The 72,089-nt window shown below is 39.3% G+C and overlaps 1 protein-coding gene across 1 annotated transcript; it reads left to right on the top strand.

Moving 5' to 3' along the window:
* The first annotated feature begins 39,841 nt into the window (after nt 1–39,841).
* LOC149829572 (CDPK-related kinase 3-like) lies at nt 39,842–52,160 on the top strand. Its single transcript, XM_090015586.1, has 11 exons — nt 39,842–40,496; nt 42,167–42,297; nt 42,550–42,591; nt 42,692–42,800; nt 42,958–43,036; nt 46,657–46,953; nt 47,135–47,244; nt 49,828–49,935; nt 50,119–50,181; nt 51,515–51,682; nt 51,760–52,160. The coding sequence occupies exons 1-11, from the start codon at nt 39,963–39,965 to the stop codon at nt 51,895–51,897; spliced, it is 1,779 nt and encodes a 592-aa protein (XP_089871712.1). The 5' UTR covers nt 39,842–39,962; the 3' UTR covers nt 51,898–52,160.
* The last annotated feature ends 19,929 nt before the right edge of the window (nt 52,161–72,089 follow it).

Raw genomic sequence — 72,089 nt, 5'->3', positions numbered from 1 at the left:
TAATTCTTAATAAACTCGAGCCAACGTCATTGTCTCATGTTCAACTGCTTCTGAGAGAACAAATACTTGAGACTCTTGTGATCTGAAAAGACCTCGAACAATTCTCTGTATAAATAGTGTCACCAAGATTTTAAGGCAAACACCACTGTTGTTAATTTCAAATCGTGTGTTGGGTAATTTCTCTCATGAATCTTCAACTGCCTTGAAGCATAGGCAATCACCCTGCTATGCTGCATTAGCACGCAACCCAAACCTATTCCAGAGGAATCTGTGTACACCACAAAACCACCTCTACCTGAAGGCAAAGCTAACACCAGTGAGGTCGTCAGCTTAGACTTCAAGATCCAAAAGTTGTCTTCACAAGCATCATTCCACTCAAACTTGACGTCTTTACGCAAAAGCTTCGTCAAGGGTAAAACAATTCTTGAAAAGTCTTGGATAAATCACCGGTAGTATCCTGCTAAGCCGAGGAAACTACGAATCTCTGAAACATTCTGAGGTTGTTTCCAGCCTAATACCGCTTCAACCTTTGTTGGATCAACTGACACCCCATCCTTGGATATCATGTGACCCAGAAATATAACTTGCTCAAGCCAAAACTCGCACTTGGAGAACTTGGTAAACAATTGATGCTCACGAAGTATACCTAGAATGATATACAAATGTTCTTGATGATGCTCAGGACTCTCTGAGTAGAATCAAGATATCATCAATAAACACGATCACAAAAGTGTCCACGAATGGATGAAAAATCTGGTTCATCAAATCCATGAATGCAGCCGGTGCATTTGTGAGGCCAAAAGGCATCACCACAAACTCATACAACCCATATCTCGTTAGAAAGACTGTCTTTGCAATATCTTCCTTTCTAATACGAAGATGATGATAACCTGATCTAAGGTCTATCTTCGAGAAAATCCTCGCTCTCTGCAACTGATCGAAAAGGTCCTCGGTCCTTGGTAACGGGCATTTATTTTTAATCGTCGCTTGGTTGAGCATCCTATAGTCAATGCACAACCTCAAAGATCCATCTTTCTTCTTTATGAACAACACTGGTGCACCCCAGGGGGATGCACTGGGTCAGACAAAACCTTGTTCTAAAAGCTCTTCTAACTGTCGCTTCAACTCTTCAATCTCTGTCAGAGCCATACGATACGGTGCCTTGGAAATCGGAGTAGTCCCAGGTAACAACTCAATCTCATGTTTTAGAGGTAATCCGGGCAATTCATCTAGAAACACATCGAGAAACTTCTGAACTGCGTCCAAGTCCTTGATCGAAACTAACTCAGGCTCCACTGGGGTAATACTGACCAGAAATACAATACCCCCATTTTGCAAATACTTCTGGGCTTTAAAAGAAGAAATCAAACGGCTATCTTGCAACGGTCGAGAAAGCTTGATCTCTAAAACAGGATGATTAGGCAGGAATAAGACTACTATGCCTTCTCTACAGAGAACTTGAGCATGATACTCAAACAACCAATCTATGCCTAGAATGACGTCAAACTCAATCATATCTAGCAAGATTACGTCAGCTGACAAGTTCTGCCCTGCCACTGACACCTCGATGCTCGGAATATAAGAATTACAAAATGACTGATCACCTGTCAAAGTACGAATTCAAGAATTCTACGGTCAATGGCAATGTTCCAGCAAATCTAACAGATATAAAGGAATGCGAAGCACCGTAATCAAACAACGTAAAAGCTGCATGACCTGCAACTGAAATAGTACCTTGGACCAACTCGCCTTTGGTCACTTGCTCTACTGTTGCTGCATAAGCATGTCCTGCAATAGCTTCCTGGTTGCCTTGCCTCTGCTGATGCGACTATTGCGGTTGATGTTGCTGAGGTTGTCTCTGTTGAACTGGTTGTGATGTTTCTAGTGCGTTTATCTTTTCATCATCCGACTGCTTCTTCCGACAATCCTTTATGTAGTGGTCCATCTTGCCACAATAGAGACATCCCTCAGTGTCACGAGGGCAAGGTCGACCCGGATGGTTGACAAAACACTTGGGACATCCTACTGTTGCTGCAATCTACCTCTAAGGTTGTTGCTGCTAGTACTGGGGTCATCGATGCTGATACTGTGGCTGTTGGTTGTTGTTTTTGTACCGGTTCTTCTTTGAAGGTGGATGGAATTTCTTTCCTCCTTGGTGCTTTTGAAATTGACACTTCTTAGGCCAATTCTTTTGGCCTTGCTACTGTTGCTGCCCTTTGAAAGATTGTGTCATCTGAGACTCGGACCAATCTTGTTCTAAAAGCGAGGCTATCTCAAGAGCCTCATCAACGGTCATAGGTGCGTGAGTATACACCTTGGTGCGTAAGACAACCTTCAATCTTCGAACGAATTTCAATGCTCGGTTCTTCTCAGTGGCATAAAGGTTGAGACAATATCTCTCAAGACTGCAGAAATGAGTAACATACTCCACCAACATAAAATTTTCTTGTTGTAGATCAAGGAATTCTTGCATCTTCTCGCTCTTCTCATAAGCCAAAAAATATGCTACGAAAAAAGTCTCCACGAACCGCTCCCAAGTGACTGACTGGTTCTCGAATTTGATTTTCCAAGTGGTAGCCCACCGCCTCTCTACATCCTTTCAGAGATGGTACATCCCGAAATCAACCTTCCTGTTATTGTTTACTTGTAGATCGCAAAAAATCCTCTCAATCTCCAGCACCCAACCCTCTGCTACTTCTGGTGTCGATTTCTCATCGAAAGGAGGGCTCATACTCATGAATTGCTTGTAGGGAACTGCAGTAGCAAGAACTTGAACAGGTGTTCCCTATCCTTGGGCGGTCTGCTGAATATGATCACCCATGTTCCGCATAGTTTCCACCTGACAGCCAACTACCTTTGTGAGATTGTTGAGTGTCTCCATCAGGTCATCACAACGAGCACGTCACACCATCTTAAACAAACAAGCAACTTATAAGCAACGAGATGAGTTCTTAAAGGCAGAAATTTCATTGCATTTATAAGGAAGTTGCATGCATTACATGCCCCAAAATACCATTCATCAAAGACACAGTTACAAAACACTACCCATACACATAAGCAAACCCCAAAACGAAACACTGCCTCAGTGTCTCCAACAAAATAATATAATATCATCAAGGCTTGATGGGGTAAAAGTCTAGGTAATCCTTCCGACTTCTACATCATCGCGGCCTGATATAAGGAGGAGAAACAAGAGTTCTCAAGGGCATATAAGATATCTCTTGAACTTCCATCAGTGTTGTAGGCATAGGAGGATTTGACACAAACTCCGATGAAAATGCATATAGATAAGATTCGGGTGAATACTGAGGAGAATCTAGCGAATCACGCCTATCTCCTTTCTGACTGCCCACTTTAACAACTTTCGGTTCATTGAGCGAGGATACATCATCAACATTGTCAATGTTGCTCTTCCAGAGCTCATCGCGAAGCTTAATCTGACATTCCCCTTCGATATGGCCCCTAAGACCATAGTAGGTGCAATCACTCAACTCACGGGGATAAATCTGTCCCGCGTGATCTACACGACACCTGGCATATGGAGGTGCCTGTTGTACATTCATGTAAACACCTCGAGCTAGGTGTTGAACCGCTTGGCCCAAGGATTCCTCACCTCGAACCAAGTCTTGAAGAGCTTTCAAAATCTTCTCGTAACTGGGGTTCATCGACATCTAACCCATGCACATATAATTAAGCATACAATTCTAACTAGGAAGTAAGGAATATGTAAATAACATATATTCAAATTTAAACATACTTACAGTGTGATGGACGATGCACGCTGAAGTGTTGGGCCACACTTAAAGTTGATCTGATACCAATCTCAGTGGCGCCCCAAGCACCAACCTAAAAAAAATCCTTTGAATTTTTAAGGAATTTGTTTTTTGAAAATGGTTTTACGATAAACAGCAGAAAGCAAGGCAAAAGGGTAACTAAGTAACAAGGCCGTAAGTCTGAGTGGGCCACAGGTAAGTAAAGCATTTATGTCTATCAAAGCCCAAAAGAATACAAGTTTAAGTTTAAAGGATTATACAACCCATGAGTTTAAATACAAAATGAGACAAAAGTACAACAAATCTATCAGTCTCTTAAAACAGGAGAATTAGCCCCTCAAAACCCAAAACCGAACAGGAGCAGGATCAACAGATAAGTGTGGATATCCAAGCCACCACCATGTGCCATCACATCGTCGTTGTACCTATTCGTCACTTGCATCCCCATAAAATGGGGTCAGCACTCTTGCGAGGTGGTGAAGAAACAACATCATATCTCTATTTCTCAAGGAAGAAGCATATATATAACATGAAAAATGTGATACAATGTATACATGTGCCTGTGTCAAGTAAGTGCAAACAATAGTGAACAGAAAACTGAGCAACTTCTAACCATAAGTAGCTAAGAAACAGTAAAGAAACAGAACAAGTGCAGTAACCAGAGAAGTAAGGAACTACTAAAGTATGTCAGTTGTGATTAGTTAGTAATTAAGTTCTTCTGATTACTCCTTCGAGTACACAAAGGAAGCTCGCATTCTGTGAGTCATGCACCCGACGTCTGTTATTAAATTTCTAATGTGGTAACCAGGGATGCTACAGACTGAGTAAACCTTATGCGAGCAGTACGCAGCTGAGAAAAAACTCTCGCATAGGTAAGGATTGCAATCCATTCTACTGCAGTAGTGAGGTACCCTTAAAAGATCACCTCGACCTCCCTAACTCTGAGTGACTGGAGGTCAAAGGACACTACAACTCTTGTCAAAATGTGTGTCGTAGTAACGACTAATCACTCAGGGTTGTATCATTCACCCTCTCTAAGGTGAACCATTTTGTGAATGGGACGTAAGAGGTTTATCTTTCTTAGGCTTTTTTTTCTCAAGTCATACCTCCTTTCGAGGTGTTCATGCCTCGTGGTCCCTGCGGGTTACGCAAACAAGGACTTAGCCTTCCCATTCACGTGCTCAGCCTCACGCGGCTAACAAAAGCACATCACTCATGAAAGCGATCATAACACCATTTTATCTTTTTCATTACTAGGGTATATACATACGTGAGCTCACTCACGACACAGTGGGCCATCGCCCAAAGACTCTAACTGAGTCTAACAACCACAACAATGTGTTTATCAACCCTATGGTGTTTAAGCTTTGGGAATCATTCTGCACATCTGAGTGTATTGTGCACCTTTGCAATCATCCATGTCTAAAACACAAGACCAAAGTGTACCCTGTAAGACCCGCTAAATTTTCTGAAAAATTTACTGCTGCATAGAGTTGATATGTGTACTTTCACATGGTTATGAAGCTATAGCACGTAATTATATATATAAATTGATTATGCTTTGTATTTAGCTTTGTGCGCGCGACCCGAAAATCGTGTAAGTACAGTGTATGAGTAAGAAGAGCCCAATTTCGGATGAATTAACCTCCGAAACTTTAAGGGTAAGTTTATTATATATTTGTATAGTTTGTCCTCAAATTTGGGACCTATACGATGAAAAAACTCTGACAGTGCTTGTGAATTACGAGTATTGCTTAACGATAGTACGCGAGTCATAACAAGCATGTTTCTTGCAAACAAGGAGAAATTTATCTATGAAGCTCTGGTAATTATATGGTGATTAACCATTTAAAAATGAGTATTGGATTTATTAAAGTCAAATTTTAGTTTAAAAGCATTTAATGAGCATTATTTTAAATAGTGCATTATTGATTTGGATTCGGATCGACTGGAGGTGGCCCAAACCCATGTGGCGCCCCTCTAGAGGATGATTTTGAGCCTTGGTGGACCAGCTGGTCAAGGGTTGACCAGCTGGGTGGCATTCTTGCAAAAGAATGCATGTCTTGAAAAGGGAGGGGCTCTATTGGCCCAACCCTTGATTCAAGGCCTCATGATGAGGCTTAGAGCTCATCATGAGGGGCAACTTTTCAAGGAGAGAGGCATGGGGTTGGGGCTCCATGGCCTTTTTGTAATTGTTTTGAAGTTTTCAAAATAGCAAAAAATGATAGGCTGAATAGGGCGTCAGCCAAGGTCACTCTTTTGTAAATTCTCACAAAACCAATGGCTTTTACAAAACTTTCTTCATGGCGTTTTTGAAAGAAATTCTAGAGGTTTCAAAAAGAAGACATGCATTGGAGGTATGAGCGGCTATGGGGGGGCGTGGAGCACCCCAGCCCTCCATCCAATCTGGGTTAATCTCAATCGTTCAATCAAGTAGCCCTAGGTATTTATCCCTTCAAGGAAGAGAGAGAAGACACTCTTTGGACGATTTTTTTCTCTCTCTCTCCTCTCTTCTCTCCTCTCTTGCTCCTTCTCTCATTCCTTTCTCCTTCTTCTCCAAACCGTGTAAGAGAGTTGTGTGGGTGCCATCCACGTTGTAGCTCCAGCCCTAGCACCCTTTCCACCATTTTTGAAAGCCTCGAAGGCAAGGTTTCAACCGTGTCTCCATTGCATATCTTTTTGGTTTCGTTAAAAAGGGTGTGTATGCTGGTTCTTTCCCTTTTAATATCATGAAACCGAATACCTAGTATGCATTGTTATGCATGTAGGTTCTTCATTTGGTGGATTAGATGTGCATTATCTTGTGTTGCATGTTGAGTTACGGTTTTTGAAATGCTCATCTTCTTCCATTCCATCGTTCTGAAGTTAGTTTCCTCGCCTTCTTCTCTTGACGTTTTGGGGCTGAGTGTGGTCTGCTGGGTTGCAGCCACCACACTTAGTGAAAAGGGCCGGCAGTGACCCTGCCCCCTTTCTATGTTGTGGGTGCGAGCAATGGTTGGGCTCGCACATAGCCCAACCCAAACATTTTTCTCTCTCGGTTTTCGTCTCAGCCTGAACTGAGTTGGGTTCATGCTGGACGTTGGCCCTCCCATGTCTGTGCTTGGGCTCAGACCAGCTGGGATGGGATAGCCTTCGGTGTGCTCAGAACACCCCGAGTGCTGGAAGAGCACTCGAGCAGTTCGGTTGCGCTGGCGCTGGCGCTGGCCCTCCTATGGCTGGTGCGGGCTGCAACGCCCTGCACCACCTTAGTTGGTGCGTCATGCACCCCCTGCTGGTCTGGACACCTCTGTTCAGACCATGCTTTGGATCCCCCATGTTGGACCCGGGCCTGTAGCAGGCTCGAGTCATGGTTGTTGCACCTGAACCAAATTCGGTTCAAGTGGCGTGCTTGACTTGTGTGCGGGCAAGTCTGAACCAGACTTGCTGTGGGCACTCTGGCCCTTAGGCATAGGCTCAGGTCTGTACCAAACCTGTGCCCAGCCTCGTTGCACCTGAACCAAACCCGATTCAGGTAGTGCTTCGTGGGCGCAGACTTGGGCAAGTCTGGACTGAATGTCCAGACTTGCTGCCAAGTGTTCGGGACCCCATAGTCCAGCTGCCTGGGTTCTGCACCGTTGTCCAGACCAGTGAGTTGTGTGGCCTGCAGGGCGGCAGTATAAAGTGAGGGTAGTGCATAGTGACTACGGGTAGTTGTGCGCATGCCGATTCGGGCAAGTCTGGACCGAATGTCCAGACTTGCCACAGAGACTTTCGGGACCCCATGGTATAGCTGCATGGGTCTAGACCGTTGTCCAGACCAGCGAGCCACTTGGACTCGCGTGGCAGCAACACTTATATGGAGTTTTTGGGAAGCCTCGCTCCCGAGTTATGCGACTGCAGTGGTTTGACAGCAGTGTGTTTTGATTTCGCAACTGTAGCGTGGCCTTTATTGCAACCGGATTATGTGGTTGTGGCAACAGTTTGGGGCAGCAAGCAGTCGGGCCCCACCCTTGTTGTTTCGTGGGTTTTTGGCGTAGTATAGCTGTCATGGTTAGCAGCACATCTCATTACGCATGACAAAGTCGCCACATTGCCTTTTCACAAATAATTCTCTTTGATTTCACCATAGTAGCGAAAGTACATAGTTAGACATATTGATCATGCGTATGATGACCTTCTACTTTTGTAGAGTACGTGCATCGTAGTTAGCACCTTACATAACTATGTGGTTCGCCAATATATAAAGAAAATTAACGCTTATGAAGTGATGTGATTCAAGGAAACTGCGTACTTATTGGCTCTTGCACGAAATCTGAATTTGTCGAATGCATTGGTTAGATGATTCAAACACAATGTCTCCATTTGAGTGTTCATGACACTTGGCGCTTGCACATTTCCCGATGTACATGGCTCTCATTGTATAGTTATGGAATTCACGAGATTGAGAGATAACCTTGGGAAAAAGGCACGTGACTATGACAGAGTACGTGTTAAACATGACAATGAATTGTGTAACCATGTCTTAGAACTCCTTGGCGAGTTATCTCGGGCTATAGGCCCCACCTCGTGAGATGAGCTCTTTTACGTTAGAGACACATAGTTTTATATGTTTTAACACATCTCATGTTTTGTTCTAGAGATGCCTTACTGTGGCCATATGTTTCTAACTGTCTCATCATGATGCACTTTGCTTCGTTATGTTACATTACTTGCTCTCAAACTTGTCGCATAATGCACACGTATGATCACACACTCTTGTGCTTTACTTAGTTTGTTTCATTGCATTATAAAGCATGCTCTCACTTGATTGTTTCGTACGCACTCGTTATTGCTTCTTTCTTGCTTATGGTTATGCTTGTTCAATTCTTGCAAATGAATGATAATGCACGTATATGTCTACTTGTACACATGCACAGTTCACAGTACCTTACCGGTCCTGCATGATATTGGTTATTTATGTTCAGTGATTCATACCTTAATATAAATATTATGAATTGTGCAAATGGACTGTTTTGGTTGATTTCTCACCAGCTCGAAAGAGTACCGACCCCGTTTTATGGGGATACAGATGTTGCTTCTAGGCGTGCGATGAAGCTCAATGTGCAGTAGAGGACTGAACCCACTCTTCTAAAACATCAAGGATCTTGGCAGAGTTTTTGTAAAGGGAATGGTTATACTATTTATAAAATGTGAATATTAAAAGTTGTTTCCTTCATTATTGTTTCACTCTGTGACCCGTCCAGAGTTTTCCCTTTTTGGTACTTCTGCAGTTGCGCTAATGTTTAAAAAAAAAGAGTTTACCCAAAAATCCAAAGGATTTTTAAGTCAGGAATTCTAGGGGCGTGACAGATCTGGTCTCAGTGTTTTGAAAAAGTTTCAGAAGTGTGGTTCAAGTCTCTGCACGCATCGACCATCGCACTGTAAGTATGTTTAATTCAGTAGAATTATATTTCTGTTGTTTAATTGCTTCTCCTGCATGATTAGATAAATTTGTGTGATATTTCAGGTGTCTTCCGATGTGAGACACAATTGCGCGTTTAGGCCCTGTATTTCTGGCTTAAGATATTGGATGTCGGAACCAAAGGGTTCGTTTGTGCTTGTAGATATAGTTTCCCAAGCTAATTCGAGTAGACTCCTGCGAGAGTTGAAGTTCCTGACTTAGACCTAGGAAACTACTTGCGTAGTTCGCCCTCCTTGTTCCTCATTGTGTTGGTAGAGGCAATGTAGTTTGAAGAGAATCGTCGGGTGAGGCTCTAAGCGAGTGTTTTCCCTCTTTTCCAACTTCGTTGGAATTGTTCATAACCTTGTCTTTGGCAAAGGGTTTCTTTTCGGATGCGACCTTTTTGGAAAGAAGGCTGAAGTCTTGTGTAAAACCCGCAAAATTTTGATAATTATCAAAATAAATAAATATTACCATTCTTGGAAATAAATATGATAAAGTGATATAGAGTCGATCCAAATGGATCTTGTATCCAAACTGGATCAAATGGATCCAGGATTTAGATTCAGATAAGATGTATGGATTCAGATCTTGGATGGATCTGAAACCCGATTAAAATCCAATTTTTTAGTTTTCAATTTCAGCTAAAGTCTCAAAGCATATCTTTAAATTTTCATCTGTTTTGAAAATTGCCCTTGTAATGACCCATATCCTATTGATATACGCTTTCCTGTAATTCACATGAAATAATGAGGGTTTTTTTCTCGTTTGGGTCCCAAATTCGGGGATTGACTAGTCTTATATATTATGAATTTGACTTATGATTCTCGAGAATTGATTCCTCATAAATAGTACTCATGTCACTTCGTACATCTTACTTACGCGAGTTCGGACCTCGCTCATCAATAAGGTATATATATATATATATATATATATATATATATATATATATATATATATATATATATATATATATATATATATATATATATATATATATATATATATTGAAAAAAAAATGCACACATAACATAAATGAGGGATTCTGGGTATACCTGAAAGACGGTATATGTTACTGCTTTCCCGGGATACTGGGTATACCTGACAACAGTATATGTTACTGGTTTCTCAGGGCTCTGGGTACACCTGAAAAACGGTGTATGTTACCGGACCCATGGTCTACCTTGGAGAGGGTAGGTGGTATAAGCTTCATGGACATTCTTGCTTTCATGAGAGCTAGGCGTCTCGCCCAGTCCCCAGTCCACGGAGTTAGGGGGGCAGAACTACCAATTCGTCCTAGGTGGTAGATCCAAGTCTTCTGCAGAAGTACAGGGTGCATCCTAATTCTAGTTCTAGCCATTGGGGAGTACTCTCTTAGTCGTGAACCGTCCCCTTTGGATATCCGTACGGCTAGTCACACGGGTTATAAAATAATAGACCCCCGTGTGGTCTCAGTCCGCTACGATGTCGAATGCATGTGCGTACCCACAGGGTAATTAACAAGATGAAACATAAAGTCAGTGCATTAAGAAAAAAATCTTCAAGTAATTGCATACTGATTGATGTTGAAACTGTTGGAGTAAGCTGTGACTCCTGTAGTGCATGATTCAAATTAGTTTTCCGTTACATGGATATGATAACTTATGAATGATGTGTTGAACGTTGATGTTTGTGCTTTATACACACTTTACATGAATTGCTTTAGTTAAGTCAGGTGTACATCCTCATTAGTTCTAAAGTTGTTATTGCTTATATAAATATGGTTCATGCATATGATGTATTGTGCTTTGACGTTGGTGAAATATATCATGAAATGCTTGACTTTAGTGACCTGTACATTTATCAATTGTTAAATGATTATTAGTTCTATCTAAACTTGTTGCATATATACTTGTACCCATGACACTACGCACACTCATATGGATATTATGCTTCTTACTCAGACGTAGTAGTATGACTCCTTCTGATTTAATATTTTCAGGAAACGGTATGGCGAGCAATTGCGGTCGTCGCTGCAGACAGTGCCATGTGACCATATCTTCTTCGGATGTCCTGAGGATTTCTGACTTGTAATAAATCTTCAAGTTGTAAATGATAACTCGTAGTATTTCAATGCAATAATTTATTTTACTTAAATGCCTTGAGTCTATGCTATTACTTGTAACCCGCCCAAATAATTTGACTAAGGATTTAATAGAGTTTTCCGCTGTTGTTTAGAAAAAAAATTTATTCCAAAATTTTCAAGTTAAATATTTGGGGCGTTACACCTTGTCTGTGCATGTTGAGCCTCTGTGTATCCCGTTGGTGGATACTGTTGATCCTCAGTTGTTCTTGGTGATGAGAACGTGAACGATGTTTTGTTGTAGCATGTTGCTTTTGTGTTGCCGGTGATGGCATTTGACTCCTGAGAGGGTCGCATCTGGGGATAGCTTAACACCGATCTTCTGGGTGTTGCTGCTCTTGAGAGAGCGTTGCAGGGATTTTTGTTTTCCCCACCACTGTCTGGAGGATTGTGGTCCATTGGCGCAGGTGGTGATTCCTGGTAGTGCCAGTGTTGCCGCTGGAGGGGTAACTCTTCAGCGATGCCGTTAGTGTGATGATTCTCTAACGATGCTGTCAGAATGGTGATTCTCTGATGATGTCATTAGGATGGTGATTTCCTAATGATGCTGCTGGGGTGGTGATTCTTCAGTAATGCCATCAGGGTGGTGATTCTCTGATGATGCCATTAGGGTGGTGATTCCCTAATGCTGCCATTAGGATGATGATTTCCTAATGATGCTGCTGGGGTGGTGATTCTCCAACAATGTCGTCAGGGTGATGATTCTCTGACGATGCCATCAGGGTAGTGATTCTCTGATGATGCCGCTAGGATGGTGATTCCCTAACAATGTTGTGATTAACGATGTCCTTTGTATAATGAATCTCTTTGTTTTGCTGTGTTAGAGTGGTGATTCTCTAACGTTTGTCATCTAGAATGGTGACTTTTTAGCGATAGCGACCTTGTATGGTGTCGCTTGAGATTGTTCGAGGACATGTTTATATGTTGTTGTGTTGCTGCATGACTTAGTTGCGATGTGGCTTTTGTCTAAATTATGTGTAGTGTGCTTGTGATTTTTGAATGATTGCTGCAATTATCGTTTAGCGAGCATGGTTTTCAGACCTATCGATTAATTATTACGTCTTTGTGTCCTGATAGATGACTTGGAAGACCAGATGCAATGATATTATGGGCACTGTGAACAACCTTGCAGAGGTTGTGCAATAGCAAGTGGTTGCGATGCAACAGATGGGTGTGAATCTTCAGTCCGTAGCCCAAGGTGGGCATAACACAAGTACGGTTACCTATAAGCGATTCATGGATTTGGATCATCCTGCTTTTGAGGGTAAGACAGACCCTGAAGCTGTTGAGTCATGGATACGTGAGATAGAACATATTTTTTGCATTTTGGATGTCCCAGAGGAACAAAAAGTAAATTTCAGTACCTATCGTTTGAAATACCATGCTAAGAAGTGGTGGGACACTGTCTCTTTGGTTAAATTCAAAGACACGAATGTTACATGGGATGAATTTGTTGAAGTCTTTAACTCAGCGTATTTTCCGAAGCATGAACGAAGTAAGAAGATGCAGGAATTTCTGGACCTGCAACAAGAAACGATGACCCTGTCTGACTATATTACGTGGTTTCGTTGTTTGGAACGATATTGTCTGAATGTTTACGTCGCGGAGAATGATCGAGCAATGAAGTTCGCTCGTGGTTTGAGGTCTACTCTGAGAACCAAAGTGTTCACTAGCGGGCCAAAGTCGCTCGAAGAGGCTATTGAGGTAGCAACTCTGTTGGATGAAGACCAGGCTGAGCAACAGACTCTTGTTTTTGCGATTACGAGTGAGAAGAATCCTAGTAGGATGAAGTCCTCACCACCTACTAGAGAGCGGAAGCGTCAAAAAGTGCAGCAAAATCGCCGACAAAGGCAATCCCAGTGATCGAAAGTCCAACAAAAGTGACGACGATGCGATAAAGATCATGTTTTTGGAGCTTGTCCTCGTTATGACGGCAAGTGTTTCAAGTGTGGACAACCGGGGCACATTGCCAAGTTTTGTTCGAGGAAGTCTACTAGAGACTTAGTTTTGACCGATTAGGTGTTGTTAGACGAGATCTAACTATTTTTGTCGTTGTTTAATGTTTTGTGATTTCGCAGACGAAATCCTTTTTAAGGAGGGTAGGATGTAAGACCCGCTAAATTTTCTGAAGAATTTATTGTTGCATAGAGTTGATATGTATACTTTCACATGGTTATCAGGCTATAGCACGTAATTATATATATAAATTGATTATGCTTTGTATTTCAGCTTTGTGCGCACGACCCGAAAATCGCGTAAGTACAGTGTATGAGTAAGAAGAGCCCAATTTCGGACGAATTAACCTCCGAAACTTTAAGGGTAAGTTTATTATATATTTGTATAGTTCATCCCTGAATTTGGGATCTATACGACGAAAAAACCCAGTCAGTGCATGTGAATTACGAGTATTGCTTAACGATAATACGTGAGTCGTAACGAGCGTGTTTCTTCCAAACGAAGAGAAAATTTTCTATGAAGCTTTGGTAATTATATGGTGATTAAGCATTTAAAATGAGCATTGGATTTATTGAAGTCGAATTTTAGTTTAAAAGCATTTAATGAGCATTATTTTAAATAGTGCATTATTGATTTGGATCCGGATCGACTAGAGGTGGCCCAAACCAATGTGGCGCCCCTCTAGAGGACAATTTTGAGCCTTGGTGGACCAGCTGGTCAAGGGTTGACCAGCTGGGTGGCATTCTTGCAAAAGAATGCATGTCTTGAAAAGGGAGGGCCTCTATTGGCCCAACCCTTGATTCAAGGCCTCATGATGAGGCTTAGAGCTCATCATGAGGGGAGACTTTCCAAGGAGGGAGGCATGGGGCTGGTGCCCCATAGCCTTTTTATAATTGTTTTGAAGTTTTCAAAATAGCAAAAAAATGATAGGCTGAATAGGGCGGCAGCTAAGGGCACTCTTTTGTAAATTCTCACAAAACCAATGGCTTTTACAAAACTTTCTCCATGGCGTTTTTGAAAGAAATTCTAGAGATTTCAAAAAGAAGACATGCATTGGAGGTATGGGAGGCTATGGGGGGCGTGGAGCACCCCAGCCCTCCATCCAATCTGGGTTAATCCCAGCCGTTCAATCAAGTAGCCCTAGGTATTTATCCCTTCAAGGAAGAGAGAGAAGACACTCTTTGGATGATTTTTTTTCTCTCTCCTCTCTTGCTCCCTCTCTCATTCCTTTCTCCTTCTTCTCCAAACCGTGTAAAAGAGTTGTGTGGGTGCCATCCATGTTGTAGCTCCAGCCCTAGCACCCTTTCCACAATTTTTGAAAGCCTTAAAGGTGAGGTTTCAACTGTCTCCATTGCATATCTTTTCGCTTTCGTTAAAAAGGGTGTGTATGTTGGTTCTTTCCCTTTTAATATCATGAAACCGAATACCTAGTATGCATTGTTATGCATGTAGGTTCTTCATTTGGTGGATTAGATGTGCATTATCTTGTGTTTCATGTTGAGTTACGGTTTTTGAAACGCTCATCTTCTTCCATTCCATCGTTCTCAAGTTAGTTTCCTCGCCTTCTTCTCTTGACGTTTTGGGGCTGAGTGTGGTCTGCTGGATTGCAGCCACCACACTTGGTGAAAAGGGCCAGCAGTGTCCCTTCCCCCTTTCCATGTTGTGGGTGTGAGCGATGGTTGGGCTCGCACATAGCCCAACCCAAACGTTTTTCTCTCTCAGTTTTCGTCTCAGCCTGAACCGAGTTGGGTTCAGACTGGACGTTAGCCCTCCCATGTCTGTGCTTGGGCTCAGACCAGCTGGGATGGGATAGCCTTCGTTGTGGCCAGAACACCCCGAGTGCTGGAAGAGCACTCAGACAGTTCGGTTGCGCTGACGCCCATGCGCCATGCGCTGGCACCCTTGTGGCGTTGGCCCTCTTGTTGCTGGTGTGGGCTGCAGCGCCCTACACCACCTCGGTTGGTGCATCCTGCACACCCTGCTGGTCTGGAGACTTCTGTTCAGACCATGCTTTGGATCCCCCATGTTGGATCCGGGCCTGTAGCAGGCCCGAGTCATGGTTGTTGCACCTGAACCGAATTCGGTTCAGGTGGCGCGCTTGACTTGCGTGCGGGCAAGTCTGGACCAGATTTGTTGTGGGCACTCTGGCCCTTAGGCATAGGCCAAGGTCTGTACCAGACCAGCCTCGTTGCAGCTGAACCAAACCCGATTCAAGTGGTGCTTCATGGGCGCAGACTTGGGCAAGTTTGGACCGAATGTCCAGACTTGCTGCCAAGTCTTCAGGACCCCATGGTCCAGCTGCTTGGGGTCTGGACCGTTGTCCAGACCAGTGAGTTGCGTGGCCTACAGAGCGACAATACAAAGCGAGGGTAGTGTATAGTGACTACGGGTAGTTGTGCGCATGCCGCTTCGGGCAAGTCTGGACCGAATGTCCAGACTTGCCACTGAGACTTTCGGGACCCCATGGTCCAGCTGCATGGGTCTGGACTGTTGTCCAGACCAGCGGGCCACTTGGACTCGCGTGGCAGGAACACTTATATGGAGTTTTTGGGAAGCCTCGCTCCATAGTTATGCGGCTACAGTGGTTTGATAGCAGTGTGTGTTGATTTTGCAACCGTAGCATGGCCTTTGTTTCAACTAGATTATGTGGTTACGACAGCAGTTTGGGGCAGCAAGCAGTCGGGCCCCGCCCTTGTTGTTTCGCGAGTTTTTCGCATAGTATAGCTGTCTTGGTTAGCAGCACATCTCATTACGCACAACAAAGTTGCCACATTGCCTTTTTGCAAATAATTCTCTTTGATGTCGCCATAGTAGCGAAAGTACATAGTTAGACAGATTGATCATGCGTATGATGACCTTTTACTTATGTAGAGTACGTGCATCGTAGTTAGCACCTTACGCAACTATGTGGTTCGCCAATATATAAAGCAAATTAACACTTATGAAATAATGTGATTCAAGGAAACCACGTACTTATTGGCTCTTGCACGAAAGCTGAATTTGTCGAATGCATTGGTTAGATGATTTGAACACTATGTCTCCATTTGAGTGTTCATGACACTTGGTGCTTGCACATTTCCCGATGTACATGGCTCTCGTTGTATAGTTATGGGATTCACGAGATTGAGAGATAGCCTTGGGAAAAAGGCACGTGACTATGATGGAGTACGTGTTAAACATGACAATGAATTCTATAACCATGTCTTAGAACTCCTTGGCGAGTTATCTCGGGCTATAGGCCCCACCTCGTGAGACGAGCTCTTTTACGTTAGAGACACATAGTTTTATATGTTTTAACACATCTCGTGTTTTGTTCTAGAGATGCCTTACCGTGGCCATATGTTTCTAATTGTCTCATCATGATGCACTTTGCTTCGTTATGTTACATTACTTGCTCTCGAACTTGTCGCATAATGCACATGTATGATCACACACTCTTGTGCTTTACTTAGTTTGTTTCATTGCATTATAAAGCATGCTCTCACTTGATTGTTTCATACGCACTCGTTATTGCTTCTTTCTTGATTATGGTTATGCTTGTTTAATTCTTGTAAATGAATGATAATGCATGTATATGTCTACTTGTACACATGCACAGTTCACAGTACCTTACCGGTCCTACATGATATTGGTTATTTATGTTCTGTGATGCATACCTTAATATAAATGTTATGAATTGTGCAAATTGACTGTTTTGGTTGATTTCTTACTAGCTCCAAAGAGTACTGACGCCGTTTTATGGGGATACATGTGTTGCTTCTAGGCGTGCGATGGAGCTCGATGTGCGGCAGATGATTGAACCCACTCTTCTAAAACATCAAGGATCTTGACAGAGTTTTTGTAAAGGGAATGGTTGTACTATTTATAAAATGTGAATAATAAAAGTTGTTTCCTTCATTGTTGTTTCACCCTGTGACCCGCCCAGAGTTTTCCCTTTTTGGTACTTCCGCAGTTGCACTAATGTTTTCAAAAAAAAAAAAGAGTTTACCCAAAAATCCAAAGGATTTTTAAGTCGGGAATTCTAGGGGCGTGACATACCCTTTCGAGGTACATAAAAAGTAGTATAAGTGTCAAGATGTGCTACGTGCGAGTGTGAGCTAAGAATCACATGATCTCAAGTTATTCGTACAATTATAAACCAACAGTGGTATGGATACATATGCATATCTTAGAAACACATTCCAGAGCTTCAAAAAGTCTTTGTTTGGTGTTTCTCATAAAACGAGGCCACTCTTATAGAGAAGAGTCACGATTTTGGTACAGTCATGTGTTGAGATTGAAATCTAAGTTATTCCATATGTATGAGAATTACATTTGCATTTCCAAGGTGGATCACCGCACTTACGGGAGGAATAATGCAAATACTTCACGAAGGACACTATATGATTATACATCGCTAGGTTACTTAATTCGTCACACTTACATGTCAAGTATGAAATCTAGGATATTCCCAACTTATGGGAATAACATTAGTGATACCACTGTAAGGGTTATCATACTCTACTGAGAAAACCGACGCAGAAACGATGGTTTTGATAAGATGACCAAAACCTTAGTTGGTGGGATAAATCATACACATTAATGGCATTGCACCGCTTACTAGTGGTGCACTTAGAGTCCATCTCCAACAGAGCCATTAAGAGCCCACACGAAACAACCATCTAGGGTCACCTCCCTTTTGCCCATCTAAAAACATCAAATTTTAAGGCACAGGGTGCCGAAATGCTTGAAACATCGATTGTGGCCCCGAGGCCACTCCGGACACACACCTACTATGTTGCCAAGAATTAAGTGGGGTTGTCGGACAGTGAACCCTCACCGACCAAAATTGGTAAGCTCAAGGTTCAAGGCAATGCTCAAACACGAGCTTCTTTCGCTTAATTGTCCATATACGTGCGAATTTCTTTTCTTCTTTTTTTTTTGAACACATAACGTGTTGTCGAGGTGGCTGGAACATTGGGTCACACCAGACCACTGGGTTTAGCCTAGTGTGCCGCACTGTGCAATGAGCACACTTAGAAGTTTCGTGAGGCCAATTGGGGTGCGCCATCACCCGGTTCCTCCAAATGATCAAAGCAACCCGATGGGTTGCGGTCTGGTCCTTTGGACCAGACCCACAAATTAATTCAAGACCCTGATCTGAGCCTTATGGTCAAACTAGGGGGTTGACATGGGTGGCAACCAACGCGAAAACACTCGAACAACGGAGTGCTCAAGCGCAGCTAACACCCGACAGCTCCCTGTTGCATAGGGGCCAAAGGTTAGGGCTAAAACACATGGGTTTGGTTCTTTGGACTAGACCATGTTGGTCTGACTAACACTGGTCTAAACCATTGGTTCAGATCGAATGGTCTGGCATAGGGCAGAAGCCCCAAATGCCAATCGGGTGCGGTTAGCACCCGACACCCACCTAAAGGCCGCGACTAAGCCCTGGACGCTGGTCTGGTCCCTTGGACCAGATATGCGGTCCGAGAGACCCCCTAGTCTAAGCCTGCTCAGACCAGGTCCCGCAGAGTGGGGAGGGCCCTTAGCCCAACCTGGGCTGGCAAGGCTTCCCAGGTGCTGCCAGCACCCGACAAGCTGCCACGTGCCATAGAGAGCTCCAAAGAGACAAATGCACCTGACCGAGCTCAGGTTGGTCCGGTGTGCACCTGGTTGGGTCTGTCCCAACAAGAACCAGACCAACCATCCCAGCATAAGCCCAATCCATGCAAAATATAAAAAACAAACAAACTTTGAGGAGGAAATAGAAGGGCCAAGAGGCCCTATGGCTTGAGAAAAAAGAGAAAAAGAGGGAGGGGACTGGTAGCCATGAGGCTACCTTGGTGAGACTGGGCTGCACCCGGGCCCAGTCCAGCACCTTAACCATCATAGGGTGACCAACCATCCCTATGACGGTGAGAGAGGCTAGGGACACCCAACTAGACCACGAAATCTGGCGCAATAATAATAAAAAAAGGACAAGGAGGGGAAGGTTTGAAGGCTTGAATTAATCCTTGAAGGTAAAAGAAGTTGTGATGTCGTGCATGCCATACAAGAAAACATGACAGAAATTTGTTTGACATAAAACAACAAAAAAGGGGAAAACAACTGAAGCCCAACCCAAGGTGCTTACAACCAAATAAAAAAAAGAAACTACAACTAGAAGGCACAATACAAGCTACCCATTGCATACAGATTTTTTTTTCATAAAAATAAAATGAAAAAGCAACGAAACAAAACCTTAGAATCGGTGGCTTTGAGCCCCTCAAGTTCCATGAATAAAAAAGAGGGTTCTCGACAACCATAACACCAACTATGGCATCTTATCTGCCATGAGCCACACATCCATCGATGCATTGACCTCATAGCTTCACATTCATACCATTCACGTTTTTTTTTGTTTAGAGAAACACAGAAAACTTGTGTTGAGATTTCACCTTGCTTAACCGGAGAGGATGGAGGAAAGCACTTGGTGACTAGGAGCCTCCACGTAGAACACACCCCACGGTTTGGGGAAGAAGGGAATGGGAAGGAGAGAGAGAGAGGAGTCCAAAAGTCGCCACTTTTTTTTTTGGCTCCCACTCATTCTCAAAAGGCTAAGTATGCCTTGCATGAGGGATGAGGGGCTAGGATCGACTTGAGGGATCCAATGGCTGGGATCAAAACTCGCCGCCCAAACTCCCCACTCGCCCCTTTAGAGTTCAATAAAGTCTTTGGAAATTGCAAGGGTGCCATGGGGTTGCCGCCCCATGCACTCAATGAGGCGCAACCCACCTCATTATGGCTCTGTCTTGGAAAGAGCCATAAGGATCTCATGAATCCCATGGGACGCAGCCCCATGCTGATTACTTGGAGAGGCTTCCCACCTTCATGATGATGCCCCATGCATTATCATGAGTTTGACTATATGGGCAGGGCCAATCGTGGCCCTCCCTCTAAAAAAACCCTCCCTATAATTACAAAGATGTCACCGCCCCAACTGGTCAACTTGACCAGCTGGTCTTGTGGCTAAAGTCATCCCATGATGACCCAAAGTGGTCGACCAAGGGCTTGGTCGACCCCTTGACTAACTCGCCCAAAACGATTTTACCATAACTTACCAAATTTGTTAATTAAGATCAAATATATATATATCCTAACATATAATTTTATTTTAATTTTTTATTACAATACCTTTCTAAAGCTCATCTCAAGAGAATTTTCTATCTCTTACATAAATTGCTCTCGTTTTGACCCTCGTCTCTTCGTTATGTGATCTTCAGTAATTCACATGCACTGACGAGGTTTCTTTGTCGTTTGGGTCCCAAATTCGGGGACAACTCAAATATACACATTATGGATTTACCCTTAAAATTTCAGAGGTTAATTCATTACGGATTTCCTTCAATCGCTACTTACATTTTACTTACACGATTACTGCCTCGTAAAGTCCAGAACATATATTTTATGAGGAAAATCTAGCAATTGCACACAAAATTTTCATCATTGAAGCACATCAAAACATATTTCATTAAAAAAAAACATGGACCTTATAGAAGCATATGCTGCAATTGCTAAAGTAGCTTATAGCACCTGCATTGCACCAAGGAAGACATACAATTTATGCACGTACATAGATGGTTGTCGCAAGAATGTACCATTCACACCTATGGATCTAAGAAACCACTTGAGAAGGAAGAGGTTAGACAACATGAAGAATAAAGGAATATGTTCTTTGGTTGATTACCTACAGAAGAATTCAAGCAATGACCCTGGTTTCTTTAGTGCAATGCAACTGGATAAAGATGGGTATGCTGTAAATATGTTTTGGGCAAATTCAAAGTCAAGAGTAGATTATGAATGCTTCAATGATGTGTTTGTTTTTTATATGACAGTGAAGATTAATACGGAACAATGGTCATTTGCACAGTTTGTCAGAGTGAACCATCACTCACAGAGTTGCATATTAGGCGGCGTTTTTTTGTATGACCAGACCAAGAAAACCTTTGAGTGGTTGTTCAGAGTATTTACACAGGCAATGAATGAGAAGCACCCTGGGGATCTACTTACAAATAATGATTATGCAATTGCAGCTGCAATGTCTCATGTATGGCCATATGCACATCATCACCTATGTTTGTGGCATATCTTTCAAAATGCAACAAAGAACATAAGACACATTTTTAATCATAAGACATGGTTTGATAAAAAGTTTAGAAAGTGTGTACTTGAGAGCATAGACAAAGTCACTTTTATGTCTGATTGGGAGCAAATGATTCAAATGTATGACCTTGAAGACTGTGTGTGGTTACAACATTTATATGCAGATAAAGAGAAGTGAGTATTGGCATATGGAAGATAATACTTTTGTGCATGTATGATAAGCACACAAAGAGTTGAATCTATGCATGTCACACTGAAAAAAACCTTGTATTCATGTTTAACAATGTTTCGCTTCATGGAACAGTATGAATTATTTGTAGACAGTCTTAGACAGAATGAGCTTGAACAAGATGTGAAATGCTTCAACACCCGCCCTGTAACTTTGGGCATAAAAATATTGACGTGACCTGCAGATCTGTATACACTAACTGTATTTGAATGGACTAAGAAGGAGGTTATACAGGTCATGAATTGCAATATAGAAGGACATATGCAAACTAAGAATATGCATAAATACCATATTGTGTGGGAGGGCGAAGAGCATCCAAACAGAAAAGAAACACATGTTACGTACAATGTTGGCAACAAAATAGTTGAATATACGTGCAAAATGTTTGAATTCAAAGGTATTTTATGTCATCATGCATTAAAGGTACTTAATCAAGAGAAGATACAAGAAATACATGAGTCATATTTAATGTGAAGATAGACAAAAACAACAAAGATTGAACTGCTGGATACAAGTAATGCCAGTCCATCTATTATTGATGAGAAGTGCCACATAGCCTTCTGTTACCAACAACTATGTAGGTCACTTATGCATGTTGCAGATTTGACATTGAAAAGTGAAGAAGCCTATGTATGTATAAGAAAAGTCTCAAGAGAATTACTTAAAAAAGTGCAGTTAATTCACCATGAGTCCATTGTAGCTCATGAAGACCAATCTAAAAAAATGAGATCGAACATCGTAGGTGAAAATCATGCTTCTTCTGACCCTTATGAGAAGTTGCGCCGAAGCGTAAACATCATCTTCGACAAGTTAGGAGTAAGCATTGTAGATTATGATGGAAATATTCACCTAGTGAAGGGTATCAAAAGAAAACCTACCTCTGATCGCAGTCGTCGGAGGACAAACGGTGCATTAGAATTGGTTGGCAAGAAAATGTCTAAGAAACAACTAACCCCTAAGCAACCAAGCTCTTCGCATGAACAAATATGTAATATAGTACATTGCTTTTCATGTAAATTATATTACATGCAACTTATCAATATCTAACTTGTGTAATTTTCAACATGCAACAATACCCTACAGACGTGCACTATAACGTGGGAACTTGCAATCCTCCCGACTTGTTTGAGTGGAACGATGTCATGAGTTTGACAAGTTTTTTGGTATGTAACAATTTTGGGAGAATGTTTGCATTTCTTGTTGAACTTAATGTAGTGTCTGATATTGTTCTGTTTCATGACAGGCTCAGTTCAATTCAAAAGTGAGCAACACAACACATGAATCACTTGTGAATTCTTCAACTATAAAATAGTTATAGCATTTAACTTTCATTAGTGTAAATTGTTGTAATGTTTAGCATCATCAGATTGTATATCATGTCATCATACAAGCATATTAATGAAGCATGCAAATTTATTTTAACATTGTACATAAAATTTATATCATATGAATCAACACATGTTCATAATTAAAGTCATAACCATATAGCCTCATTAGGCTCACACACTACACCCTAACAAGGTGTGTTTATCTGGTTCAACTCTAGAACCCATTCATATCCAACTGTTCTTTTTTTGAAACCATGACAACATGTAAACATGTGTTTCAAATTTATGAGAACATTCATTGCATAACATGAACCAAACATGTCATTCAAAGGAAACATATGTAACATCATAATCGATAAATTTATGTGTGCTCAAAATGCAATCCTCTAGTTTAGCATGTTTATTTATATATTGCAAATTTATCATAGGATATGCACACATAGTAAATTTCACAATAAATGAACACATGAGAAATCCATGCATAATATATTCTAATACATTGAACACTTAGGCAATAAAAGTGCAACCAATACATAGTTCAAGTAATCGAATCACCTTCACATTATTGACCCCAGATCAAATACTTAAGCAATATGAGTGCAAACAACATTGTTATATTAAATGAACACCTTAGTGATATGGCCCAACTCAATCATATTAATGGACTAGTCAAATAGAATAAGAGTGAAATATAGTTCACCAAATTATTACACTTGCAAGATAGAAACTTTAAAGCATATCAACTACCTAAGCAATATGAGTGCTTAGATAGATTTCAATGTGAAACATAAATTCACTGAAAAATGTTCGTGAATCCTTTATTCATATTCGAGCATCTAAGTGAAACTTGATGTGAAACTTAATTTGAGTGAGCTCATCCATATAGTATGAATTCATATTCGAACACTAAGGCACAATTTAAATAGATGAATATATTGGACTGCCTTCATAAGGATAAAGCAGGCTTAACCGGTTGTCACAACTAAATCTTTACCATACAAGGATCCATACTAACCGAATCACTTGAATTTTTATCACACACACACACTATATATATATATATATTGGTTGATTATATAAAAAATTTCTTTGAGAGAGAGTCCATATTGCCGAATCATAGAGGTCCAAAAGGCTGAGCTAAACACGGACTCAGCTGGGTTCTCTGAAGAGGTCAACCAGTCATGCTCACTGCAACATTCTCCAAAACGGCTGGCTGCATGGCCCAAGCCTGGACCGACCCGGTCTGATGAGCAAACCTGAGCTGACCCTATCTAGGTCTGGAACAGATCAGACCGTCCACTGTTCTGTCCCCAAATGCCTAGGCACAGTCTGGGGCAGGGACGAGACCTGAGTAAAATTTCTTTTGAAGCACTAATAAAATAATATATATTCATATATATTTGTAGTTAGGAAAATACTAACCAAAAAAAGAAATTTTGTTTTTGGTTTACATCCGACAAGATGAAGTTGGGTCCAGACCTCAACCTGGCCCAGCATAAGCGTACCTTCCAAGGGGCTACACCCAGCATGACCCACCTGAGGGTGCGCCTGCCTGTTGGCAGCCGCCCGGTCTCATGAAACAGACTCGGTCTGACCCAGATGGGATCAGACCAAGGTCTGGTTCGTCTGGTAAGGCTGACCTGGTCTGAACCTAATGGTTCAAACCCTGGTTTGAGTTTCTCAGACCGACACCAAGGTCTGAATAAAAAAAACCGAGCTTTTAGAAAAAAATGGTCTCTCTATGAATTACATTTTGCAAACAGTTTTTTTTCTATTCATTTACAAAGAATAACCAATTTATAAGATTCAAAGAGAGTTTCTTGAGGTATCGTGGTAGCCAAGACTGAAGTAAAAACGATGGCTATAAGCTCACTTAAATTTTAGATAAAACGCAACATTTGATATTCAGAATATATCTACTTAACGTGTTCATTCATAGGTAGGGATTAGAGTAACTTATTAGCAGGATAAAACGCTGGATAGGGGGGACGGAGTTCCCCATATGTACCACCTAAAACATAGGCATTTCATCATCACTCATGCATGAAAACTAATGTATCATCTTTCAAATCAAGGAATGGCTACTAAAATCTTAAGGATAATCCAAAGCATATGTATATGTATACATTTTTCTTTTCAGGTGAACGCTAAAACAAGATAACTCCTTAGAACAAGATTCATCTCCATGGGAAGCTTCTACTTCATAAATACAATCATATGAAAATTAAGCATAGAAGAACTAAACATCATATTCACACATGAATATTTCTTAGAAAAACCACAATATATAAATTATATCCTTAGATGAATCATGCATGTGAGCATTTTTACATTTACCTCTTGCAAAGATATTTAATTCTTACAAAAAAAACTAGAGAACACCTCCACACAAACATAGAGGTGCCTTGGGACTCCTAAAGAGGGTCAATACTCACCATATGAAGCTTTCTCAAAACACTAACCACCAAGATTCAAGCATGGTTCTTTTTTTTTTTTTGAAACAAGTAGAAAATATTTATTTTTACCATTCAACGTGTCACATTGCTGGTGTGTATAAGAACCACACAGCCATGGGCCACAGTTGGAGCATTCTACAACTACATAACTATAGATTTGGTTTAGAACAACTTGCATTATTTTGGAAAAATAGAGAAAACGGTAGGAAAGAATGAGATTCTCCTCCTTCAAAAGTATAGAGTGAAGTCCCTAGATGGTTCCTCACCCTATACACTTGAGCTTAAAGTGATGACGCACCAAAACGATTTGATTTGAAGAAACCCTCCCAAGAGGACTCAGCCAAGGGGAGAGAGGAACAACACAAAATGAGAAGTGGTCTTAGACCCTCTCCTCTTCTTTATTCTTGAAATAATGAAAGGAAGTAGAGATGAAGGGTGGAGATAAAAAAAAAAGAGAATGAATGGTGAGGATCTAGTCCAACACCCATTCCAAGGGGAGATCTCTTCACAATATGCTCTACCTCTCTCTACTGAGCAAAAGAGAGGCAGCTTGCTTTTCAAACAATTGTCTCTCTTCTCCAAAAAGCACAAGTTAGAAGAGAGAGCATATCTCATCATGTTTCTTTCTGCCCAAGAACTTGGAGTGTAAAGGCCTTCCAAATGGGACCCACTCCACACGATTCTAAAAAATGGGAGCTTCTTCTCCAAAATTTGAATTCTCCAAAAGCTCACAAAACTCTACAAGAAAAATGTTAATTAGCGACGGAAATTTGTGATGGATTTTTTTCGTCACAAATTTGTGATAGATTAGCTAGAGAAAACTATCCGTCACTAACATTCGTATGATTTGTGAAATTAGTGACAAAAAAATTTCATCGCTAATCCGTCGCTAAATAACGATGGGATTAGCGACGATAGTTTTTTGTCGCTAATTCTTAATACAGGAAAAATATTTTAGCGACGGATTTAGCAAGGGAATTTTTTCCTCGCTAATCCGTCACTAATTAGCGATGAATTAGGGAGGGAAAAATTCCCTTGCTAAATTTGTCGCTAATTTTTTATTTAAACTGGCCCATCTAGAGCGCAAAATTTTTCCGCTTTCCCCGTTCAAATTTTAAACTGACCTCTCCATCGCTCGATTTAAATAGACTTCTTCGTGGAGGGCGACGAAGTTCAAACGTCTTCTTCATGGAGGGCGCAAAGCAGTTCGCTGCGGCCGGGTTAACGCCATCGCCGATGAGGTCATTGACGCTGTAGAGATTCTTTCGATGGCCATTTCCTCGACTGTCATCGGTGAAGCATATCAAGGCATCCCTGGCCAAGTGGCAGGGAAAAGGGAAGCAGAAAAGCGGAAGGGCTGATATCGGAGAACGACGATGAGGCAGAGTGACTGCTGGACAAAAGTTTCACGAAGGATGACAGGGCTGATATCGAAAGATGGCAACGCCGGAGAGCATGTCGGTTTTGTGCAGAATACCCCGCAGTGGTGGGCCGGTCTGCTCGGATCTAAGACCCTGAGCAACGCCTGTCGGGTGTGGTATAAGTCTGGCTTATTGCTGCTGGAATACCGCCCGACAGGGAGCATTTTTTTTTAAAATTTAGCGACAGATAATGTCCGTCACAAAACAAAATCTGTGCTGCTTATTTAGCGATGGACTAGCAACGGATCATGTCTATTGCTAATTTGTCGCAAATTAGCAATGGAAGTAACAACAGATAAGTTTTGTCACTAATTAGCGACCAAAAATTTACGATGGGCGCTATCCATCGCTAATCCATCACCAATCCGTTGCTAAACAGTTTAGAGACAGATTAGTGATGGATTAGCGATGGATATCGTCCGTCGTAAATCCATGATTTTCTTGTAGTGAAAAACAAAAAGGTATTATTTTCAATAATTTAAGTTTCTTAAAAAGAAAATATAGCACAAGGTCAACTACTCATAAGTCAAATTTGTCTAATGAGTTTGATAAATACAACACTTAGGGTTTATATAAAACTTAGGTGAATAAAATTTCAATCATCGCCATAACCCAAGAAAAATACATAGTTTGCCATAATTACAAAACTTTGGTAAATTTCCATGGCTTGAGTTATTGATCTACAAAATGAACCCTAACTTAGGCCCATCTATGAGCCATGCATCTAAAAGACCAAGAATCCATATCCATATAGTTAATATTGCTTCATTTAAAACAACAATTATCTCACCAAATCAATGCAACCATAAGACCGACTAGATTGGTAATAAGAGGGACAATGTAATAATAATTTTGTATGTTAGCTGAAATAACTAGCTCCAATCGTGATAATAATAAGAACTCTAATTATTATCATAGATATTAACTAGACATTACCTCACTTTCACAAGCTTAATTAGCCATATGAAGGACTTAATCAAATATCAAGGTAATCACATCTTAGAATTACTAACTAGCTAGAACAACACACTCAATGGTCAAAAAACCTTTTTCTATTTGTCTCAAATATGATTTTTTTTGCAGATATTACATTGGCAACTGCCAAATCCATCCTTTAGTGTAAATACAAAGGAGAAAGGGTCTCACTTCCCATCCCAAATGCATAAACGCTCATCCTAGCACTGAGATTCCAAATGGGACCACCATGCACTACAAAAAAAAACCCTTAATTAGCGACTGAAATTTGTGACAGATTATTTCCATCACAAATTTGCGACAAATTTGTAAAACCCAAAAATTTTAAGGAATTTTTAGAGAAATAAAAATGTGAAATATTGCAAAATAATATGACTTTGTCAAATTCAATACAATTTCACTAAATCCGGGGTGGTTCACATGAATCCAATAAAGAATACTCGAAATTGGACTCAAATTCAGACTTCAGTGAGATTCAAAGATCTAACCCGGTTCACGAGGTCAATTCAAAGAACTCGAATACTTCAAGACTCTAGTGTGAGATCCGAAGTACATTAAATAAAAGTTAATGCGAAGACAATAAGAATCGAGAAAGCCCACGTGAAAACGAGAAAATCCATCGACTAGTGAAACGTACAACAAAAGTTTATATAAATTAATTCTGCACTCTTTGCAACGAAATTGAAGATGGCACAATTGGTGGGGTTTGTTGCCCTTCTAGTGGACAACCATGGTTTGAAACCCCTGTGTGCGGAGTCATTTTGCACAAATATCTATGATTTTTTTTTACCTCATGGTGGAGGGGTACCACAACAATGAAAAATGAAAGTTGTTGGAGAGAAAAACTCTTCATTGAGGGAGGGGCATTAATGAAAATAACCTAAGCCCACAAATCGTGGGAATTGGTGGGCAGTTCATGAAGATTTCAAAGTTTTGAAGTTGCTACTTTAAGGGAGATAAAATAGGAGAAGGCCTAGTGGAAATCGTGAATTCACGATTTGGGCTCCTATTCTCTCTCTCTCTCTCTCTCTCTCTCTCTTGTGCTCGACCACCATTGCTGGACGGTGAAGAACTTCCTCTTCGTGACAACGTGTTGCTCCATCGAAAAAGAGAAGCGTAGTCGTTGCCATCTCAAAGCTTCAAAAAGGTAAGGGGTATTATACCTTTATGGTTGTGTTTGATGCCGTGTGATACGAGTATATTGCATCTCGTCGATGATATATATATATAAGGCAAATGGTTTCTGCATAGGAAGATATGCTAACCATTTCAACGAAGATCATATTTATATGAGAGGTTGTGATAACCTCACAGAGGATGTACCAGCCAATGAGGCTAGGTTGGGAGCATCCTGGGTACATGCATCGAACCACCTTGATGTGGTGAGGTGGATGACCCTACAGGTGACGTTCTCTTTCTTAAGGACACCAGAGATGATATATGTTGTTTTTCTTCCAACCAATCATTCTATGAGGTCGTTTGAAAATGGTAACAACTTTAAAGAAAAATGGGACGTTGGATTCAAGGTTCGACACCCAGCAAAGTATCAAATTTATTTACATATCATGGTTTATTTTTTTAGTTCCACATTGACTACTCAAGATTTATGTGTGTATCATGAGCTTTGATGGTTAAACTGTTCTCAAGAAAGTTGGTCTGGGTATTTTTGAGGTTTGCATTTTTCCTTGTGGACTAAGAGTTAGTTTTGCCTACTAGACGATTACAAAACACTATATATATATATATATATATATATATATATATATATATATATATATATATATATATTGATCTGCCTCACATTTTTTTTCTGAAACCTGTAGCGGTTACCAGATATGCATATGTTCCCATGCAACCCTGTGTTGAGTTCCCAGATAGATTAAAAAGGCCCTTTTTCATCTCACGTCTTCAAAAAAAAAAACTTGTCATGTTGTTTGTTCTGGAGGTTAACCAGATCATTAAGGGTTGATAAAAAAAAAGTTAGTACATGACTGAAGTTGTAACTGGGAACATCATGGGTTCTGTGGGAAAACAAACAATGAGTGGTAGTTCTTGGTAAGGGTATACATGATATCTTAAATGAATAAAGTATGCACCACAGATATCAGTTTAACTGTGGAGACATAGGTTGTTAGGTTAAAGGTGAGCTCTATATTTTGTTGGGATATATATTTATGGATGAAAAAAAAAATGAAATACATGAAGAACCAAGTTGCACTTAAATCATGCGTTACTATCGGTTCAGACGCTGCTTCATGATATCCCTTTTGACAAGATTAACAGTAAGCAAACTGTCAATTTGTGTGAAATAGTCCTGACTCGTTCCTGGTGTCTTCATGACCGTGGGCAGACCCGACCCCTCTTTGGTGGATCTGCCACGACATGATTAGAATGGCCGGTGTGACTCGAGGTAGGCTGGCTAGGCCAGCATATAGCTGACATGGTAGGGTGTTGCTGGTCCTGCATGAACTGCAGGCCCTACAAGTCTTGCGGGAGTGCAGCATGGAAATTTCTTTTATGCTTATATGATGCAGAACCACTGGAATCGTTTTGGCTGTGGACTTCCTCTTTTCGAGCGGTAGCTGGGGCCACACTTGTGCAAGTATAGTAAACTGGATTGATGGTTCCAGTCCCTCACCAATCGTGGGTGACTGGTAGGGTACACCACCCTAGTCACGTTACCTTGTTGTGACGGCCACAAAGCAATGGCATGCCAAAGGCTCATTGCAGCCCGAGTACATGCTATAATTTCACGAGACTATAGTAAGAGTACTTATGGCAAATATATATATATATATATATATATATATATATATATATATATATATATATATATATATATATATATATATATATATATATATCAAGTGAGACGTGCCACGTGGATGGCATAATATGTGGGGTATGATGGCGTACACCCTAACTCAGAAAATGAGTGTCTAAATAATTAAGTGCCTGGCTCCGGGTTGAGCCAAATTCTGGGGAAAAAATCGATGGTTTTTGCCCATCATAGTGTACGCAAACACATTTGTGCAAAAGTTGCCCATTGTGCTATTTATTTCCAAAATGAATGTTTATCTCATTCTTGAAATTGTGGAATGTAGAAAATGAAAATTGTACTTGTTATTTTCCCTATAAATGAAATATGTGTTACATTTGAGATTCACTATTATGCATATACTCAGAGTAGGTCTGAAACGCACTGATGCGCACATACATTAGAGCAAAAACTCACTTTAGTGCACATGTTTAAATAGCACGATGATTTTATTATGTGCTAATGAAAAGAACATTATGTGTCGATGAATGTAGCAAATGAATGAGATATCCACGACATATTCATGTTGTGCATATTTTTTTTTTGTAAGTGATTGACATAAGAAGGTTGCGACCAAGGTTTCAATGCATGAATCACCTGTTTCTAAATACATATTTTTGTTATAATTGCACAAATAAGAGAAAAACTACAAATGCACGATAGTACAAATTGAAACTGAGAATGTCAAATCCTTGTGGTGCCATATAGGCACATATGATGCTAATTGATTTGCATATAATTGCATCATGATTGCATGCAAATATTATGACATGACTTGTGTCGGTTGATCTATATTTGTTCGGCAAAAAATTGCATAATAAAAGATGTTTTTCATGCCATGATCATGCGAAAGCTCAAAACCGAGCTAGCGGTCTTGCGGGACCATTGTAGTGCCATACGAGCACTTATGAAAAATTGTACTTGAGACATGCCTTATGAGTGCATGATCATTGGGGTACGAAACGTACACCCGAGCTCAGAAATGAACTTTAAAATGTTGTAAGTATAAGCACTCGGCTTAGAGTTGAGCCAAAATTCTGAGAAATTATGGTTGATGCCTATGGGGTATTCGATGGTAATGTGCATACACTAAGATCACCCTGAGTGTGGGTTGGGATTTTGGAAATCTCATGTGGTGCAATGACTTGCACACAAAAATAAACAAGAATGAAAAATATGCACACATAACCTAAATGTGGGATTCTGGGTATACCTGAAAGATGGTATATGTTACCGGTTTCTCGAGATAATGGGTATACCTGAAAATAGTATATGTTACTGGTTTCTCAAGGCTCTGGGTACATCTAAAAGATGGTGTATGTTACCGGACCCATGGTCTATCTTGGAGATGGTGGATGGTACAAGTTTCGTGGGACAATTATGTTTTTGTGAGAGCTAGGCATCTCACTCGGTCTCCAGTCCTCGAAGTTAGAGGGTCAGGACTACCAATACGTCCTAGATGGTAGATCCAAGTCTTTTGCAGAAGTTTTCAGGCTGCATCCTAATTTTAGTTCTAGCCATTGGGGAGTTTTCTCTCAGTCATGGACTGTCCCCTTTGGACCTCGGTACGGCTAGTCACACAGGGTATTAATTTAAAAAAGCATAATAAACCCTTGTGTGGTCTCGGTCTGCTACGATGTCTATGCTTGTGCGTACCCATAGGGTAATTGACAAGAGAAACATAAAGTCAGTACACTTTTTAAAGTCTTCAAGTATACACACAATGCTTGATGTTGCATTTGTTATAATAGGTTTGTGATTCACTCATATGATGCATAACTTAGCAATGCTTTCCTTTACATTCAAATGTGATAATCTGAATATGATTCATTCATATGATATGTTATTCATGGACGTCTTTTCTTTATGTAGTAAATCATGAAATACTTGAATTTAGTGAATTCTACATTCATTGAATTTGTTATTTATGACTTGTAAGATTCCAAGGCAAGATTTTAAATTCTTCCAATGTTATTTAGCCTGTGCTATCACCTGTAACCCGCCCAAATTAATTGACTGAGGGATTAATAAAACATTTCTGTTGTGATTTAAGAAAAACATTTTATTTTAAAATTTTTGAGTTAAATATTTGGGGCGTTACAGGATTAGCTGGAGAAAATTAGTCGTCCCTAAAATCGAAAATTAGCGACGGAATTAGCGATGAAAAAATTTTGTCGCTAAGCCGTTGCAACTTCACGGCGGATGAGCGACAAAATTTTTCCGTCGCTAATTAGCGACGGAGTTTGAGACATATTTTTTCCGTCGCTACTTTTCGATTTTAGAGATGTACGAAATTCTCCCTCCCTCTTTTCGCTCTCTCTCTCTCTCTTGTTTTCCACCTTGGTCGGACACTGTTGTTTTCCCTCAAATCAGCTTCCCCGTCCGCAGCCGACAGGAGCCGGGTGCTATCGTCGTAACCACCACCACCTCCGTCTTTTTCCCTTTCCCATCTTCTCGCTGGAGCCAGGCCGTCACCGACCTTCGTTGGATCTAGCACCATCGCCCAACTTTGCATTTTTGCCGTAGATCCAGTGTCTTCCTCAACCCCTCTGCATCTGGATGGACGCTACCTCTCGTCCCGCCATCATCATCAATAATGGGACCGGGTGAGCACCCCTTTTCCTCTTTTTTTTTCGAGTTTTGTTTTCCTCTTCTGTTTGATAATCGTCGTGTTTGGGAGTAATTGCGTTTTGGATTTGGAGGTTTCTTTTTACGCACCAGAGGCCGCATGTGTCGTCGTAGATGGTGGATTGGACACATGTGTTGAAGGTTGGGTTGAGGGCGAAGTGGGCGGCGTAGGACTCGAGGTAGGCGACGAACTAGTGCTTGGAGGGGTACTCAGGGTAGTGAGGAGGGAAGGAGAGGTAGAGGAGCTGGCAGAAGCACTTGGGGAGGTGGAGCTTGAGGCAGTCGTAGGTGCAGCGCTGCCACAGCGAGGCGATGCAGTCAGTTTTCTCCAGCATCACGAAGGGCACCCCTTGCTGCTTCAGGCACGCACGCCCCCGTCGCCAGCCCCAACAGCCCCGCCCCTATGATCACCGACCCATTCACCCATACCGATCGTCGCGCGAACAACGACTCTTCGTCCGAGATGCACACCATTTTCCTCTTTGCTCTTCCACTTGGTGGAGAGATTGAGTTATTTCGTAGTGATTTTGGGGTTCGGTTTTTACTCAATTTTTCTGGTCGGGTCACCGGTGATTTGTAAGGTTGCTCCTTTTTGCCTGTGGCAGTTTTGTTTTATGAGAGTATTCTTATTTCAAAAACATTTCTTGAGTGCTTGCTTTGGATTTTGTTGATTTTAGTTTTTTGTCTCATTGTCATGATCATCGACGTCTTCATTGTCATCACCATCATTTTTCAATCCATGTTTTAACTATGTGGAGAAGTTCTGTGTTGATTAAAGACTGTTTTTGGTGCCACTTATCTTTGTAAAATTTTCCTTTAGGTTCTATGATCTCATTGTAGATTCGATTCTCTGTGAACTCTTTAGTTTTGTAGACATTAATTAACTTGGTATGGCACCAATAGAGACTTCTTAAGTGACCATTTGAGACCCTTCCTCTATGAATAGTACGTAAATGTCCTCTGTCAATTGCCAACCCCATAGCATGTACGACTCGATACCCCAACTCACTCTAGCCCCATGTTCCACTCTTTCTATTCCTTAAGAAGCAGGTATCAAAGTGAAAGGACTCACTCCCATGGCACTCTGTACTCAAAATAGATGCAAATGCAGTTTCTAGAATAAAGCCAGACTACTTCCAGAATCCATTTCTTTTATTTTTCATCAGTGATATATTTTCCTGCTCTATATTTGTTGGAATCTAAATTAGTTTATTTTTAGTGTAAAAAAGGGATAAGTTATTTGTTTGACAGATGAAAGTTTGTGGTGGCAGTTTAGGTTTTGAGCTTGGTGTTCTAATCTTTGCTTTTCTTTGATGGTTGCATTTGTGTGTAGAACTGGAGGGAGGTAACAAAGGCTTTTTCTGTGGGGATCTTGGGTGTGACTTAATGGCAACATAAGTACAAACGAAGAAGTGTATCCTTTCTGTTTGTGTTATATTTCTTTTTTTGTGTAGTAATGTTTCAACTTTCTAGGATCTAATATTCTTGTGGTTTAGTTAGCCCTACCTACAATTTGATTTCTTTTGGTTCTTTCTTTTATAGATAAGTTTTTCGCATCGAGGGTATGTGAATATCATTTTACCTTTCTCTTCTTTTCTCTTGTAGGAAATAGGGGTTGTTTGTGCGTTTAGGTTTTGGTGAATATGCTACTAATACAGTTTGGATTGTTGCTTTTTCTGTTTCTTTCCATTTTCCTTCTTCCTTAATCTGTAATGAGGCTTCTGTTGTGTCAAGCCACATTTTTCACCAATGATTCGTTAGTTTTTGTGGATTCTATTGTTACATGCATCTGTTGAAAGATCCAGTAATTTTGATTTGCTCATGTTTGAAGAGAGATTTTTTCACCAATGGTAGCATCAACATTTGTTGTTTGCATTATGTTCCTTGCATGTGTTGAAAGATTCAGCAACTTTGGTTGGCTTATGTTTCCGGTTGGGTTGTTCTCATTTTTTTGTTGACATCTGTTAGCGGCTCGTTTGACTAATTTTTTTGTTAGTGTGGTGTTACTTGGATTCTATGATGGTCTAGCCCTCATGTTTGTGTATTTTCTCCTTCTGACTCAAAATGTTCTATTGTCATATGTGAAGAGGTTTGGAATCCAAGTGTCATGAGTTTCCTTGAGAATGGATCAAGTATGGCTTGTTACTTGGTTTTGACCAAGTCTTTTGTGTCTCATCAAAATTCCCAATGTTATTTAGTCTTTGGTGGACCATGACATCAAGAATGGATTTAGGTGTTCATGTTGGCTATTTTTAGATGCATGATTGGCTATTTTTAGATGCTGAATAACAGATTGAGTGGAGAGATCCCATCTGTGATTGGCTTGATGCAAGCTCTTGCTGTTCTGTGAGCACCTCTATGAGAAACTTGCGGATTTTTACTTGCTTGATAAGTAAGCATGCAACTGATATAGAGGATAAGCTTCATAGTTTGCAATTGTGTTAAAAGGTTTCTTTTTTTATTTATTTTTGTGCCTTGACTATAGGATGGATGACGGCCTTGTAATAACTTGCTGTTTTTTTTTGTTTCAGAGACTTGAGTTGCAATCTTTTGACTGGTCCTATTCCCCCAATATTGGGAAATTTGACTTACACAGAGAAACTGTAAGTTGATGTTTCTAATCAGAGTCAGACTTCACGTCCTATTTTAGATTTAGATTGATTGTTATTGTCTAGAGGGTAATCAAAGCTACATTCATTTTCTTTTCATTTTCTCTTCAAAATTTTGTATTTTTTTTGTAGCCAATAGATAGGTTTTAATAGCATATTAAGATGTGCTTGTATTCTCAAAAGTAGTGTTCGACTTTTACATTTCTTTTTTTGTCTTCTTCATTCACACTTACTGGGTGTACTTTTAAAATTCAGATACTTGCACGGTAACAAGTTGACAGGATCCATTCCCCCTAAATTGGGCAACATGACTAAGCTTCATTATCTGTGAGGAACATTCCTTTATATTGTTTTCTTCATTTTTAGTGTGGGAATGTTGCATGATGTGTTATTTGTTCACCCACAGGGAGTTACATGATAATCAGCTATCTAGCCTACTTTGTATATGTATTTTTTATGTGTTCTTTGTCTTTTATACATAGCTTATATAAATTGTATAACGAAAATTTTTTTCTCGATATTTATATTTCAAACAATTTTTTTTGTAATTTTTTTAAAAAAATTTGTGATGAATTAGCGACCGATATTATTCATCGCTAATATTTAGTTTTGCGACGGATATGCATCTGTCGCAAAACCAAATCCGTGCTTATTTAGCGACAAACTCATGACGGATCATGGCCGTCGTTAATCCGTTGCAAATTAGCGACAGAAATAATGACAAATCAGTTCTGTCGCTAATTAGCTACCAAAAATATGCGATAGACTCTAATCCGTATTTTTGTTGTAGTGATGGGCCCTTGACAAAGATTTCACCATGGGAACACCAAATGCATAAAGTCCCAGCACCGAGATTTCAAACATGACCACCATGGGCGTTTGACCAAGGTTTTGGTTTAGGAACACTAAATGGATAAACGGCCATCCCAGTGCCGAGATTCCAAACAGGACCACCATGGGCGTTTGACCAAGGTTTTGGTTTAGGAACACCAAATGCATAAATGCCCATCCCAGTGCTGAGATTCCAAACAGGCCCTAATAGATTCCAAACTTAATAGCATTAACAAAAAGATTTATTGGTGATTTGGCTGGCCTGATCGCTGAATTCAGCTACCATGAGAAGAACTAAATGAAACAGTAAAAGCAGATAATAGCATTGAGTTTCCAAACAAACTCATTAACTGCACTCTTAATGGGGATGTAAAAGAAGGCACTTAGCATTTCAAACGTAAGAGTTGATAGTTATCAAATCCATTATTTAGTGCAAATACAACGGGGATAGGCATCGAAGTGGTATCCCATGTGGTAAGCAGTGTCCTGTGTCAAGCTGAAGGCCCAAGATCGAATCTCTCTGCCACGTGAGGCAGCTGTTTTCACATCCCATCTCAAATGCATAAACTACCACCACCAACTCTTAATTTCCTAACGTTGACCACCATGCTAGTTTGACAAAGTTTTTATCAAAATGCATTAACTACCATGCTATCTGACAGTTTCCAAACACAGCTTACCAAGTCACCAACTTGAAAAGTCTAAGATCAGACTAAAATGATGATGTGGGAAACAAAAAAAAAGTAAAAATGAAAATGAAAGATGAAACGGTGCAATTCAAATAGGAATTGCAATTCCAAAGATCATGGTTTATCTACACAAGCAGGTGAGTTATTTTCCTGATATGTGGATAAGCAGGTGACCAATAAAAATTCAGGCCCTCATGTGCCCCAAACTCCGGGGTCAACCGATGAAATTTCAACATCTTCCTTCTATTTTTTATTCACCTCAAGAGAAAATCACCAACACTTTTTTATGATTCAGAACCCTGGCTGAAATAGGGATGGCAGTGGACCAGGGGAAAGCGGGGCCCCACCCCATTTGGACAGGGGATAAAGGGCATGAAACAGAGATGAAGGGGATGAAGGTTAAAATCACCTCATACTATATATGTGAATTTAGTGAAATATTTGCGATGTTATACATATTTCAGTTACAAGAAGTTTGCATATATAGTTACGTGAACTTCCTAAGCCTTTTTAAATTCACAAAAAAAATGTGAATCTACCTTTTAGTGAGAGCTTTTGATAGACGAAAAGCATACCAATATATCGTGCAAACTTCAAGAGGTTCACTTGAGCAAAGGGTTAAAAAGGTCTTTCTAAAGTGAAAATTTTGCAAATTTAGACAAGCGAATTTCAGAAATTGTAAGGCATTTTTAGGAAACACATTCTTGTGCAGGGATAGAGGCGGGGATGGACTTACGCTTTCCCCCACCTCGCCCCATCACCGTCCCTGTCATGATCTCCGCCTTGCCCCACCTCACCCCGTTTGGACCGGGGATGGAGAACATGAAACAGGAATGGAGGCGGGGGTGGAGGTTAAAATCCATCCCCATGTAAGGATGGAGGCGGGGATGGAGGTTCGGATTTTGAGACGGGGCAGGGGTGAAGACCTTTTCCCTGCCCCCGCCCCGATCCATTGCCATGAAATGAAGAAAACTCAAGGTGGGGACCCACGACCGCCCTTCTGGCTCATCTCTGCCGACACACGGGTGCACCAGTGGGGTTTGATCCGGTGAGTTCATCTCAGCACCTTCACAAGAAAATCACCAACGTTACAAAGTTTTTTTCTAAACTGTCAACTCTCAACAATCAACGGATATGTCTCCCGTCACAAAAGCCAAAACTGCTATCAGTTTTATAACGGTTTGGCTTTAGGCGCACCATTATATTTAAAAACTAAAAAGAGATTTAAAAAACAAAAGAAATATATTTCTAATTAGTCAGGTATTAAAAGAAATTAACTCCTTGGGTTGTCAAGATTAATAATGATAAGAACGTAAGCCTACTCTTTTGTGAAGTGGAGCGTACCACGTGTAGGGTTGTCAACTGGTCGGGTTTGGTTCAGACCCAAGTAAAACCAGACCGGACATCGATTTTTGGGTATGATATCGGGTCTGGACCTAGGTCTAATCAAATTCATTATAAAAAAAACCATACCCAGACCTGATAAGAATTACATGAACCAGACCCGAGCCATACCCATAAAATAATATTTTTTAAATCATTTTTACATTGAAATATTGCAGGTCTTAATTGGAACTCTGGTAGTGCCCGAGTCTGGTATAGAATTTTACAAACTATACCCAGATACGTGTATTAACCAGCCGGACCTTTTAAGTCCGGACCCGAGTCTTGTTATTGATCACCATACCTAGACCCTATAGAGTTTGGTATGGGTCTGGTACGGGTAAACCGGACCCGTCACTTTTCCTTCTTACTTTCGAAAATAAATGGCTAGATTATCATAAAAAATTGCCAACCTCATATAATTGACAATGACCAGCGTTTCATATAGTGGCAAGCTTTTGACTTTTTTTTTTTATTATTATTTGTTTAAGTCACCTGCTTCCCCTTGTAAAAGCAAAAAACAAAAGACGAGGAAATAATTATCAGTTCCCTTCAGACCCGACCCGACCCGACCCGACCCAGATCAAGGTGGTCCACGACCCAGTCCAACCCTCTAAAAGAAGGTCAAAGTTTTCGAAAGATGTAAAGAAAAAGTGATGAAAGGATGAAAAAGGCCTCGAGGGGTTAAGTTAGATTCAGGAGCAAGGAAAGGTGAGTATGTGGGGTTTGACCGAGTCCACGACCCGTGAGCCAAGGGTGGTTGCCGGGTCCGGGTCTCCTCGCCCACTTGCGCCCTCGATGATGAGCCCACGCGCTGTGGAGTCTCTCGAAAAATGGCACGCCCCGATTTCCCTCGGCCTAAGCAACGGGGAAGGCTGGGCCGCCGGATCCAACGAGATTAAAATAATCGTGCGCGCGAGATCTGCCCGCACAGAAAATGCTGCGCTCCGCAACGGGATTCGTCGGTCCCTTTTTTTTTTTTTTACCTCCCTCTGGCCTGGCGCTTTTTCCATTGGAACCCTCGATTCCTTCCGTTTTCCTTTAAAACCTTCTGACGCGATTTTTCTTCTTCTTCTTCTCTTCATTCTTCTTTTTTGGCGTTTTTCGGTTACCCTCCGGCCGATTCCGGTCGCCGAAATCAGCTGAACCGATCATTATCCGGCCGGTATCCGATCAATTATGCGCCTCTGACCGCCGGAGAATGGGACTGTGCTACGGGAAAAACATAGCCGCTGCCGACGATGCCTCCGGAGACCGGCCGCCCTCCGCCTCCGGCAACGGAGTTGCCGTCCAGAGCTCGACTCCGACGCACTCGTTGTCGGCCAACACCTGGCCCAGCCCATACCTGGTACCGGCCAGCCCACTTCCGAGCTCCGGGGCCGCCTCTGCCAGCCCGTTGCCCGGCGGGGTAACTCCGTCGCCGGCGAGGTCGTCGACACCGAGGAGGATCTTCCGGCGGCCTTTCCCTCCGCCTTCACCGGCGAAGCCCATAAAAGCGTTGCTGGCGAAGCGGCAGGGGCCGGCGAAGCCGAAGGAAGGACCCATTCCGGAGGACGGCGTCGAGACCGAGCGGCCGCTGGACAAGAGCTTCGGCTACAGCAAGAGCTTTGCGGCGAAGTACGAGCTGGGGAAGGAGATCGGGAAGGGGCATTTTGGGCACACCTGCTCCGCTAGGGCTCGCAAGGGAGATATCAAGGGTCAACTCGTCGCCGTGAAGATCATCTCGAAGGCGAAGGTATGCCTCCGGTTCGCGCTAGCGTTAGCTACGACGGATTCTCTAGAAATTTTGATTCATTTTGTGATTGAGATCTTCTTGCTTCCTGCTGTAATTTCGAATCTGATGGACAAGCTTCTTTTCTTCGCTGAATTGATTGAAGTGCTTGCGTGATCGGAGTTTGGAGAAATTAGGGAACGGAGCATCTCTTTATTGATCGGAATTTTAAATTAGCTAATTCCTCTTGGGCCACAAAATTATTATCTGCTGATGATCTGTCTTTTGCATTTGTGATTGATAATTGAACGAGGTTATTGGACATCGAGTAAACTCTTTTCTTGCTCATAGATGGAGTTCCCTTTATTGATTCTTGGCTGTTCAAGAGTCTTTGAGACTGTTCTGAATAATTTTTTAGTATTTTGTATTGGCAACTTTTGTGACCACTGTGCACTTGGAATTGGTAGTTGGTTTGTGTGCGAATCTTCGTCATGCTTGTTATCAGCACGAGGGGTGCAATTGTATTTGATCTTCCGTCCGTTTTGTTGTAATGTATGCTCAATGGCGTGAATTACCTTACCTCATTGATTATGAGCATGTGTTTGTGGTTTTAGAGATGTAGGGGAAGTGCCTTGTATGTATTATCACTATCTGTATGTAGATCTGTATATGCACTCTTACTAATGTCCTACTTGCACAATGTGCATCTATGGTGCATAGTATATGGCCTATTGAAACGGACCGTATAGTTTTGGCTGCACTGTTAGAGAAGGTCTGTCCTGTTCTTGTCTGATTGCATTTTTCATCTAAAGGAGTTTGTGTTGCATTTGGAAAGCATCAAAATGTTTACTTACGTTGTTACTGGGCTGTCACTTGCAGTGAAAGACACTTCTCTTTCTTTACTTTTTTAGATTTTAAATTGAAGATGGTGTACATAATTAATGGGGACTGGGGAACATGTTTCCCTTTCATTCAGAAAATTCATGTACCCGCGCCTTAGTGAAATTAATGTCAGTTTGATCCTTATGCATTGTGAAGCACTTTGTGTCCTTTGATTTAATCTCTTCATAGTGGGAACTATGCAATTGACTGCATTTACATACAAGGTGGGTTGCCTTATAGGGCATGAGTTTAATTGCATGCATATTGACAGGACTGGAATCTTGTGTGCATTATGAAGAAACCTTTTTGTTCCGATTATTTGAACTTGAGTCGAATTCCCCAACCCATTTAATGAATTTTGCTCCGATAATTCAAACTTAAGTGAATGACCCAACCAATTTAATGAACATTTTGGACCTGACTGGAATTTAACCAGCCAGGTTGAATTTGGGTCATGCTTTCTAGACCAAGACCAAGGCTAAAAGTTTCAGCAATCAGATCTTGAGATAGGTCTGCTGAGTCTGAAGCCATTTATGGCCCTATGGGGAATGTTTTCACTTTAAATAGTAAGTTTTCAATGCATATTGTTGTGTGCTGTTCCTGATACTGCTGTTTTCTTGTTGACATCAGAAATAACCTATAATTGTTCATAAGGATGTTTATGTATTTCGCATCCCTTTTTGGCAATATTTGTTTCTAACACAAGGTTAATTTTCCTTTCCCTTACCGAAGAGCATAAGGCTAGTTTCATTCCATTGTATCAAACTTTATGTTATGTGATGAATGGGTTTGACATTTTTTTTATTTGACAGATGACAACTGCTATAGCAATTGAGGATGTTCGCCGGGAGGTTAAAATTTTAAAAGCTCTATCTGGACATAAACATTTGATCAAATTCTATGACGCTTGTGAAGATGCCAACAATGTCTACATTGTTATGGAGTGTGTTCTCTTAGCTTTTGTCTTGGATTTATTAAAAGCTCTATGATCTTTTTCTTGGCTATTTCATCTCAATCATCTTTCCCCTGTTGCTTGTGTTCTTTTGAGTTTCTAGAATCTCTCTCTCTCTCTCTCTCTCTCTATATATATATATATATATATATAAACTTCTAAACAGTTTATGCCCTAAATGTTTGCTGTAGATATTTTTATCATTTTTTACTCCAAAATTAATCAAATGTATTAAATTTTCAGATTGTGTGAAGGCGGTGAACTTTTAGACAGGATTCTATCGAGGTTTGTATTTTTATTTTTTTCACTTTAGTTTTGATAAAGTGGGACATGTATAATTAGGAAATTTATCTTAATGTCTCTTTTATGTTCTGTGGCTCTTTAGAGGAGGAAGATACACTGAAGAAGATGCAAAAACAATAGTTGTACAAATTGTAAGTGTTGTAGCTTTCTGCCACCTTCAAGGTGTCGTGCATCGTGATTTGAAGCCAGAGGTTTGTATCATATTTTATAGCCTTGTTTTTTTAAGCATAAGTTTCTCATTTTCATCTGTTCAATTTCTAATTGGAAGGGTATGAGTTTTTTCACCTTTGAAAATATGATTGGATTCTGTATGAATGTCACCTTGACACTGTAATCATTCTGGACCAGAATTTTCTTTTCACTTCTAGGGATGAAGATGCACCTATGAAGATTATTGATTTTGGGCTTTCTGACTTCATTAGACCAGGTAATACTTGGTTGTGCCTTTTTGAGCAAACTCTGATAGAATGAACATGTCCTAGTGTTATCCTTAGACTGTTATGCATTTCAAGCATGAGTACTAATATGGTTACACAAAATAGAATGTAGAAGTCAAGTCTACCATGTGACGTTGCCAGTTGTATAAGATGAAAGGATATTATTAGGAATGACAAAATTATGAAGGAGATTTTGGGAAGAACCTTGGCTGCATGTTACATGTGGAATCAAGTAGTGTGTGTGTGTATGTGTGTATATATATAGGGTAATACATCCGTGTTAAATATGGCACAATGCTAAATGAATCGTTTTATTGGGTTTTTGGTGTTTTCTTTTAATTCTGACCGTATAGATATGTTCAGTATGATTGATTTACTAGATATGAACACTTGGATTATGATTTTTGGATGGAAAAATGGTATTTGGAGCCTCAAAAATTTATGAAAATTACCGGCTGTTGATTTTTGAAACCTTATAAAAACCTATCCATGCATCAGAATCAAATGCTCCAAGAACTGATTCTTATAAAAACAAGCATATAGATCACATTTGTACTGTCATAATTTTGAAAAAACCCTGAAAATCCAATAGCATGTTTCATTTAGCATCATGCCATATTTAGCATGGATGTATTACCCTATATATATCTATACATATCATAGTTACAAATATCATCAAGATTTTGAAAAACTTGTGATATTATTGCGTACTATTCTAAACATGTGATATTTCCTTTAATATTGCAAGATTTTCAAAATCTTTCCTTTTTTAAAAATCATGATATTATCGCTATTTCTGACTATTATATCATGAGTTTAAATAACGTATTATAAGAGGGCAAATTCATAAATTTGCCCACTTAAACAAGCTATTAAGAATGACTTATCCTCGTCTAGGAGGTATTTAATGCCAATCCCATGTGAGATGGGGCAGGCTTCCTTAGATGGAATGGGGGAAAGCCCCTCCTTTTATAACATGGGTGGGGCCTTTCGCTCCCTCATTATCTTCTATATGGCATGATTCCCATAGAAGAGAAAAACATAAAAGCTATTTAATGAGCAATACCTCCCCCTTGCCTACTCTCTTCCCCCCTCCCTCCTAGATGTTTATATATGATAATTGCATATTGATAAGATGATTTGATTTGAGGTGCACACATAACTCACCTAACGGCTAACCATGACCCAACAACAAGGCCAAGAGAAATGATGCATCATATAAAATTTTGTGATGGACAATCCAAATGTCATAAAAAGACAATACATATTACATACTCACATAATTCATTTTCCAAATAGGTGAGTTCATATCAAATATCCGATTTGAAAAGACAAGTTTCAAATCCAATAAAGTTAGGCAAAAACTTTAGCATAAAAATTTGTGCAATCATATACACAATAATATTTCAATTGATGCAATTTTATGCAATACATGATATCTTATGACAATTTTCACAAATTTTAATGAGTGATGCCCAATATAGGGACTCTACATAGCGAAAAATCATAAATCTAATAAACAAGTGCACTAATCACATCAGATACAAATGGTCAATAAGTCTCAATAAAGAGACAAGAGCACATATGATAAGAGGTTAGAGTTAAATCATAAGTCTACTATGAGACAATTGAAAGCAAACATGTAGAAATTCATAAAGATCTACATATAGAAATAACATACATAATAATCTCTTATCATGAACCCATATACGTCATACAACAAATATGAAATTTCTAAGAAAAATATCAAAGCGTAAGAGAGAAACCACTAGAAATTGCAAGAGTGCACAAGTTCCCGAATCAATAAATCATCAATGGACAAAAAACACATAAATCCACTAAGGACTAAAAAAAAAAGTTTTAACAATGCTCGAGAGGAAGCATAAGCACAATAATCCACTAAGAGAAACACATTTAATATTTTAAAATATGCATTCAAGTATAAGCCATGCTTAATACTCATAAAAACTATTTAAGGCATATACCATGTAAGGGAACAAGGTCCTCCAAAATATATTCACCGAAACAACAAGAGTGGGTCTCTAAGAGTTCCACCAAAGCACCAAAGGAATACACAGCACCAAAGGAATACACAAGCCACAAAATGGGCTTACACACAAAGACCTACTAAAGGGGTAAGAACACAAGGAATAAAATACTATTTTATTAATCAATTTATGCAATAAGGCATATACCAAGAGATTTCGCAAGTCATTAATTTTGAAAATAATCTTACTTAATAAGTTGTACAATTATAGTCATATCACTCACACGTACATGAAATAACACATTCATATGATGATAGGAAAAACCTTTATGAGAGCATAATATCTTAGTCTCATAATTAAAAAATAACCTAAAGAAATATCACAATATATTAACAATCCCAAGGTAATCCATGTATACACATACGTTAAGGAACATTCAAACATAAAATTTAACATTTTGCAAAACATGAACACACATAAGATTTAAAAAAATCACATATCTTTGCAAAAATGTAGTTTTTCACTACATATTCATAATTCAAAAACATATATTTCATATATCAAAAGATAAGGTATTCTAATTTCAAAAGAAAACATGTAATATTAACATAACCCATTTAGAAAAAACCACCTACCATACATATAAAAGTAGAAAGACAAAGATACATACCGGAATGCAAAATCTTTGAGCCCATACTATTCATAAATATGAATTCTTTCTAAGATCATGATGCCAAGGCTTTAATACCATGTCATGAAATGACACAGATCCCAAGGCACTCCATAATGGTCTCCAAGAACATAAAACATTTTGATAAAAACATGAGAGCTAAAATGTTACATGAAAAAGTGAATGAATAATTCTATTTATAATGGACAAAGGAAAATTACATCAAATAACTCTAGTCATAATGGACACTAGAGATACAAAAGAAAAAATTACATAAGTTTCTCACTACATGACTCTCAAAACACACATAAATTACCTAATATTACCCATCACTCTTTCACTTTACAAGGCACACACCCATACCCTTTTATAGAGAAAAGTAGAGGAGAGAAGAAGAAAAGTAAAATAGAGAGGGGAAGTCCTCTCTCATTAAAGAGAGAGAGAGCTCCCAACGGCTAGAACTCTAGCCGCTGGGAGCAAGTCAAACTAGCTTTGACTTGACTCCCATATATATTATATATATTTACAATATATATATATATATATATATATATATATATATATTACATTAATCTTAACAATTGAATCACATTTGATGTTGAATGATTTTCTTTTTGACTCGATGATTTTCTAGCTTTGTTGAAATGTTTTTCTGAAAATAATAGTCTAAAAGTCACAGTAGTTCTTTCTTTTAATCATTACCTTAAATGATGGTTTCGCCTATGTTCTTGCATTGAACATCTGTGAAGAAATGTACAGTTGCTTCTCTTGGTATCATCCTTCATGAATCAAGTTCTTTTGTTTTTTATCACTTCTGTCACACAAGCATCCCATGTTTGAAATAGCTATATGTTTCTTATTTGTTTCTGTTTCTTCTTTTAACTTTTCTCTCATTGACTGTGCTATTGATTGCATTTTTCTGGGAGAAATTACAAATTTTTGCTTTGTGCAGATGAAAGATTGAATGATATTGTTGGAAGTGCATATTATGTTGCCCCTGAAGTTCTTCATAGATCATATAGTATGGAAGCAGACATTTGGAGTATAGGTGTTATAACATACATTTTATTATGTGGTAGCAGACCTTTCTGGGCTCGGACAGAGTCTGGAATATTTCGTGCTGTCCTTAGGGCAGATCCTAACTTTGACGATACACCATGGCCCTCAGTATCTCCTGAAGCAAAGGATTTTGTGAAGAGGCTTCTCAATAAGGACCACCGTAAAAGAATGACTGCTACACAAGCTTTGGGTAAGTTTACTTCCAGTACTTGTATGCAGAATACTATGTGGATGTATTCAGTACTCATTCTTAGTTTTGACGTCCTTTTTGAGTTTATATGTATTGCTTTTCCTATCATTTCAACATTCCATCTGCCTTTCACTTGTTGCTGGAACTATTGGGATAACTATCTTCATTTTTACATTGCCAGCCCATCCATGGCTTCGAGTGGAGAGTCAGCCAGTTCCCTTGGATATATTAATTTATAAGTTGGTGAAATCATATCTTCGTTCAAGTCCTCTTAAACAAGAAGCTTTGAAGGTGCCCCTTTTCTCTTTATTGTTCATTCTCATAATATCTTTAGATTTCAGACTTCCATCTTCTAAGTTGCTGAATTGGTGCTATTGCTTCTGGACATTTGATTTAAAATTGTCCACCTGAAGCAATCTTCTCTATTGTTATCATGTCAGTTACTAATTTGTTTATGCTTGCTATGTGCCAATTTTACCTATAGGCATGCTCAAGTAAGATAGGTCCATTGTCCATTTGTACAAGCTTGACTGGTGGAGGCGGGGTTAGTCCTGCCCAGTTGTGTGGCAACCCAAGATTGTTGTAACAAACTCCACGAGTCTGGTTCTCTACTACTTAAAAAAAAGCAAAGAAAGGAAACTTAAGGCCTTTTTTCTGCAAAATCTGTCCTCATGGAACTTCTCTGATGTTTGGTTGTTTAGGTTTTTAAGATAGAACCAGTAGTGTACTGAATGGAATCAGATTATTGGTTCATATGGCCTAAGAAGACATGGATGGAGATGATAGGAAAGGATATGAATGCTTTGAACCTCACCTAGGACATGGCATTGGATAGAAATGATTGGAGGAGAAGGATTCATGTGGAAGACCCATAATGATTTTCTTTTTTGGTTCATATCGCAGACCCCAATTGTTTTGGGATGAAGGCGTAGTTAACACACACGTAAAGCTTGCTCTGTCTTAGTATTTCCTCTCATTCTCACGTAACTGACAGAAAGCTTGTAGTTACAGTAGGGCATTGTTTTCCATTTTGGAGTTTCTCTGGAGATGCCATAATCTGTTCTTATCCCATTTAAAGACTAGTCCGTCATGAAAGAAAGGTGGATTCACGGGGCTCATCTATGTCACAGGGACTCGGCTAGCAGGGTGCCGCACCCGCGTCGACGCGACTTGACGTGGGTGCGGGTGCGGTCAACCCGACCCTGGGTGCGTTGACCGCACCCGGGGGTCATTTTGGTCCATTTTTTTGTTTTTTGTTTTTTGTTTTTTGTTTTTTGTTTTTTTTTTTATTTTGCCCTATGAAATGGGCTACGGATGGTCCATTTTTTTTGGTTTTTAAAAAATAAAATAAAAATTGCCCTATGAAATGGGCTGCGGAATTTAAAAAAAAAATTCTGGGGGGGGGGGGGGAGGCGCTGCCCCCCTATAACCCCCCGCCAAGGGCGGTCCCCCCTGGACCCCCGCCCGCTGACCGCGCAGCGGGACTCGTGCCGGGGGAAACCCCAGACCCCCCTTATATATATATTTTACATTTTTGCCCCTGCCGCACCCCCGCACCCGGGTTTTTTGGAAGTGCTGAATCCCCACACCCATGTGACATAGGGGCTCATATAGGGGTATGAAAATGGGTTGGGTCAAACCTGGCCCATATCTGGATCGAAAGATTGGTTCCAGATCTGGATCCGACTCGGATCTCACATTATAATCCTTGAACTGGTAATGGTTTGAGCTCCTATGACACTGAATCTGCTTTAAATGGGCAAAATCTAATGATTTCCATGTGGAAAAGATATAACAGACCAACAAGTTGGGTTAGACTTATGGTACCCGGACACTCTATTTTTCCCTCCGTACCTGTGTCAACACGTATATCCCCGCATCGACACCCGAACATGCCATTTTACCCTCTGTAAGTTTGTATTTAATTTATAATTATATTTTCAGTTTATAACTTTATATTTTCAGTATATAATATATATTTTAGATATAACATATATATTTAGACTATATTCAGTTTATTTTGTATTTATGTGATATTTAATATATATATATATAGCAGTGTTCCCGTACCCACATTTTTTGGAATTGCTGTGTCGTACCCTCCATACCCATACCCGCACCCAGGTGACATAGGGTTAGACCAATTTCTGACCCAGATCTGATAATATTTGTTTATCTGAATCCTCTATGTATCCCAATAGATCACCCATATTTGTTCGGGACCTGATCTGGATTTGGGTGTATTACCCAGATCTAGTAATATGGGTTAGATCTGGTTTGGACCAGTATCTGATATCTGACCAATATGCGTCCCTGGTATCACAGATCACAATAATCCATAATTTCTTTTGCATAAGGAATGGACAATTGAAACTTGTTGTAAACTAAAGTGGTATAGGAATTATGTTGCGGGTGTAAACAATCATGAGGTTTTTGTTCAATGACACTTTAATGAACAAAGAGCAGACTGTTGTTGAAGAACAATAAATAGCTCAACAATTAAAATCCATACTTGATAGCTTTTAAGTCATCATTCAAATTCATGTTATTGCTCCTTTTGTACCTTGCACGGTTCTAATCTTACACAATCAATGAAGATTTTTCCGTAAATCCCCAAGTGTTTTCGATTCTTAAATCACTAAATTGTGAAATTTGTCTTTGCTGTCAATTACTATGATCAATTTATCTTCAGTCCTTATCGAAAAAAAATTCTCTTCAGTAGACAGATTCTTCTTTATTTCTTTTGTTGAAGAGGCACTTTTTGTTATTTTCTGTGAATTTGGAAGTTTCTGATATGTTAATTGCTTTCATGGAGTCCAGTATCCGACACTTCCTCTTTCTCTTATTTCTGAATATGGGTGAATTTGGTTGCAGGCATTATCAAGAGCTCTGACAGAGGATGAACTACTGTACCTTAGATCTCAATTTAATCTCCTGGAGCCAAGTAAAGATGGACACATTTCTCTTGAGAACTTCCGCTTGGTTTGTAATTGTGCTCTTGTTCTATGTTGATTTTTGTTCATGATACTGCATTAAAAACTGTGAAAACTATGACTGGAACTGTCCCCTTTGTGTAGCTAATAGGCATTGGAAATCTGTATGTGATCTATATGGACTTCTGTACAAAAGATTATAATGGTTTTTTAATTTTTGACAATTGTGCAGGCTCTTATGAAAAATGCTACTGATGCCATGAAGGAGTCCAGAGTCCCTGATATTTTGAGCACTGTATGCTACTAAACACTTTTCTCACACAGCTTGGGTCTCATTTTTAATCAAACAAAGACATTGGGTTCTATGAACTTTTTTTATACATACAATCCAACACATTTATCAGGAAGGCATTGTTGAACTCTCAAGTGCACCAGCTCACTTTTATGCATAATCAATCCTTTTAGTTATGTATCCTCCATGAAGATATAATTGGAGATGCATGTGAAAACTAGCCTTCCTCTGCCATTTCTTTTGTTACAAATGAACTGTCAATTGAACATTGCTAATCAATAGACCTTTTGTACATCATGTGCGCACACGTGTGCATGCACACACACACACACACACCAATCAGAGAAATGTCATCCTTCTATCTTATTTTGGAATGTGTACTTTTAATTTGTTTAACATTTTTATAATTGATCTTAATTTTCTTTTTATGGAGTATATATATATATATATATATATATATAGAGAGAGAGAGAGAGAGAGAGTAGCTCCTGAATAGTCTTATCTCCTAAACCATCCTAAACAGCTTCAAAGGACAAAGTTTCAGGTGTTTTCTTAATCTGAACTCATAGAAGTATTCTCTATAAGTTAGTAGAAACATGTATTAGATTAGGCATTTTTCTTGTTTGCTTCTGTGTTTAGAGTGATACAAAATAGACTGCTCATATTGCAGCGAAACTTGGTGAAATAGAAATCAACATTTCTCATAGAATCATTTCAATTCAAAGCATGTTTTTTAGTGAATAAGCAACAATGAACACATGTACAGGTTAGAATTAAGCGAACGTTCTATTATGATTTTTAAAAGTGTTTAGGATGGTTTAGGACATAAACTATTTAGGAGCTATATATATAAGGTGGTAGCTGCTAACCACTTTTCTAGCTAGCCGCCTTGCCAACCAAGCTTTTGAAGGGTTTTTCCATGTTTTCCTTAAATCTGACCATCAGTACATATGCATTCTACATGCTGGATTTTATAGGAATGGACTCTTGAATCATTCAATTCTGATACGCAGGTAGGTTTTTATAATGTTTAAAAAATTGACAATCTAAGATTTTCCTAAATATTCAAGGCTTAAAAAATCATGTTTTTCATCGAAAAAACATGATTCAATTGTTGTTTTCTAGTAAATCAACCCTGCCGACCACATCTGTATGGTTAGATTTAAGTAATACATGGGGAAAACCCTTCAAAAACTTGATTAGCACTGCTGTTTATATATATATATATATATATATATATATATATATATATATATATATAGAGAGAGAGAGAGAGAGAGAGAGAGAGATCTACCTTCACCAATTCTAAGCCTTTTCTTGTTGCCTTGTTTTCTAGATGGAACAACTGTCTCTGAGGAAGATGGATTTTGATGAGTTTTGCTCTGCTGCGATAAGCATATACCAACTGGAAGCTCTTGAAGGATGGGAACAGATTGCGAGCATGGCATTTCAATATTTTGAAGAGGAGGGCAACCGAGTGATCTCAGTTGATGAATTGGCTCGGGTAAGCAATGCTTCTTATCCCTGAACAACTCACCCCAATGTTAATGCCTTCTTAGAGTAATAAAATCATTTTTACAGGAAATGAACCTTGGTCCAGCTGCTCATGCAATTCTCCGTGATTGGATTAGACATTCTGATGGAAAGCTTAGTTTTCTCGGTTACACCAAATTCTTGCATGGTGTTACCCTACGCAGTTCCAACGCAAGACATCAGTAGTCTAATGCTAGCCAGCTGATTCAGATCCATATTGAAGTCGTTCTCGTGGGTTCCTTGTTTTAGCTGTTGGCAGAATGTGTATAGATGAATATGTGCTGAAGTCCCCATCAGGTTTCTAAGGCCGTGATGTTGAGCTATTCAATGTTCTTTCATGTGGCACCTTGCCTGGTGATTATTTATCAACTCGTCTCCATGCCATGTTGTGTATCATAGAATGCTGTCTTTTCTTCTTATTTAGGCCAATGTAAGGAATAGATATGGCACATGGAGCTTGAGTAATGTTTCTATTTGGAGGTGGAGCTCGATGATAAACCCCATCTCGCAAGAGATTAGCTTCTGCTGATGTTATGCACATGCAGGGGAGAAGTCCATTCACGGGGTAAGCTTAAAGGGCTTCATCTGTTTCTTTTATGTTTGTTTTGGAGCGCGGGAATGGTTCCCTGCAGCGTTTACATATGATCTATACAAGATTCAAGTTGTGTAATTGATTTTTTTTTCTTTTTTTAGAAAAGAAGAAAATTCATATTAAGTTAATAATAAAGTGCAGATTATGGCAGATGACGAGGCATCATCTAGCACAGCATACATCAGAAGTAATCGAGAAACAGATGATGCAAGCAGCATGGACTAGATGCAAGGCCCAATATGCTGCTTGCCCAATCACGAAAGGTCCGAACCCGGCCAATTCAATTTTGCAGCAAAAAAATAGATCCAATTTAACCCTGGAATTAATAGATTTGGCCAGCATTGTCTTACCTCTAAACAATCTATTCTTCCATTTATCTGAAAACCTTACTTCATAGGACCAACTATAAGCTGTCTGATATTTGTTTAACCTCAATTCTTATATTCGGCCATGCGAGCTTCATTAATGCTTGAAACTATTGGCCGAACTAAAGTAAATGCTCAGCTAAACAGATCCCTATATTCTGCAAATGATCGTGAATCTTTATTCTACCTGCAAGTAGTACTCGAGCAAAGAAAGATGCACTAGGAAAAGGCCCTTTGCACTAGATTGTTCTCTTATTTAGCCAACTCATACTTTGCTTTGTGCACGACAAATTATATAGGATGATACTGAAAATTGACCGTGTTTGGAGAAAGCTCATTTTACTTGGCTAGATGAATCATCGATGATCATACCCTCTTTAAAAATTCCAAAAGCTTTAGTGATTGCCTTCCATACTTGTGAACCCATTTTACAAGTGGGATCAGTGACCATTGGGTGGGTGGCTCATCTAATCTTATATTTTGACCTCAAAATCTTTGCCCAAGGCGAGACCTTCGTTGCAAGTCTCCACCACCAACGACACAACAGGGCTTTATTTAGTATGTTGAGCCTTCGAATACCCAACCCACCCTATCCACCAGGCAAGTAACATGATTCCAATTGACCAAGGGAAAGTAACATGATTCCAGTTGACTAAGGACTTTGATGATTCGGATCCATTCCATAGGAAGGATCTGAATATTTTATTTATTCTATTTTCCATGTTTTTTGGCAAATGAAATAAGGCAAGCTAATGTAACAGCATAATGTTTAGATTTGTGCCTTGTAAAAATGGCTCTCGTTGGCTTATATAAGTATAGGCCTTCCCAAGAATTGATTCTTGAAAGAACCTTGTCCTCAAGTCGAAGAACAGATTTGTTGCGATATTTTTAGGCCCAAATCATCCATTGGAAACATAGAAGCATTACAACCAAATTTTGTTTCAGCAAATGACGTCTCGGCTTGTTGCATTAAATGCTGTCAGCTTACACTTTTCCTTACTGACTTCTAGTCTAGGCACTAGGGATGGCAGTGGGGCGGGGGACAAGGTCTCCACCCCTGCCCCGCCTCAAGATTTTATCCTCCACCCCCGCCTCCATCCCCCGCGGGATGGATTTTATCCTCCACCCCCGCCTTCATCCCCGTTTCATGTCCTCCATTCCCGGTTCAAACGGGGATGAGGCGGGGCGGGGTGGGGATATTGCGGGGAAAAGTGGTCGGAGCGGGGACGGGGCAGGGCGGGGAAAAGTGCACGTCCATCCCCGCCTCCATCCCCGAACGGGGATGGATTTTAACCTTCGTCCCCACCTCCATCCCCGTTTCATACCCTTCATCCCCGTTCCAAACAGGACGAGGCGGGGCGGGGCCCCGCTGCCATCCCTACTAGGCACCACTTCAAATGCTTGAACAATAGTCCAAATTTTTGCCATTTGAGAAGGAACTGTCGTGCCAAATAACACATTGTCATCTGCATATTGTAATCGACAACACTCATCCAAGTTCTCAATGTTCAGCTGATCAGTAATGTTTGAATCCACAGTTATTTTGAAGACTGCATTGAAAGCTTCACCAACCACATTAAATAGAAGAGGTAATAGAGAAGAAATGCCCCCCTCTCGCCGTTTATGGAAACTGCAATTTCAGTTGTGGAGATCAATTCCATTATCCATTTTATATATTTTTCATTAAAAGGCATGCTCCTCTAAGAACAACCATCTGACAGAATCAAAGGCCTAAAAAACACCAAATTTTAAAATGAAGAAAGGGTTTTTAGAAGAACCCAATGAGTGCACTAATTCATTGGCAAGGAGAACACCATTGTGTAACATACGACCCTCAATCAATGCAGTTTGAAAGGGAGATATTAAACTTGGCAAATCCGATTTTAACCTATTTGCCAGAATTTTAGCAAGAACTTTATAGAGACATGTTAATCTCCTTAAGCAAAACCACATTATCATGAAATTCAGAGACCATTTGCAAAATTTCCAACTTGCAGTCTTCCCAAAAAAACTTGAAAAAGTGGGTAGGATATCCATCAGGACAAAGAGACTTAACTGATGGAAGAGACTAAGTCTTTAATTCTTCCAGTGAGAAGGTCTGCAATAGTTGACATCATCGACTCCCTTGCTGGGTCATCTGGTGGAAGGCATCTATTTGGTCTTGTATGCTTGCCAATTTGTCTTCCCAGATGTATATTTCACTGAATCTTGTTCCACCATTTTCTATGATCCACATGTTAATATGCCCACAAAGCCCCTTAAACTTGCTTGCCAATCTGAATGCTGCCCATCGCCCGTAGGCAAGCTTTGACCACCAACCGGAGACCTCCTCTTTAAAACCCGGGATGTCAAGCCACCAATCTTCGAGCCTAAAGAGCTGTTTTTACTTGAACTATCTTTTAAACTTTAAAATGATTGTGCCATGATCAGACGAAATTCTTGCTAAGTCATGATAAGGCTTGACAAAGTCCGGCGAGGCGAGAGCGCGATCTAACTTTCTTAGACATAGTGAACGGCAATTGTTGTACCATGAGAAAAACCGGCCACCCGCAGGGATATCTTATAGCCTCTATCTCATTATGAAGTCCAACTTGGTCCTGGGCATCCACCATTATACCTGTGCCAATGGTCGGTCATACAATTGCTACTCCTCTTTCTTATTCTTAAGCAAGCCCCCAAGAGGGCTTAGTTGAAGTTCTTTATTGAACGTGTAGATTTCACCTGGCGATTCCTCCTGTGACCTGATACAGTTGAAATTCTCAAGAATACACCAATGATTTGCGGCTTCTGGCCAAAGGCGCTTTTCCCTGCACCTGTTGCAGGTCGACGAGTTGAGATCAAAGGAGCGGCTAAGTGCCATAGCTAATCACATGACAGCATTGTATGAAGCTCACAGCTACAGAGTGCAGGCCCCAAATGAAATGCTGTTATGTGATTGGCTGTCTCGAATAGTCATGGCACTTAGCCACTCTCTGGATCCCTGCTCCTTGATGACAATGGCTGACCATTCTGCTTTCAAGCAAACCAAAATCCCTCCACCCTGCAAACCCCACAGAAGGTTTGAAAGAAAACTGACATCCCCTCCAAATTGCATTCAAAATAATCATGATCAACATATTTTTATACATTTTTGTTTTTTCTTTTCTTTTTCAAACTGCTTAAAGGATGGCTGAGTTAAGTCTTGATCATAAGAAAATGCAGGAGACGGCATCAAGAACATGTTTGCAATTGTTCAATTTCAACAATGTCAGTTTTATACGAGAGGGTGGTGTATGTCCCCCCCCCCCCGATGATTCACTGAATCCCACGTCTGTGTTCGGGGCTTTGAATGAGCACCACGTATACAAGCACATGGTGCTCGTATTCCCGTGTATGTTGACATAACTTTGCATCGGACTCCTCTGGTGTTGTTGTAAAGACTTAAGTACCCTTTTTTGTTATTCTTCTCATAAAGTGATGGTTTGAGAAAATGACAAAAATGTCTTTCATTCAAAAAAGAAAAAACAAACAGTTCAAAAAAGGACAAACATGTTCTCCATCCAGAAAGTCGATGATGATGTTGACTCTTCAAAGTCTTCTTCTTCTTTCTCCGTTCAAAAAAAGGACAAACATGTCCTCCATCCAGAAAGTCGAGGATGATGTTGACTCTTCAAAGTCTTCTTCTTCTTTCTCCGTTCAAAAAAAGGACAAACATGTCCTCCATCCAGAAAGTCGAGGATGATGTTGACTCTTCAAAGTCTTCTTCTTCTTTCTCCGTAAAACATTGTAAAACCCTCTCTCTCTCTCTCTAGAGAAGAAATCAATGGAGGCAAAGAGTTCTCCTTAGAGAAGGCCATGAACATCAACCCTCTCACTTTCTCTCCCTTCTCTCTCTACTTCTGTGTACATCCAACAGACGATCCTACATTGCTCCATCAAACACCGACTGACCTGCACACTGACTGTAGCATCGTTCAACTTGAAGAGTTGTGGAGTTTGATTCAGAGTTTTTGCCCTTACATGAGAAGGGTTTGGGGGCTCCTCCCAGCGTGGGTAGCATCGTTCAACTAGATTCGTTGTGGAGCCTGATTTAGAGTTTTTGCCCTTACAGGAGGGGGTTCCGGGGGCTCCCCCCCCCCCCCCCCCCCGGCGCGGATCCTACAGCGATTTGTAGTATTTTCGGGTCTCCAACGAGCCTCACAACGATTTATAGTGTTATCCGGCTTTTCAACAGCGATTTGTAGTGTCTTCCGCAAATTGTTATAGTGATTTATAGTGTTTTTGGATCTCACTATAACGATTTGTAGTGTCTTCCGCAAATCGTTATAGCGATTTATAGTGTTTTTGAATCTCACTATAGCGATTTGTAGTGTCTTTCGCAAATCGCTATAGCGATTTATAGTGTTTTTGAATCTCACTATAGCGATTTATAGTGTCTTCCGCAAATCGCTATAGTGATTTATAGTGTTATTCAGTAAGCAAATCACTGTAAATCGCTACCCGAATTAGGACCAACTTGTCAGGGCCATATCTCCCTAACCGGAGGTCATATTCCAAATCCGTAAAAAACGATGTCTTCGTTATTGAGTCTAGTTTATTCCTGTAAATTTTAAGCAATTTCTATTGTCATTTCATTCCCCATTTTAACTAAAAACCAGACCCTTATTATTTTGTGTTATTTGAGTTGCACAACACCATTCTCGCTTGACATCCACATCTTGATTCTGGCATGCTCCCTGTTGGATTTTCCATTGATTTCTTTCAACCTTGCTTGAAACAAACATATGTCTTTCTCACCACGACACCCTGTGCAGTTTTTGACCACGACACCCGGGACCCGTGCCGGGGGGAAGCCCCCGGACCCCCCTCCTGTAAGGGCAAAAACTATAAATCAGGCTCCACAACGAATCAAGTTGAACGATGTTACCTACGCTGAGAGGAGCCCCCAAACCCTTCTCCTGTAAGGGCAAAAACTCTGAATCAGGATCCACAACAAATCAAGTTGAACGATGCTATCCACGTTGGGAGGAGCCTCCAAACCCTCCTCCTATAAGGGTAAAAACTCTGAATCAGACTCCACAACTCATCAAGTTGAATGATGCTACCCACGCTGGGAGGAGCCCTCAGACCCCCCTTCTGTAAGGGTAAAAACTCTGAATCAGACTCCACAACTCTTCAAGTTGAATGATGCTACCCACGCTGGGAGGAGCCCTCAGACCCCCCTTTTCTGTAAGGGTAAAAACTTTGAATCAGACTCCACAACTCTTCAAGTTGAATGATGCTACCCACGTTGGGAGGAGCCTTCAGACCCCTCTTCTATAAGGGTAAAAACTCTGAATCAGGATCTATAACTCATTTAGTTGAATGATGCTACCCACGCTGGGATGAGCCCCCAAACCCTCCTCCTGTAAGGGTAAAAACTTCGAATCAGGCTCCACAACAGTCAATGTGCAGGTCAGCCGGTGCTTGATGGAGCAATGTAAGATCTTCTGTTGGATGTGCATAGAAGCAGAAATAGAAGGGAGAGAGAGAGTGAGAGGGTTGATGTTCATGGCCTCCTTCAAGGGAGATTTCTTTCTCAGATAATCCTGCAGTGCAGAGACTGGGTCTTAAATAATCATCTTCGGGGCACTTAAGTCTTTACACCACTTCTTTTCAAGAATCGACATTTTTTTTGGCACCAATGGAGGAGAGGGTACTTAAGTTTTTGCAATCGCATCAAACTCCAACGCTAATTAATGCTGACAAACATGGGGATACGAGACACACATGCTTACATACGTGGTGCTCTTTGGGACCCCCGAACATGAGATGTAGCTAACTGCCCTGTTCGGGGGGGGAACATATAACCTGCTTCGGTTTTATACACCTTAAAACTACCTTTGGCGCCCATAATGTAATTGGATGGAGTATTGTGAATCTGTGAAGGAAGGCTTCACAAAGTTGGCAAAAAGTAATCATGATTATTGTCCTGTCACTAGCATGTTGTCTGCAGTTAGGGGTGTCAACGGGTCAGGTTTGGTTTGGACCCAGGTGGAAACATACTTAGATCAGATTTTTTGGGTATCGTAGCAGGTCTAAACTTGGGTCTAATCAGGTCCATTATAAGAAAAAGCACACTCGGTCCCGATAAATACTACATGAACCAAACCCGGACTATACCCGATAAAACAATATTTTTTATCATTTTTATATTGAAAATTTGTGGGTCTTAATCAGAATTCAGGTCGGGTCCGGGTTTGGTATAAAATTTTACAAACTATACCTGGGTCCATGTATTAATCGAACCTTCGAGTCCGAACCCGAATCTTAATCAGGTCTTCTTATCTATCACCGTACCCGGATCCTATAGGGTTTGGTTCGGATCAGGTCTGGGTAAACCTGGCTATATGCAGTCTATCGATCAACAACTTTTTGGAGTATCACAGCGTACAAGCAGTCGGACTCTTGGATTACAAGGCTGGAATGATGCCGTTATTTTTTGCCGGGCCACCTGTGTTGTTGGAATGCCGTCAAATCTTGACCTACATTTTCAAGATCAGCATGGCAGCAGGAGGATAGATAAGATTATAGTGACCAGTTTAAAATGGGAAAACAATATCCAAAGTCTCATGAGAAATTGAAAGATTGTATCCCTTTCAGGCATTTTTATTGGTAAAAATGATGAATTAAAAAAAATCAAGAACCAAAAATTAAAAAAAAGGAAAAAAATAAGTCATTTCTTTTCAGAAATAGCTGATAAAATGATTACATTGGTATATTTTTAAAATATCATGATGTTTGGGGTGTTTAATATGGCAACCAAAATATCGTCCAAAATATCGTCTTTGTCGCGATATTTTCAAAATATCGTCTTTGTCGCCATGTGGAATCAGCGAACGTACAATTCTCATTTGCTCCATTTCTCAAATGTAGGCAAACGTGTGATGGTATCCCTCATGTGATTTGAAATCACAGTAGGAGTTATTTTACTTGTGATTAGAATTTACATTGTCCACCTTGAATCATATGATTTCTATTCACATGTAATTTCAAATCACTTGAGAATGTGATTCAAGCAAGCATTCCTTAAAAACACTTTTGGAAGAGAGAAAGATGCAGTAAAAGTGAAGCAAAATGCAAAATCCATAGGGATTTTTTGACCCTTCCAAATGAGAGAGACCTTTTCCCCAAGCGAGTAGCGAGTTTTTCTAAAAAGTACACTTTTTGATAGGAAACATTCCTACATGGAGGGTGGTGGAGGAATGTTTCCTATCAAGAGAAAATTTATTTTTACACTCCCCACCACCATCACCCTCTTCCTCTTTTCTATCATTTTTTCATATTTTCTCACTCTCTTTTTCTCATGCTAAACAAACAAGTGAAAAAACTTTTTTTTGAGAACTTCTCATATCAAAAACTCTCAGGCAAAACTTTTTTTTTCCTAGGAGAGTTTCTCTCTTCCAAACGTGCCCTAAAAGTTGTTATACAAGGAAGGCTTGCTAAATTGAAAGTTTACCTATCACTTAATGGAGCTCATTGCATAAAGCATATTTTGGCAATGCTTATCAAATTCATATAATCCAGATTACCCGTTTTAAAATTCAGGGTGTTTTTGGATTCAAAGAAGACAAGGTCAACTGAATGGTTTTAGGACCAACCTTTTCTTTTTCTTTTTTCTTCGATTCTTCTTCTTCATCGAAAAAATGACAAGGTTGGTCCGATAATCATTCAGTTAATTTTTTTAAAACAAGTGGTTAAAATTTTGATCAGTAGTTTAACAAAAGACCATGAGATGACATGAGTCGTCTTACAAAAAAAGGACAAAAATGTCATTTGATACTTTAAGCAGGCATTTGAAATACATTCAGATAAAGTAGGTGCTCAAATGGAATAATCCTATATTGAGTGGCTTTTTTTAAATTGCTGATAAGTTAGGCAGTTTTTTGTGAATTTCTCTAAAACTTTTTTTTTCAATCTTACCATCTAAGTTCCATGCTATGAGGAGACATTGATTTTCTTTATTAATAGGTTAGCTTCAAAAATCACCAATAAAAGTGATTTATTCCCTTTTTTTCAATGAGAGAGAGAGAGAGAGAGAGAGACCAATGTTGTCAGTATAGGTATCGGCCCTGAATGGTTGGGCCACCGATTCAGCTGTATCCCCGATACAGATACTCAGCTGAATGGTTCTGTATCGGCCAAAAAATAATAATAAAATAATATGTGTCAACCATAATGTGACACGTGTTAAAACCATCAAAATAGTATTAAAATAATATTATTTTTTCCTTTACGTACCTTAACATTAGCCCCTGTTTTTAGTTAATTAGAGCTTTAAAAAAATCTATGTATACATGTATCAAAATAAAATATAAAACTCAAGTAATGATTTAACCAACACATGCATTTTGTTTGAATTGCTGATTAACGAACGACAATTAGTAATGTGTACCTCCTCAGGTTGACATTTGTTTGTTCCCCAATTAATCATGATTGGTGAGGAGTGAGGACACATGGACCTGATCTCAACCTGAACCCAAACCCAAACCCAAACCCAAACCCAGACCTAAATGGGAGTTCAATTGGACTGTACGTGGACTGGCTGCTGACTCAAACCCGTTCAATTGGCAGCTGACCACTTGCAATTAAGAAAATCTTTTCTCTAAATTGTTAATTCCAAAACATGCAAATTTTATGCAACTGGCAGCATTGAAAAATGGAGATTGATATTTGAGTTCTATTTGTGACACCGTTAGGGCTGGTAAATGAGCTGAAGGATCAGCCTAAAGTGTTCAAGTTTGGCTCATTTTTATAGTGAGCCAAGCTGAGTTCAAGCTCATAAGCAGTCCAAGTTAAACTAGCGGAGTCCGAGCTGGAAAATATACATTGTTTTAGAGCTGAAAGAAATAGGATTAGAAAAAAAATGAATGTAAAATATATTTAAAATATATTTCTTAGTGCCTAAAGGGTTTACATGAGTCGAGCCGAGCTGGGTATCTATTATTGTTCATATTCAGCTTGCCAAGCCTATTTTACGAGCTCTTTACAAGCCAGACATGAGCCAAGCCATGAGCAGCACAGCTTGTTTCCCAGACCTAGTAACCCTCTCTCTCTCTCCTCAAAAAGTCTTTTGTATTAATTTGAGATATAGAGGAAGAATCTTAGGCATAGTTTGGATGACACCAAAATCGAGTTGAAAAGCTTAGTTTTGATATCAAAATTTGGTTTCAGGAGTGAAACCAAGTTATGGCTGTGTTTGAGTGACACTTAAAACCTGGTTTCACTAAAACAGGCTTTAGTCAAGCCTGGTTGAAACCCAGTTTAGGAAACCAGGTCAGGGTATTACTATTATTTTCAGTCCTCTGCATCCAGAGCGGAAGAAAGGTAATAAAGAACACTGAGATGAAATAATTACTTCAACCTTTGATAAATTTTTCCAATCGGCTTCTTTTCCCTGTGACTAAGAAAGGGCATAATACGAAAAGAAATTTATTTTAGGCGGCAATTGTTTGTTGCCCTTTCTTATGAAATATGCCCTCTTTTCTTTCATGAAGGGAGTGAAACAAATACCTACACGAGAGATATATGATGGACCCATATTGTCACGGGCTAATTTTTTCGGGCTTGTGACATATATAGTAAAAAAGTTTCTTTACTACCAAAATAGTTCCATACCTCCCCTCATGGGAAGCACTTTACTTCATCGGTGTTCTTTTGAAGACGAAGTGGCTTCTCTTGGGTTAGAAAAATGACCTTTTAGGGCCTTTTATTTTTTAAAGAATAGACTAACTAACATTATATTAAACGGAAATAATTATATTGTAAGACAAAAATGACACATTTTTAGAAATACCTCATAATTTTCGAAATTTGTTCCAACTTTTGTGAAATGATCCTTAAAGAGGTCCGCAAATGTGTGGTGATATTCACGTATAATATTTTTGAATGTCCTTGACTTTCACACTCTGATCGATCTCTACAAATAAGGTATTATCTTTGCATATATAGTATGACATTTGTGAGCTACCATGTGAATCTCCTTTAAGTAAATGATCTTCAAGGAGGTCCGCAAATATGTAGCGACATTCGAACCCCTGCAAAATGTAAAACCCTAATATATATCTATATATAAAACCCTACCAGACCTGACCCGTTGTCCAGGTCTAAAACCCTAATCTATTTAACCTCTCTTTCTCTCTATTTTCTGTTGCAATGCAGCTTCTTCTTCTTCTTCTTTTTTCTCCTCCGCCTTCTCCTTCTTTTTCTTCTCCTTCTTCTTCTTCCTCTTCTTCCTTGTATTTTTCTTTCTTCTTTGTTCTTTTGTGTTCCTTCTACCTGTGCTTGATAGACAGGGGGGGTGATGCAGATGTCCATCTATTTGATTTATTCCTACTGTCGGACCCTACATTGTTCACATACCATACTTCTCAGTTGAAAAAATATTTGCCTAATCTTCGATATACTTCATGACAAATGCGTAGGGTGAGTGATCTATCATGTAGCCTCGGCTCCTTCAAGGGAACGGTTACTGACCTTTGAAGCTTATTGTCAAGAGCGCACCAATGCTAGAGTCTCTAAGAATCCTCCTTCGTCCGATAAAAATGGTGCAGTGGGGTGCCATTTTCCTCAAGCTCGTTTGCTTACAGAGGATGTATCCTTAGCATAAGGACACGACGATGAACGATACAGTTGTTTTGGTGCTCTCTTCTGTAAAAATCTGAGTCTCTAAAAGATAAATATGCGTTCGATGGAATTGTCCTCTCATTGATAATACAACTAAATACTAATATTTTTTCTATATGAATGTGGTTGTAAATCATGTGGATTTGTAGTTACGAAGTTACGGTGAGAACGATATGTCTTTGTTTATATTTGCGAACGAAATCGATTTGTATTTAAGAATTTAACTCATTTTGTATCATTGTAGTAAAACCCAAAATCCTTAAACCCTCAACCCCAATAGCCCGTAAAAGCGATTAGGAAATTGCGTTGACATAGACATTACCCGTAAAAGCAAATCACATTAGCATGTAGCCTTCATACGTTATTGTGTAAATCGCGATGGCACTTATGGTTCACTTAGACAAAGCTCATTGTCTTAAAGACAAACCTCATTGCAAATCGTGGTCGCCGTTTATGAATGTTTGTGCAAATCATTTCAGCCTTGTATAAATGCTTGTTCGATATTAATTTACGAAGGCTGATCATTACAACTATTTGTTCAGTGACATTTGTGTGCTACACTGATTAAAATAGCTTTATACACTTATAGAAAGTCACGTTAAAAAAATAACACGTTTCTACTTTACACAACGCTAATCGCTTTTACGATTTTCAATTACGAAAGCCGAACATAACAACGAGTTGCTTTTACTATATAACAGTCTAACTTATTTATCATGTTTAGTGAAATTGAAATTTCATTTATTTCAACCTAGAGATATTTACATAATTTGTATGCATAGCCTTACAAATTTTTTTATACAAAATTTGGTTGTAGAGTACATAGAATTTGTTAGAAGTTGATATTGATACCCCAATTGCGATGAAGCAGGTTATATGTTTAATTCATGAACACGTCGTTTATGAAGGAATCGTCGGTTTGTCAGTTTCTTGTTCACGAAGCAAAGAGAACCCACACCATCCAGAACTTGTGTGATGTGTCATTCATATATAAAGGAAACATCATTTCACTGACTACCAGTTTTCAAAAAGCACAAGCCAATAAATTGTATTCTGCATTAATTAAATTAAAAAATGTCATTTCATCTACCATTTACAAAACTAATCAACATGATAGGACGTAGCAGTCAAATCACGATAGCACATCTCGTGTGGATTTGACATTCAAATTAACTTGTTTTGGTCTTTTATATGTCATTATGTAAATCGTGATAGGAAAATCCTTAACTTGGACAAAGCTCATCAAAACAAATCGCGATAGAACAAATCGTTCCAGCAACATCGATTTGCAACTGTGACAGGATATATCGTTCACATAGACAAAGCCCATCACCATAAACACTAAACCCCAATACCTAAACCCAAAACCCAAAACCCAAAAACCTAAAATACAAAGCTCATCAAATCGCGATATTATGTATCGCTATCATTTGCAACGACAACGATTGATATATCGTTGTCGCAGTCGCTTCTTAAAACCTAAAACCCTATACCCTAAACACTAAATGTTGAACCCTAATCCTAAACCATAATCCCAAAAGCCTAGACACTAAACCCTAAATCCTAAACCCTACAATCAAAACCCTAAACCCTAAACTCTACTATCTAAACCCTAACACTGAACCCTACTACTGAAACCATAAATACATACTATCTAAACCCAAAACCCTAAATCCTAAACCCTAAACCTAAACCATACTACCTATACCCTAAACCATACACGCTACTACCTAAACCCAAAATCATAAACCATAAACCAAAAACCCTATTACCTAAACCCTAAACCCTGCTACCTAAACCATAAACCCTACTATCCAAACCCAAAGCCCAAAACCCTAAATCCTAAACCATAAACCATAAACCTTAACCATACTACCTATACCCTAAACCATAAACCCTACTACCTAAACCCAAAACCATAAACCATAAACCATAAACTATAAACCATAAACCATAAACCATAAACCATAAACCATAAACCCTATTACCTAAACCCTAAACACTAAACCTTGTTACCTAAACCCTAAACCCAAAACCTAAACCCTAAACACTAAACCTTGTTACCTAAACCCTAAACCCAAAACCTAAACCCTATTATCCAAACCCTAATTCATAAAACCTAAACACTAAACCCAAAACCCTAAACCGCTTATGAAAGTTTTTGCATGAGTACACATCTCTTATCACTTATAGGATTTTCATTTACGAAGGGTGAACATTACAAGCCTTTGTTGACCACGTACATCGCAAATCTATTTTGCGATTTTCATTCACAAAGGGTGAGCAATACAACGATTTCTGAATAACACACATCACTTATCGCTTATAGGATTTTCATTTACGAAGGGCGAACATTACAAGCCTTTGTTGACCGCATACATCGCAAATCTATTTTGCGATTTTCATTTACAAAGGGTGAGCATTACAATGATTTCTGAACAACACACATCACATATCGCTTATAGGATTTTCATTTACAAAGGGTGAACATTACAAGCCTTTGTTGACTGCATACATCGCAAATCTATTTTGCGATTTTCATTTACGGAAGGTGAGCATTACAACAATTTCTGAACAACACACATCACTTATCACTTATAGGATTTTCATTTACGAAGGACGAACATTACAAGCCTTTGTTGACCGCATACATCGCAAATCTATTTTGCGATTTTCATTCACGGAGGGTGAGCATTACAATGATCTTTGAACAACACACACATCTCTTATCACTTATAGGATTTTCATTTACGAAGGGCGAACATTACAATCCTTTGTTGACCGCATACATCGCAAATCTATTTAGAGATTTTCATTCAATGAGGGTGAGCATTACAACGATTTATGGACAACACATAACTGTAATCGCTTATAGGATTTTCATTAACGACGGCCAAACATTAGAAGCATTATTCACCGCATACATCGCTAATCCCTTTTACGGTTTTTATTTACGTAGGATAAGCATTACAATGATTTATGAACAATACACATCTCTAATCACATGTTTAGTAAAATTGAAATTTTATTTCAACCTAGAGAGATTTACATAATTTGTATATAGTCTTACAAAATTTGTATACAAAATTTGGTATACACAGTCTACAAAATCTGTTAAAAATCTCTTTATATCATATTAATCCTGGGGGGATCGCATCGTTCGTTTTCTTGTAAGTACTCTTGCTAGCTGATTATTTTTCTCTTCCGCATTTAGAAACTTAATCAATTTTTTGCATAGTTTGGTGTAGAATCCCGGTATATCATTCTGCAAAAAAAATGTAATGTGAAACCAATATATAAATTGAGTCCCCAATAACAGAGGATAAAAACAGCATACAACGTCGAAACCAGGTTCTCGTCCATTGTATATTGCTTCAATATACTTTATTACAAATATGCCACAATCGACTCCATTACTTTGTAAAGGAGCATGGTCAGCACAAAGCAAGATCCACTCGCCAATGTCAACACCCAAAACATCTTTTAGAAATCCCGCTTGTGGTTAATGCAGAATATAGTAAAATTTGGGCCATTATAAAAGATATGATATACCTATAGACAAAAACTTACCAAATGCATAATGTCACGTTGTACACCAGTGTGAAAGTCTAATGAGTTGTAGCACCATAGTTGTTTTTCTCGTAAATCCATCATGTATAAGATCCAATGGTCAGTAGTTTGCCAAAGTATAGGAATCAATATCTACGAATCGGTACAATATATTAGAAATCAATAGACAAATCGTGTTAGGAATGTTAGGCCTAAACCTTGGACAAGAGGTTTGTTCACTTACCTTTTCACTTGTCCAAAAGTCTCCACAGTGATCATCATTACCCCAATATAGTAGTGCATCTTAAAATCCAACGATGTATGGCTTTCGGCGGACGTAAGTCTGTTGAACGAAAGAGTGATAATAGTAAGGTTAAACCACGAAGCAACAAGAGTAAATCATAAAAGAAAATAAACCAATAAGAGTACAAATATATCATGAAATAAGGGGTGACGATGTGTCTAGTATTGTTTGTTGTGTTGCTTTGAATATAATTGACGAAATTGAATATAGTCTGTTTGCAACAAATATGAACTTGTTAACATACATACCCATGGCATACGTAAATATATAACTGATAGTGGTTTCATACGTACAAAATTACTGATAGTGTTCCCTTCTACAAATTCATCTTGCATCCGATTGATGTTCTCTTGGAGCTCTTTATAGCGTTGTCGCCCACCTTTTTTTGTGAATGATCCACTGACATGAGCATAATATTCAGTATTCAACATTGAAATTGCTTTCTACAGTACACAACATAAATCAAATATATGCCATAAAAGAGGCAAATGTTGCTGAAACTAGTCATGAGGTTTAGAAAATATACGCCTGAATCGCCATTGCTGGTCGTGTAGTTGTGGTCGTCTCCTTCGTCGCCATCACTGGCCGGCTAGCTATCATTGTCTTCTTCGGTGCCGTCGCTAGACGTGTAGTTGTCATCATCTCCTTCATTGATATTGATACCCTCTTTATGATGAAGCAGGTTATATGTTCGTTTCACGAACACGTCGTTTTAAAGGAAAGCTAATCGACAACATGCCGAACTTGTTTGATGTGTCATTCATATATAAAGGAAATGTCATTTCACCTACCACCCATTTTCAAAAACCATGCACAAATTAATTGCATTACGCTTTAATTAAATAAAAAAACATTGTTTCAACGGCCTATTATAAAACTAGTCAACGTGATATGACGTATCAGTCTAAACATCGTGTTAATTGGTTTATTGTTTTCTTTTCTGCCATTTATGAATCAGTCATTGTGTAAATCGTGATAGGATATATCGTTCACATTGAAAAAGCTCGTAACAACAAATCGCAATTGGACAAATATTTTTAAATTTTGAAAATTAAAGTATTGTGGTTGTAAGTTGGTTTGTATTTATTAAGTAACCTATATTTGTATTTATTAAGTTACCTAGATTTGTAGTCTGAACATTGTCTCGATTTGTGTAATGGGTTTAGGTGGAAGAGTGACCCGACCCGACCCATTGTCCAGGTCTAAATCCCTAATCAATTTAACCTCTCTTTCTCTTTCTTTTCTGTGGCAAAACAACTTCTTCTTCTTTTTTCTCTTACGACTTCGTCTTCTTTTCTTTCTTCTTCTTCCTTGTATTTTTCTTTCTTCTTTGTTCTTTTGTGTTCCTTCTACCTTTGCTTGATGGATGGTGGTTGATGTTGATTTTGTAGTTGTTTCATGCGATGCTGAAAGATTTGTATAATCTTTAATGATGATTATAGTGGTTATCTTCTGTGGATACATCGATATATTCATGACACATACAACTGTGGTGCATTTGTCATGAAGTATATCGAAGCTTACGTAGTATATAACAACCATAATCATCATCAATCTTTTCCGCCATATCGAAGCAAGCATAGATATTCTACATGATATCCAGGTGGGTGTTGATGACCATCTATTTGATCTATTTCTACTGCCAAACTCCCAATCGTTCACAAACCATACTTTTCAATTGGAATTATATCTGCCTAATCTTCGATATACTTCATGACAAATATGTTAGTCGTGCGGGCTGCATTTTCTCTGCCTATTGGGATCCATACCTTTATCTGCTGTCAATATACATCGTGGAAAAAAATTTGCAAACAATAAGAACGACCATTGGTACATAGATTTTGCCTTCAAACGTTCCCAGTGACTAGCGAAGGCCACTGAGTAAACTGAAAGTGTTGATGTTGATAATGATGTTGATGATGTCTATTTCGAAGCACATCACTATTTGGACATAGGTTGATGTTGATGATGATGTTTGTTTTCTTCGATGATGATGGTAATATATTGTATCTAAGTCAAACCATTGGTCATAATGTATTGTAACTAAATACTCATATAAATGAATGTCATTGTAATGTATCGTTCACATTATTTATAATAATGATTTGTACTAAGGAACATAAAATCCTTCAACGATCATGAGTTATAAATGCAAACGATTACAACGATTTACAGTACTGAAAGTTAAATGTTAAAGTCATAACGATATGTACTAAGGAATACAAAATCCGGTAAAGATCATTACTTAAGAATGAAAATGATTACAACGACTTACACTAAAGAAAGTTAAATGCTAAAGCAATAACGACTTGTACTAAGGAATAAAAAATCATGCAACGATCATTACTTATGAATGCAAATGATTATAACGATTTACAATATTGAAAGTTAAATGCTTAAGGCATAACGATATGTACTAAGGCATACAAAATCCTGCAAATATTATTAAGAATGCAAACAATTACTATGATTTATAGTACTGAAAGTTAAATGTGTAAGCGATAATGATTTGTACTAAGGAATACAAAATTCTGCAATGATCATTACTTAAGAATGAAAACAATTACAACGATTTACATTACTGAAAGATAAATGCTAAAACGATAACAAATTGCGATGGAACGTATCATTCCCTAGGACAAAGCTCGTGAAGAAAAATTGCAATAGGATATTCATATAAGCTATAGAGATCGTGATAGAACACCTTCTATGAAAAACAAATTGTGATCTCTTATATAAAACTGATTGCAATGAAATTGTGATCTCTTATAAAAAATAAATGTTATCACTTTTATTTATGAAGGTCAAACATTACAACGATCTGTTCAGCGAAACATGTGTGTTACAAGTATTAAAAAAAGAATTAAAGAATGTCATGTTATAAAAAATAATTATAGAATTACAACAAATAATTATCGGGATAAAAAGAATCGCTATCATTTATTCAGTGGTACTTGACGACTCATATGGACTATGACATACAAATTGTCTCTTTCTTTTTCTTGGTGGACTCTCTATCCTCTGTGGCCTCTTGGTTCCCTCGATCTTATTATAAACACTAGTCATTATCTCTATCAGTGACTGCATTTGTCTCTCCAAATTACTCACCTCCTTCCGTAAGTCCTTATTCTCCCTCTCCAATATCTTGAACCTTGTGTCGGAGACTACGTTCTCTTTTGTGAGTTGTGTTCGCTCTTCATCGTGTATTGTTACTGAGGTAATCATTGTTGTAGCCGGAAGGAAATGATGGACGGGTTTTATATGATGGGATGTGACATGATGGGGGACAGGAGGGAGGCATGGGTTCCTAATATTCTCAATCTCCAAATTTCGATGCATGGGTTTTCAATATTATTGGAAATAGACAAGATCATATTATCATTCTTTATAATCATACGCTATGGCACATACACCTCCTTTGTTCCAGCCATCCAATTGTTTCTTGTAGCGTTCGTGCAAATTCACGTTCATGTCCCCACCACTATTCGTCTTCCTTCTCACTTCCACAGGCTTCTTTGGGATAGATTGTCCCAAGCCAGATTGTAGGAGAACTCGACTACCATGTTGCAACTCGGCTTCATAATTGCTAAACAACCAAATATCGTGGTCAGACAGTCTCGCACCCTCGGCAACAAGTTCTTGGTCCTCGTCCTCCCCATCTTCATACGGTCTCCACACAACCTATACATTAGAGATTATGGTTTAGGTATAGACAATTATTCATGCTAATGAATGCTAAATATTAAAATTCTTTTTAATAACGAGTGCTAAATATATTAGAACGACTGTTACTAAGAATGCAAATGATTATTATGATTTACAGTACTAAAAGATAAATGCTAAAGTGATAACGATTTGTACTAACGAAGACAAAATCTTGCAACAATGATTACTTAAGAATGCTAAACATTTCAATGATTTATACTATTGAATGATAAATGTTGAACCGATTGTAAATGATTTTAGACCATTTACCTTATTTAGTTGTAGACCATCTAAAATGAACTTAGCATTATCCTCCTTGACATTTATTCTAGACCACTGATCGATCTTTAGAAAACCACAAATTGCAGGGCCACACTGAGGATGCAACGCGACAATATGCTTCAACGCCCAGGCCTACAAAAATAATATATTAGTAACACTACAACCTTTAACGAGCTTAGTCTACAAGTACTAAATATATAATAAAAAAATACCTGAATAAATGGCCAAAAAACCCCAACGGTTTTTGTACCCTTACTCGCACGATAAAGTTGATTGTACAAGTGTGCGAGCAAAGCAACACCCCATGCATAGTTGTCGACTTCGTCTAAGTCTTTCAGGTACTGCAGCCATAAATAACTTATTCTCAAACCAGAACAATCGAAAAATAAAGTATGACCAAAAAAATAAAGAAGGAAGCCACACAACTCTTGGTCAACTCTTTCAGATGCACATGTAGCAGACCAGTCTTCCCATTTATTACGGAAAGAAGAAACTTTCATCGATGTGGAATTGCTTCTACCAGAAATACATTGACTTCAGTCGTCCATCGACATTCCTAGAAGGGTCGTGCACTTTTCCCTTGTGTTATAGTTGGAATCTCGTAATAGGATAGCACTTCCATGGCACTTAAGGCCAGTAATCCGCGCCACATCTTCTACGGGCATGGTGATCTCAAAAGAATCAAACTGAAACGTGTTCGCCTGATGATTCCACTTATTTACCAGGTGGGTCATGGTGTTCCAGCACGTTTCAAAAAAATGTTGGTCCAAAAGGCCGCCGAAGTGCATATTTCGTAATCGATCCTTCTGATATTCACTCAGCTTTCTATACCACAACAGAACTACATGCCACTGACACTACCCTCCAAGTTTTTCACCTGGTACTCTACTTCTCTTCTTACCTCCCTGTAACACAAAATAGCATATTATTCATATCA

The sequence above is a fragment of the Nuphar pumila genome, chromosome 8 (assembly GCF_984573655.1).
Source record: "Nuphar pumila chromosome 8, dmNupPumi1.hap1.1, whole genome shotgun sequence".
NCBI lineage: Eukaryota > Viridiplantae > Streptophyta > Magnoliopsida > Nymphaeales > Nymphaeaceae > Nuphar > Nuphar pumila.
Note: the sequence above shows the minus strand (reverse complement) of the source record. Positions and strands in the feature narration are given on the sequence as shown.

Bases quoted from the DNA above. Each gene is read 5' to 3' on its own strand.
- LOC149829572 (XM_090015586.1), top strand. From the start codon at position 39,963: ATGGGACTGTGCTACGGGAAAAACATAGCCGCTGCCGACGATGCCTCC. The intron at 43,037-46,656 runs GTAATACTTGGT...TGCTTTGTGCAG, and splicing joins TTCTGACTTCATTAGACCAG to ATGAAAGATTGAATGATATT. The intron at 46,954-47,134 runs GTAAGTTTACTT...TTACATTGCCAG, and splicing joins GACTGCTACACAAGCTTTGG to CCCATCCATGGCTTCGAGTG.